Source organism: Urtica dioica, chromosome 2 (assembly GCF_054948205.1).
Source record: "Urtica dioica subsp. dioica isolate 48M chromosome 2, U.dioica_male_clone48M_v1_H2, whole genome shotgun sequence".
In the NCBI taxonomy this organism is placed as follows: Eukaryota; Viridiplantae; Streptophyta; class Magnoliopsida; order Rosales; family Urticaceae; genus Urtica; species Urtica dioica.
Genome location: NC_142757.1, coordinates 48,270,809 through 48,342,897, shown reverse-complemented (window position 1 = coordinate 48,342,897; position 72,089 = coordinate 48,270,809). Strand labels below are relative to the sequence as shown.

General features: G+C 36.7%; 3 protein-coding genes across 6 annotated transcripts; 1 reads left to right on the top strand and 2 right to left on the bottom strand.

Annotated features, from left to right (window-relative positions):
* The first annotated feature begins 29,909 nt into the window (after positions 1-29,909).
* Positions 29,910-34,089, top strand: LOC149405175 (protein SCARECROW-like). The gene is made up of 3 exons (XM_089606910.1): positions 29,910-30,519; positions 30,634-32,460; positions 33,369-34,089. The coding sequence occupies exons 2-3, from the start codon at positions 30,758-30,760 to the stop codon at positions 33,847-33,849; spliced, it is 2,184 nt and encodes a 727-aa protein (XP_089463036.1). The 5' UTR covers positions 29,910-30,519; positions 30,634-30,757; the 3' UTR covers positions 33,850-34,089.
* Positions 34,090-53,799: 19,710 nt separating this feature from the next.
* On the bottom strand, positions 53,800-58,805 carry GAUT7 (galacturonosyltransferase 7). Of its 3 annotated transcripts, XM_089606907.1 has the most exons (10): positions 58,353-58,805; positions 58,121-58,149; positions 57,924-57,980; positions 57,671-57,721; positions 56,942-57,023; positions 56,794-56,846; positions 56,423-56,721; positions 55,785-56,139; positions 55,194-55,706; positions 53,800-54,679 (listed from the first exon to the last, which is right to left on the bottom strand). In XM_089606907.1, exons 1-10 carry the CDS (start codon positions 58,495-58,497, stop codon positions 54,404-54,406), a joined length of 1,860 nt encoding a protein of 619 aa, XP_089463033.1. In that variant the 5' UTR covers positions 58,498-58,805; the 3' UTR covers positions 53,800-54,403. The 3 variants fall into 3 exon arrangements, with proteins under 3 accessions (XP_089463033.1, XP_089463034.1, XP_089463035.1); XM_089606908.1 differs by lacking the exon at positions 57,671-57,721; XM_089606909.1 differs by lacking the exons at positions 57,671-57,721; positions 57,924-57,980; positions 58,121-58,149; positions 58,353-58,805 and having other exon boundaries at positions 56,794-56,848; positions 56,943-56,997.
* Positions 58,806-61,627: 2,822 nt separating this feature from the next.
* Positions 61,628-69,462, bottom strand: LOC149405173 (Leucine-rich repeat protein kinase family protein). 2 transcript variants are annotated; one of them, XM_089606905.1, is made up of 19 exons: positions 69,037-69,462; positions 68,616-68,739; positions 68,449-68,520; positions 68,309-68,383; positions 68,143-68,214; positions 67,233-67,394; positions 67,072-67,146; positions 66,890-66,961; positions 66,706-66,777; positions 66,529-66,597; positions 66,366-66,440; positions 66,203-66,274; positions 65,976-66,110; positions 64,779-65,254; positions 64,526-64,678; positions 64,304-64,443; positions 63,985-64,204; positions 63,641-63,876; positions 61,628-62,334 (listed from the first exon to the last, which is right to left on the bottom strand). In XM_089606905.1, the coding sequence occupies exons 1-19, from the start codon at positions 69,119-69,121 to the stop codon at positions 61,813-61,815; spliced, it is 2,907 nt and encodes a 968-aa protein (XP_089463031.1). In that variant the 5' UTR covers positions 69,122-69,462; the 3' UTR covers positions 61,628-61,812. The 2 variants fall into 2 exon arrangements, with proteins under 2 accessions (XP_089463031.1, XP_089463032.1); XM_089606906.1 differs by having other exon boundaries at positions 69,405-69,422.
* Positions 69,463-72,089: the final 2,627 nt, after the last annotated feature.

Below are 72,089 nucleotides of genomic sequence, written 5' to 3'. Positions count from 1 at the left end.
TAAAAATGTCGAAGGTTCAATTATACTGAGATACTAATTACAGACAGAGATATCAACTTATATTCTATAAAATGATATATTAAAATAGAATAACAACACACATTATATTTCATAAATTCTCATAAAGATATTAAACTCAAAGTTAAACTCATTTAAGAAACAGTACTCGAATCATACAACTAAAATAACGCTTCAAAGTGAACAACAATACAAATAAAATACTCTCTTAGTGAGAAAAAAAATTGACATAACTTTATTCCGGTTTCCAGCGTTAAGGAAAGGAATAGCCGGCTCTCCATTAAAAAAAATTATTGACATAACTTTATTCCCTTGAAGATATGATCAATTGAGTTGAATATAAAGACAATTAAGTTAATAGCCCGATCTCTTCTTAAAAATTAATTTAGGTTTCATTTTATTAAACAAATAGCTCATTAATTTGATTTAAATTAAATTAATTATTTTAGTCAATTTGATTTATTTGAGCCTGACCGAAATAAATTAATTTAACTGTTTAATTTACTTCAACCTAATGGACTATTATCTTAAGAAAATAAAACTTTGACTAAAATTTTAAAATAGAAATTAGGGGATTGATTAGTTGCAACAAATTCTTATTCAATATATTAGTTAACGGCAAACAACATTTACCAACAAAATAATTAAATATAGAAGTTCGATGCAAAACAATATTAAAATAAAAAGCTAATAACTATCGTTTAAATATTGTTATTGTTGTTTTTTAATCAAAAAGTACATTCTATTAAATATTGATTTGATACCGAGAAATATCACTATGTATATTAAAAAATAAAAAAATAAAGAACATGAAAGATCCTCATTTTCAAGTTGCGATTCTATAAGATCATCACAAATCACAATACTGTTGGATCAGATAATCCATTGAACGAAAATCCTAGCTTATATGGATAAAGATATTTCCTTCATATATATTTGAATTTAAACAGAGGGGCTGGTCCAAATTCTCAGGTGAATTATAGGAGAATCAGACATATAGACATATAATTATTTTAGACTTCCAAATTTAAACTTTTAGTTTAACTATTTCATGATTAAAAAATAACATAAACTAAACAAGTATACTATGCCAGACATAGACATACTCAGACTGTTTTCTTAATATCTAGATACTTAGACTGTAATTTTAATTGAAGTATATATCCCGTGTTTCAATAATTTTTTTATCATACCATTTACCACGCATAATTTTTAATTATCAAAGTAGGCACAATAAGTTATATTAATAATTACTTTTTAGTTCGATCAAAATAGTCGCAGTAACTTATTGTGCCAATATACAATGAAACTTATTTTCTATTGGAAGAGAGACGCAAACTCACAAAGCAATTTTTTTCATTCGAATATTATATAATAGTATTTTTTCCCCTTAGTTTGTGAATATATGATTTACTCAAACTTATATTAGTCCTATATATATTAAGCTTACAGAATATATACATATATATATATATATATATATATATATATATGTGTGTGTGTGTTATTAATTATTTTTCATCTTAAATATTATATATTTATGCTTAATTTTTTTTTTTTTTGTAAATACATAATCAATCATTATGTTTTTATAGACAATTATACTAACACTATTTAATCTATAACATTAACGAGTTAACAAAATAAATCATAACATTAGAAATTTATATTAATTGTTTTTTTTCAAAGAATTTATATCAATTGTTAGTCACCCTTTACTTCGTCCCAATATATATATATATATATAATGTGTACGCGGTGTAGCTTAATATGCTGATTTTCTTTATGCTATGTTAAAATAGTTGCATGTCATTCATTTTTTTCACTATTACAATAGGTTGAAATCTAGCTTTGCAGCTCGCCCTCCTTTGTCACTTCGTCACCTCGTCAGACTTCACCTCACCACTTCGTCTAAGCTGGGCTTCACCTCACTTCGCCCTTCCTCTTGACAGGCATGTCTCGGGAACCCTCACGTCTTGGAACCCATCTCACATGGGAAAAGTGTTGCATTTATTTGTCATCATTGTTTCTATGTCTTGTTCTCTGTGTAATATTTATTATTCTCCATTTCCTAGACATATTTATTACACTCTCATGTATCTACCATATGTATAAATAGGTGATACAAGTTCATATCAAAAATAGAAGAAATATTCAAAGTCTCGGAACACTCTCTCTCTCATTTCCGATTCTCTCTTTCTTTATCTTTTCTACATGGTATCAGAGCCCAGAAATTCAAACATCATGAACTCATCCGCCCTCAACACCACTTCGACCACCTCGTAGACCTCGCCCACTCAGTCTCAATTTGAATCTTTTTCCCAACATATCACGAGCCACAAACTCAATGGCCACAACTTCCTACAGTGGTCCAAATCCGTGCTCATGTTCATATCGGGACGAGGTAAAGATGACTACCTCACAGGCGTGGCTACATCTCCAAAGATCGAAGATCCAGCGTTTAAGAGTTGGAAAGCAGAAAACAACATGGTGATGTTCTGGCTCATAAACTCTATGCATCCCGAAATCGGGAAAACCTTCATCCTCTACCCAACGACAGCAGAGATCTAGCAAGCAGCTTGAAAAATCTTCTCCAACTCTGAAGATGTGTCCGAGCTGTTTGAAACTGAGAACACTCTCTATGACCTACGTCAAGGAGAGATGTCTGTTACTGAGTTCTTCAGTTCGCTCACACATCTATGGCAGAAGATCGACCTCTATGAACACCACCAGTGGACCTGCTCCGAAGACTCAAAACTCTACCGCAGGATAGTGGAGACCAAACGTGTGTTTAAACTATTATCCAGACTCAATCAAGATCTCGACGAGATCAGAGGTCGGATACTAAGTACAAAACCGCTACCATCTCTCCGTGAAGCTTTCTCAGCGGTCAGACACGAGGAAAGTAGGAGGAAACTCATGCTTGGAGTTATCCAATCAAGCTCAAGTCCGAGCTCATCTCCAGACTCGTCTGCTCTAACCACGCATGGAGAGGATGCAATTGCAACTCGCGTCTCAACAGAGAGACCTCGCAAACCTCGCCCCTACTGCGATCACTGCAGACGACCTGGACACCTTCGAGAAACCTGCTGAAAGCTACATGGGAAACCACCGAGCTCGAAGTCACCTCGAGACACTAAGAATCCGAACTCAGCCAGAAACTTAGTATCCACCTCGTCCGCTGCCTCGACCTCGACCTCGAACTCCCCTCCCTTCAGCAACGACCAGCTAGCTATCCTCCAGTGGCTTATCCAACAAGTCCAACACAATGGAGAACACTCAAGCATTGGTCCTCTAGGTAACTCATCTAGAGCCCTCCATGTAAGCTCAGAGAATCCCACAGCATGGATTGTCGACTCCGGTGTCTCTGATCACATGACTGGTAATCGAAGTCTATTCACAACTTACTCCGTTTGTAATAGAAGCATATCAGTGACCATCGCCAACGGAGCCAAAACTCAAGTCACTGGTATTGGCACCGTGGTCTTGACGAAGTCCATGAGGCTAGAATCGGTGATCTTTGTTCCTCAACTACAGTGCAATCTCTTATATGAGCATAAGCTCAACAAAGACTCTAAGTGCCGAACTATATTTGATGAAAGTTCATGTGTGTTTCAGGAACAGGTCACGGAGAGACAGATTAGTAATGTCGAGCTGAGTACCAGACTCTATGTCATCAAGCCAGATCAGCCCGCCATGTGTCACCTCGCCCAACATTCACCCCAGTACAAAGAGATCATGCTTAATCACCTTAGACTAGGGCATCCAAATTTCATGTATCTCAAAAGACTGTTTCCTTCTTTGTTTATCAATAAAAATATCACTTCCATTCAGTGTGACATGTGTGAGTTCGCTAAACATTCTCGAAGCTCGTATCACCCCACCTCGTACAAACCATCTCGTCATTTTGCCACAATTCACAGTGATATATGGGGGCCCTCAAAAGTTCCCAATATCACTGGAGTTCGATGGTTCCTTCTCTTTGTCGATGACCACACTAGACTCAGTTGGATATACATGATGAAACAAAAATCTGAAACATCCAATCTATTCAAAACCTTTCACAAAATGGTCCAAACACAGTTCGACACCTCCATTCAAATTGTTCACACCGACAATGCTCGAGATTACTTTAATTCCGAGCTCGGCGATTTCTTCAAAACACATGGCATAATTCACTCCAGCTCGTGCGTTCATACCCCGCAACAAAATGGGGTAGTCGATCGGAAAAATCGACACATTCTCGAGGTCGCTCGAGCCATCATGTTCTCCTCAAACGTTCCATCTCATTTTTGGGGAGAAGCAGTTCTCACAGCCATCTACCTCATAAACAGAATGCCATCTCGTGTCCTTGGTTACAAAATCCCGGCCCAAGTCCTTCTAGAGACATACCCTCATTCTCGTCTCATCTCAACACTACCTGCGAAAGTATTCGGCTGTTCAGTCTTCACCCATTCTTATGACCAAGGTAACCTAGAACCAAAATCGCTCAAGTGCATCGTCCTTGGCTATTCAGCAACTCAGAAAGGCTACAAATGCTATGAACCCCGGTCACGAAAATTCATAGTCTCCATGGATGTATCTTTTCATGAGTTCAGTCCTTACTTCGCCAATTCAGCTCGTCAGGGGGAGAATAATGAAAATGACTTCTCAAATTGGCTCATCATAAACCCAGAATTCACCTCGCCTCTTAGTCCACCTAGTTCGCCCTCAAGTCCGACCTCACTTATCCAAAACACGATCACCTCGCCCCAGAGTCCGACCTCACCTATTCAAGAAACTCCCAGCTAGCCCAGTCAGTTTCTGACTCCCAGCTTGCAAGCCTCTGAACCATCTCCATGCGAACTGAACATCACCCAGAGTCCGGTACAAGCTCGCGAGCAAGATGTCTCTCTGAACCTGAACCACGACACTATTGAACAAGGTAACACCTCATCTCCGGACTTACCCATTGCATTGTGAAAACCTGCTCGATCATGTGGTCAATACAGGATGGAGGATTATGTGTACTATGGGAATCTATCTATTGGCTACCAAGCCTATGTGGCAAAGATAGATAAAGGAAAAGTACCGAACTCCATCGAGGAAGCCCTTCAAAGTCCCAAGTGGCGAGATGCGAGTCATGCCGAGATCCAAGCCCTCGAACAAAATGATACATGGGATATCGTCGAGCTACCACCAGGCAAGCGAACTGTTGGATGTAGATGAATCTTCACCGTCAAACACAATCCAGATGGCACAGATGAGAGATACAAAGCCCGTATTGTCGCAAAAGGGTACACTCAGACATATGGCATCGACTATCAAGAGACGTTCGCTCCAGTCGCGAAGTTCAATACCATCAGAATCCTCATTTCACTAGCAGTCAACTCAGATTGGCCTCTCATTCAGCTCGACGTGAAGAATGTTTTTCTAAATGGCGAACTGGAAGAGGAAGTCTACATGCAACTTCCGCCGGGATTTGACAACGATCAAGGTGCCAACAAAGTCTGCTAACTCAAGAAGTCTCTATACGGACTAAAACAGTCCCTTCGAGCATGCTTCGGAAAATTCACCAATGTGCTCAAACGTTGCGACTACGAGTAGAGTCAAGCAGATCCAACACTCTTCTCAAAGATCTCCACACAAGGCAAGCACACCATCCTTAGTGTGTATGTGGACGATATAGTCATCACCGGAGACGACCTAGACGAGATCAAGAAATTGAAGCAAACTTTGTCATCAGAGTTCGAAATTAAGGACCTCGGCAGCCTACGATACTTCCTTGGCATGGAGGTAGCTTGTTTTCTGAAAAAAGGTATCTCTGTTTCACAGCGCAAGTACACTTTGGATCTCCTCAAAGAAACTGGCATGCTTGGCTGCAAACCAGTAGACACTCCGATGGATACCAATGTGAAACTTCTAGCTCGCACCACCGAGGCCGCCACTGACAAAGAAAGATTTCAGCAGCTCGTGGGAAAACTCATCTACCTCACCCACACGAGACCAGATATTAGATTTGCAGTGAGTATGGTAAGTCGATTCATGAGTAACCCTTCGAAAACTCACATGGATATGTTCAAGAAAAGACGAAGTCGTGGTGTCGAAGTGTTCACAGATGCGGACTGGGCCGGATATGTTCCACACAGACGATCAACATCAGGCATGTGCACATATGTCTGGGGAAATCTTGTTACCTAGCGAAGCAAGAAGCAGTCTGTTGTCTCAAGAAGTAGTGCTGAAGCCGAGCTCAAGTCTTTAGCAAGCGGAGTATGTAAATGCATTTGGCTAAAGAGAGTTCTCGAAGATCTTAAGATCATTATCGAAGGTCCAATCAAGATTTTTTGTGATAATCAAGCCGCTCTCAGCATAGCCAAAAATACAGTCCACCATGACAGAACGAAACATATCGAGATCGATCGATACTTCATAAGTGAAAAGATTGAAACAAAGATTATCGACATGGAATACATCCCGTCAGGTCATCAGCTCGCCGACATTCTCACCAAAGCCCTTCCTCGAGCGACATTCTCCGAGTTATGTAGCAAGCTTGACCTCCTCAACATATACAGTCAAGCTTGAGGGGGAGTGTTGAAATCTAGCTCGGCAGCTCGCCCTCCTTTGTCACTTCGTCACCTCGTCAGGCTTCACCTCACCACTTCGCCTAAGTTGGGCTTCACCTCGTCACTTCGCCCTTCCTCCTGACAGACGTGTCTCGGGAACCTTCTCGTCTTGGAACCCATCTCACATGAGAAAAGTGTTGCATTTATTTGTCATCATTATTTCTATGTCTTGTTCTCTGTGTAATATTTATTATTCTCTATTTCCTAGACATATTTATTACACTCCCATGTATCTAGTCTATACTAATGTATCTACCATATGTATAAATAGGTGATACAAGTTCATATAAAAAATAGAAAAAATACTCAAAGTCTCGGAATACTCTCTCTCATTTCCGATTCTCTCTTTCTTTATTTTTTTCTACACAATATTCAAAGACTAACACCAGGATTGTATGAAATAATGCACGTTTCCTTATTATAAACGAACTCTGCAATATATTTCTGCATTAAGTCCTGTTCTTACTAAAGGAACTATTGATCTTGATTTGATCGCGCTAGCTATTCTCAATCAAATCTATCTTTGTCTCTCAAATTATTGCGAGACTGCTAGAACCATTAGACTTTATTCTTCCAAAACTATATCAACTAAAACATATACATTAATATTAACAAAACGAAATGACATGTTCAAGTGGCGATAATACGCTAAGATTGAAATAACTCCACTACTTATTTCCTAACATTGCCATGTGCATGATGATGATATAGACACAAAGAGCACGTGATAGCTCATCAACTTTTTAATTACCTTTTTATGTATTTTTTCCCAATAATTGCTTCATTATTTGACCACTCCATATTCATCATGAATCCATTTATGTCAGTGTCTTATAATCACAACTCGAAATTCCGGATAGGAAACTAACTTCTCTTCATTGAGATAACGTCATACGGTTTGTATACAATATATAAAGTGTCACAATTATTATAATAAACGGAGCATATCATCTGTTTCAGAAAAAAACACCAAGATGTATGTTAAGCAAGAAAAAACACCCAGATAAAATCACACAAGAAGTCAAATCACACACTAGCAATATTGCTTCTACTTTTGAAGAACATTATGGACAAAATATTATTGGGAAATCATGATCAATCTGCATGGGATGAAGTATCTCTAGTCTCTACACCCCAATATTATGTACATGTATGTCCATCATATATATATATATATATATATATATATATATATATATATATATATATATATATATATATATATATATATATACAAATATATATACAAAAAATTGGCTACATAAGTCACCTAAACTATATGAATTGTAAATTAACCAATCTTTGGTAAATACTTTGTAAATAGCCAACTTGCATACGTGGCAACCTATTAACTACATTTTTTTACATGTTTGACTGAGTTAAATAAGTCTTTTATTAATCTGTTAATAAGTTAACTTGGCTATTTACAAAAACTTAACCAAAAGTGGGTTATATCTCAATTCACTATAACCGTGTGGCTATATAACTTAATAACCCATATATATATACACACGCGCGCGTGTATTATATACAGATACAGCTATGAACAAATTAACGTCAGGGTATATAATTGTATCTATATAATTCTCAAGCGTTTTAAACGTTTAAGAATTCCACGTTATATAAGATAAATGGACAGGTTAATAAGATTTATATATGATAGGTTCTGTTACAATTGTTTATTGATTCTTATATAAAACTTTGTGATACTTAATTTGTTACTTAATTAATTTGAACGAGCACCCAAAAAAAAATAACGAGATTGAGCCTAAATGAATGAACCCAAATGACTGCAATTTTGAAGAACATGTCAAGGATGTTACATCAGAAATATAAACGAATTTAAGAAACAATCTAAGATGTGGATTACTCTTTTTTATTGTGAATAAATTGAACTTTGAGATCGAGCACCAGACCTAAAATAAATAAATAAAATAATTTGGTAATTGATGATGTGAAGAGAGGACTCTCAAGCTTTAGAAATTAATTGGTTACATATTTTTTTTTATCTTAACTTAAGACATGGTGGATATTTTTTGGCTGATGCTGTGAACCACATCTAAATCTCCGTGTTTTAATTTTAAAGCTTTGTTTTTGTTGTATTGCATGACGATCGAATGTTTGGTACCACACCTCTTATCTCTTCTGCATGGAATTTTGTTTGATTTTTTATTATTTTATATCCGTTAAGTAGTTTTAATATATTTTTTAGTTATGGGACATTGGGACCCATGCGCCGTGGAGTGAAATGTTTAATATATTTAGTTATAATGCAATCGTATATACATTCACATAAATCACATTGTCGAAATTTAAAGTTTGTTAGATTAACTAGTTAGATTCAGCTGTCAAATCTGAGACTATGTGAATTGCCCACACAACACTCACAGCACTTTATATGATGTGGCGCAGTTAAATTATAACGTTGATCGCGGTAGACACGTATTTTAGCATATATTTGGTAGCCCAAGCTAATGTTAAAACCATTGATATTGATATCGATATTATATAAATATTATGTGATATATCGACTATCGATAAAAATATTAATAAATAAATTGTATTAATTTTAATACAGCTACTAATTTTTACCAATCCAAAATTATTGATATATCAAATAGAGGCGAATATATCAACAATTTTTATAATATATATAAGTTAGAAAATACAATATAAATCATAATATCACTCATAGTCACATACAATATTCAAATACATATTACTTATAGTCTCATACAATATTCAAAATAGAACACGTCATAATGTCATAGTCATACAAGACTCAAATGTTCAAAACACAACTCAACATATCAAAAAGTTCTCATAAATTTGACATAGTCTACTTACTCACTAGTTATACGTTGAATGACGAGGGTTTTGAAACATGTGAGGTTGTACTAGTTGTGGTTGACAATATTTATTTCATGTCATGAAACGTCCGTAATTATAGCATTTACATGTATGTCGTAGTTGTTATTGTCAACAAGTATAAAAAAAAGTTGAGCGGCGGATACATCAGATATATCCAAATACCATATATCAATACTTATCGGACTTGGGCAAACCGGCATAGTAAGAGGACTCGAACTTGGAGGTGCATTGCGGATAAGGAGGATGAGGCAAGTATGAATTGGTACAACCCTCCGAGAGTGTCAATGACAGAGATCGAAATTGGGACAATATGTGATAAAATCATGATCATTATTCGCACGCGAATCGATGGACATAAGAGTTTGATATCACCAAAGAAATAATCAAATGAAGACAACTCATCTAACTAGGCATGTGTAGGATCCGCTCCACTACCACCACCTTGAGTATATATGGGTCCATATCCACCATCACCGCCACCATAATCATCCACCTCGCGATATCCACCACCATGATCAATATTGTCGTGATATCCACCACAACCACTACCATAGTCAATATCGTCGCCACCATGCCAACTACAACCATAAGTAAAAGTACCCCATCCCCCCAACTACCACCATCACAACCACTTCCTCCAAAATCACTATCACCACCACGACCACTACTTATGTACTCACTACCACCACCACCACCTCTCATATTACCGCGACGTCCACCATCTTCTCGCATAACTCGCATAACATCTACATCCCGTGTTTCAGCCTCTGCGATAGTATCGGGATCAGGGTTTCCATGCTCGTCATCTTGGCGAATCCAATCAAAGATTTCATCATCGACCATCGTCTCTATTGATCGTTGGAGGATCTCATAAGGATCACTACTACAAATTAACATATCGGGTGCGGAATGGTATTAGGTGCGACATGTCGCACCTAAATGTCGCACCTAAGAACATATTAGGTGCAACATGTCGCACCAGATAGTCCTCCAAGCGACTAAAAATTTCGCTGATGATTAGTGTTATCCGGTGCAACTTTGTCGCACCTAATATGACACTGTCGCACCTGATACTATTGGGTGCGACATTTGTCGCACCTAATGGGTTTAAAAAATTTAAAACGGTCAAAAATTCCCCCCGAATATTTTTGGTTCTGGAATTTCACATTAGGTGCGACATTGTCGCACCCAATATGACTATTAGGTGCGACAATGTCGCACCTAATAGTTTAGGGTATTTTAAATACCGAGCGTCGTCTTCCTCTCGCCCAAACTGTGTGCCTCTCTCTCTATCTAACACTCTCTCTCTCCGACGCTCGTTCTTCTTCCTCCGCCGTGACCTCCCCCGCCGCCGTGACCTCCCCGCCACCGTGACCCCTTCGTCGTCCTCCTCCAAGGCACGTCTCTCTCTCTCTCTCTCTCTCTCTCTCTCTCTCTCTCTCTCTCTCTCTCTCTCTCTCTCCGACTTGCAGGTCGTCCCCCGCCGCCCGTGACCACCTCGGCTCAGCCCGGTCGTCCCCCGCCGCCCGTGACCTCCCCGCCGCCCGTGCGCTTCTCTGCCGCTGTGACCTCCCCGGCACCGTGGCGTACGTCTCTCTCTCTCTCTATCTATCTATATATCTATCTCTCTCTCTCTCTCTCTCTCTCTCTCTCTCTCTCTCTCTTACTTCTGTCTTTCTCCGACCTGCAGGTCGTCCCCCGCCGCCCGTGACCATCCCTCGACTCAGCCCGGTCCTCCCCCCGTACCCGCTGCCACCCAAACAGCCCTCGGCCCACCCGATGCCGCCCAAATAGCCCCCGGCCCTCTCTTGGCTCAGCCCCGGCCTCGCGTCTAGCTCGTCGCCTCGTCGTCGCCTCGGAAAAGGTTAGTTATAATTAATAATATTTTTTAGATTATTTCATATAGATTAATTAGTAATATATTTGAAAATAGAACTTTGATTAGATGTTAACATGTTTAGTTAATTAATTAATTAGTAATATTTTTAGTTAGATTAATTAGTAATATAAATGAAAATAGTAACATGTTAGATTAGATGAAAATACAATTTGATTAGTTTGTTAAAAATTTGTAATATATTGTATTGAAATTGAATTTGAAATGGATATATGTTTAAATTAGAATATTGAGTTAAATGGTTGAAATTAAAATGAATAAATGTTGAAATTTGAATGTTGAGTTAAATTGTTATATGTTGAAATTAGAAAGTTGCATTGGAATATTGAAATGGATATTCGTCTGTTAATTAGTTAATTTGTATCATATGTAGTTATATTAATTAGTAATATATTTTAAAATGATTAGTAACATGTTACATTTAATGTAATTATTGAAAATTTATTGCGACCGAGCCACAGAGGCTCGGTTTAGTATTTAGTATGTTAATATGATAGACCTGGTTGGTTATATATGTGTTTTTTTTAAATTCCAGATTTTGGTTAGTCAATATTTTAGGGGAAACTCTACCGAATTTTCGGTAGAATAATAACTATATGTAATATAACGAATTCTAACCATTTTTTCAAATTAAGATATATTTTTCACAATTTCTCTTTCACTCTCACTAATTCGATCTCGAATCTTTCAAATGTTAACGAGTCACTCTCAATTTCCTAACAATTCATCACTCTCAATTTCATAACAATTCACTTTAAATTTCAAATATTCACTCTCAATTTTACCTCTCAATTTTACTTCTCAATGTCAATAATTCACTCTTACAAAATGAATTCTAACGATTCATTTTTATCTCCCAATTTCCCGTCTTATTCAGAAGAATGTCAAATCCAAGTAGGGACTGGATTACCGAGAACAATCGGTTGAGTTTGCAATATAAAACAGGGGTTAACGAGTTTATCTGCGTTGCAAGCAAACTCCCGAACGAAAACGGTCATTATCGTTGTCCTTGTAAGTCTTGCAATAACGTGAGATGTCTGGACATCGGGGTCGTAAAGAATCACCTTTTGAACAAGGGGTTTACCCCGGGATACACCGAATGGTATCATCACGGCGAACGTCGAATGATAGAAGATGCCAGCGAGACTAACCAAAGTGGAGTCGGTGGATTGCACGATGCTCTCCATGATATAATGGATCACGAGGACTTCGACGATTTTACGGATCCGACTCCGAGTGAAGTGCGTGCAGATGAGTAAGTGGAAGATTTGTTCGTCGAGTTGGAAGCAGAATTGTAGTGGCATGAACGAGATCGCGTCAAAGAAGAAGGCGTTTTGCGACATCCTGCAGATGGTTCGACGTGGAAGAATCTAGATGAGAGATACTGGATTCCAAGTGCGAGACGGGGCGAACGATGAAGTGTTTCGGTTACGTGCCGCGCTTCTATGGACGATAAACGACTTTCCGGCTCAATCGTATTTGTCGGGATGGAGTGGCCAAGGGTATCTTGCTTGCCTCACGTGCAACATTGAGACGCTATCTATGAAAATTAGAAACATGATTGTCTACTATGACCATCGTCGATTCTTGCCTACGACTCACCGATTGAGGAAAAGCACTGATCACTACGTAAATCGTCACGAGAAGCGCCTGAAACCTGTCGAGTTGACTGCGCAAGACATACTCGATTAGTTGACTAGTGTTTCTTCCACGACAACCGGCAAGAATATCTTAATTTGCATATATTTCAGATTTTTGACATGAAAGTTAGTTGTTCCAACGTGTCTGAAGAGCTTTACGCATTGTCTACGGGATCTATGCAAATTGCTCATCAGTATCTGAGTTGCTTTGTGTATGGCGTGAAGTTCATCACTCGTCGTCGTGATAACCAACGGATCACCCAGAATAGCGGTGTTTGTGAGCCCGTGAATGACTTCAGCTTTTACGGTCGAATGGAAGACGTAATCGTGCTGAACTATACACACAAATGTCGTGTCGTACTGTTAAATGCATATGGTATGGTGACAAGTACAATGCAGGACGTATAGTGCACGTTGACTAGCGACTCAAGCGAAACAAGTGTTTTACATCCAAGATCTCGTTAAGGGTCGCGAATGGAAAATCGTTCAGGAATGCAATCAACGGGGGATATGGGACATTCCTAAAGTTGATCCGACCACTTCAGCATCGATTCCATTGACAATAGAATTGTCAAATATCGACCGTCTTAATCATCGACACGAAACCGCTACGGTCGAGCTTGTTACTGTTGTTGAAGATGATGAAGAAGTGGATGAAGAAGATGAGACGTACGCCGTTTTTGAGGAAGACGATGTTGATGTCGATACTAATATTACATCGAGTGACAACGATGAATGACTAACACCATGTAATAACCATAGTCGTCGAATACTAATTACATAGTAATTAAAAATACTAACTACAATTCATTTTGCAAGATGTCTACTTCAGGTCAGGACCCATCAGGAGGAGAGCGTGACCCCCCGCAGATGCCGAGGAAGAAGCGGGGACCAACGACTGGCGTCGTTTCTGCGAGAGCTCGTGTTGGGACCCCTGGAGCGAACACAGTTCGCTACGATCAGATTGCGCAGGAGTTCTACCAAGACGTCAGGGAGCAAAATCCGTTGATCGGGATGTTCCAAAACCGATTAGGAAACCTGATCAAGAGTACCATTCCAGTCGACCTCCCAGACTGGAATCATGTGCCTGCGCAGAGTGTGGCGGCTCATATGAACTCGATTCATAACGAGTATAACTTCGTTTACGAACATCCCGAGAGTGGCGAGCTTGTGCCTGCAGATTCTATTCGCAACGAGATTGATAAGGCTATCATTCGCGATGCGAAAAGGATGCGCCGTGGCCAGAAGTCGAGGTTGTCACATCTCTTCTTCAAGACATTTTGCGGGAGTAAGGATCTCGCTAAAAATGAAACTCCCAAAGGCTACAACAAGGAAGCTGTTGGAATTGATCTAGGGTTTAAGAAAAAGTTTAACGCTTCGTTAAGCGGCGGAATTTTAAAAATTTTCTTTTTAAGTAAAACTAGTTTTTACTAACCTAGACAAGAGCATGTACATGTAAATAAAAACTAATATGAGCTATTAAAGTTACTAACCTTTCTTGAAGCTTGAACCTTGTAGAAGCTTTTGGAAAGTTGCAACGCTCGTCTCCCCTCGCAGCACGTCTCTCTTTCTTTCCTCGGCACCTCGAGCAACCACGAAAGTTTCTATCACTAAATCACTCGAAAAGAAGGAATTAGTGAGTGGGCACTTTTAAACACTACGACTTAAGAACGAGTCTCGAAGTCGCAGAGCTAAACACTAGGTCGAGTGAGGACCTAGGTGCCAAGACAAGAAATAATCGAAAATAAACTAGAGAGAGAGAGAGGATTTTCGGCCAAAGTTCTAGAGAGAGAGTCTCTCAAATCTCTTAAACTTGGATGATTGAAATGAGAAGAATGAGGCTCCTATTTATAGGAGAGGTCTCACCTTCAATAAGGTAGTTTCCTCTTCTATAAAATGAGCCAATTTCCTCTTTCTTTTCCTTGAGAAGCTCGGCCAAAATAGACTTCATTAAGTCTTGGAATAGTTTCCTATTTTGTTCCATGCCTTGCCTTGTCTCTCTCTTGGCCGAATTCCATATAGCATCCTCATGCAAATTTGTTTCCTCTTTTTCTTTTGGCAAGTATCTCGATACATTTATGCACAAAATAATCTCTCTATCTTGGGTATTATGGGCGCCCAACATGTTCTAGAAGGAGCTTCTAGAAGCTTCTTCATTTGTTCATGACAACATGAGAAAGGCCCATTAAGAATTTTCAATAAAATTCTCATGAAATGAAATTAATTCACAAGGCCCAGTTAATCATATTATGGCCGAGTGACATTAAGTCATCAAATGAACTTGTCAAAATTTATTGACATCCATTTCATCCTTATGTCTCAAAAGACAAAAATACCCTTTCGACAATTTTCGTTCTTGTTTTGACTTAGCTTCCAGTTTAACTATTCCTATCGATGTGATTCGTGACAGTGACCTCATGGACCCAAATGAACAAAGCTTGAGCTAAACACTTGGACTCAAAAGTTCACAAACCTTTTCCAAGTTTAGCTTAATGTCAACTGACTCCACTAAAGAGCTGACACTGAAAATCTCTCGGTTCAAATGAATTTATTTTCTACTCAAGAATTCGACCTAATTATGATGAGCGGATCCACTGAATATTATCTATGTTTACCCTTCATGAATGTCATCAGCTAGTCGGGATTTACTAAATTACCATTTTACCCTTCTAGCTGTTATTTCCTCAACTCCTTTGTCGCTTGTGAATAAGTTAGAAACAATGTATTGACGAGGAGCTAACAAGTCACATTGTTTCATCCAAAAGAGTCAGGACTCAATTTGGACACTGGCCAGTTCATTTATTCACACTCCAAGGAACAAAGCATGAGGTGACATACATTGCATTTCAGCAATCTTGTACATGAATTCCATATATATGAGAACTTCACAAAGTTACTCATGACAGACTCACAACTTAGTACTTCACCAATAGGCCTTGTTCGGAATCACATAGTGAGTCCGAACTTTGACTTTCTCAAATGAGAATACTAAGGTGTGAAATGGCATGTCTCATTTCAGGATTAAGGTAAGCATGATGCAATTCATACATAGTGACTTCGAGACATAAGAGGTTAAATGGTTTGTTCTTATATTGTCTCTAGAAGTGCACTGGTCAATTCAGTACCTTCGGAAGATACCTAGAAGAACTATAGAGTCTCCAACTCTCAATGCCTCATAACCAGACATCATAGATTCTTCTAACAATCATACTGAGGTCAATAGTCCTTTGACCCTAAGATTGCGAATATATCGTTTTAAGCAAACTACGAAGAGTTTGTTCATGCAAATCTACATTTGTCTCTTCGTAAGTTGTTAAGTTTGTTTATGGACTAAAAGACTATGGTTTTATCATAAAGCTTCAGACAAGGAAGATTGAATGAACGTTTCAACTTTATTAATGAATGAATAGGCAATTACAAGCAAGAGTCTTCATGAGACTTTATTACATCAAATGTTCAAAATAAAGACTACAACTCTTCTTGTGGGCACCATTGACAACAGAAGCCTGGTTGAAAGCAATAGAGACGTTCGACTCGCCGGAGCATAAGGTATGAGTTGAACTTCCGATGGTTATTCGAATTTCTTAAAATTAAACTTAACGAATTTATTTCTTGCAGACGAAATCTCTCCGCAACTGGGAAAATTCGAAGATGAAGAAGACAAGACAAGGCTCGCTTAGTTTTTTTGGTCATCGCTCGAGGAACGTAAGTCTCTTAAAATTAATATGCAATATATATGTGATTCATATTTTAATGTTGAAAAATTACAGCGAAGGGAAGATGTGAGTATAGGCTCGGCTTTAGCGATATGGTCAGAAAAACACCATGACGCTAAGGGATGGATTGTGGACGACGGACTTCACGAAGTCGCAATATGTAAGTTTTTATTTACTATATTTAATTACTTTATTTCTTCTTATTTGATAAGTTTTTGTGGTTTTTTTTAAGGATCAAATCACCGCCCAAACGATAGATATTTTGCGGCAAGCGGCGGAGCAAAACGCCGTGATCTCCCAAGAAGATGCGGAGATGTACGCGATGCGCGATGTTTTGGGAGTACGCAGAGACTGGGAAGTCGGTTTAGGGCCTTCGATCCCAAGGTCATCGCTGGGTGTTGCCCAAACGCTAAATAGAGGCTCATCAAGTTCGTCATCTCAGACCGATCCACTGGTTGCCGAGATGCGAGCTCAGATGGATGCCCAACAAGCCGAGCTGCAGCAGATGCGGCAACAGATCGCATTCCTCAGCCAGCTGCACAACCAGCCTCCCACGACTCCCCAACCTCCTGCATCGCAACCAGGTGGGACTGATCAGCAGACGCCAGGTTCCACGCCGAGTTCTACGCCTGGTTGTATGGATTTCTTGCGAGACCGTCCTTACGGAAGCGGTGGAGCGAGCGGCAGCGCGTCAGGCAACGGTGGACGAGGACACGGAAGCGGTTCTCGAAGTTCTGGAAACTTATTCGGTAGAGGGAATTCTATTATCGATAAGTTTTATATGAAAAAAAATTAGGAATTTATTTTTCCGCTTTTTTAGAATGAATTTGTATTTTTAATTAAGAATTCTATTTTCACAATATTATTTCTAATTAATTTAGAATTTTGTTAATTAATTTTTATTTAATTCTAAATTAATTTTTATTTAATTCTAAATGAATTTTGTTAATTAATTTTTATTTAATTCAGTAATTTTTTTTAATTAAAAAACATATTGGGTGCGACATTGTCGCACCGAATATTGTGGCGGGAACGGTATTGGGTGCGACAATGTCGCACCCGATATGAATTTACCCGCCAAGTTTATTAAATTTGGCAGGAAAACGGCTTCTGTATTTGGTGCGACATGTCGCACCTGAAAGTGTCGCACCTAGATGGGTACTTATTAGGTGCGACATGTCGCACCCAATACCTTCTGCGATAGGTTATCCGGTGCGACGTTGTCGCACCCAATGTCGCACCTAATAAACTTTTAGGTGCGACATTTTAAGCATTGGGTGCGACATTCGTCGCACCGGATAACGTATTTTGTCCTAGTGGATCTTGATTTTCCATCCCATTGTGCGCATCTTTAAGCTGGAGTTTCTAATTGTAACTACAAAAGATAAGTTGCTCTAACCGTTTGTATTCCAAGCGGTTCTTTTCTTTGGTGTGAATCAATGCAAACGTGCTCCAACTCCCCTCATAAGCGGAGGATGAAGCCGTTTATGACTACCTGCGCATAGACAAATTCAACAATGTAGGAAATTCATGTCCGATTTACAACAACATCAAAAAGAAACAATTACATTTTCAACACTTACCCGATGACAATTTCATTAGTGCGGCTTTTACGGCTCGCTCTCCAAGTCCACCCAAAGAAACCCATAAAGCAAGCATCTATACAAAACAATTACAAAGATAAGTATAATGTGAAGTACTATATATTTAGACATATTAACATAATTAAAAGCTTACATCCAAGATCGGTATATTTTTCATGGGGGTGTAGTTTGTCGTACACTCTAGTCACACTCTAGGTTGGGTAGTATTGAAGTCGGTGATTTAGCGAGTGCTTCATGTAACGCGTGATGTAGTTGCTTCTTCCACATATCGTTCACAATGTGAACGACCCATTACTTTCCTTTAAGACACGAACACCGCGAGACCATTATCTCGAATAAATTATGCATCATGTCAGAATAGGAGCAACTTCTATATAGATGACACGATGAACAGAGTACATCGGCTAAAAAAGAGCAAACAATATTAAGGGAAGCCCAAAAGACGGTGTCAAGCATTTTTTACTCAACAACTATATTTATGTGTGTATTCTTGAATTTTGACGTCTCCCACTCCTATGAAGTGAACATGTTTCATAGTTGGACCATGTTTTTACATGTGCTTCTACATGCCATACCAAGTAGTTGGTCCTAAACCTCGTATTCCCCAGGGAAACAAGTTCAGTATTGCAAAAATTTCTCAAACACACCAACACATTCAACTAGTTTTATATGAACTTCGTGATGTTTTGAGCCTTTTGCGATCGAGTTAGCTATGCTTGAACATTTTCCTATATCACGAAACATCAGGTTGATGCAATGAGCGGTCACAAGGTGTCAAATACAAATTATATTTCTTCATTGGTTATGTACCGGCTTTGATATAAGCCAAACCGTTATCTGTAACAATTTTCATGACATTGTGTTCTTCGATATCTTCTATCACCTCCTTGAAGATACCATATAAGTATTTATGGTCTTTGATCTTGTTCGACGAGTCGATCGACTTCAAGAACACAGTCATTCTCGCAGAGTAGACCGCGACATTCACAATGCTCAAGTTTGTCTTCCCTATCCAATTGTTTGACATTATCGCACAGCCGTATTCCTAACATATGAGTTGTTGTGCATCAGCGTACTTTTGGTACTCATGATCTTTCACAGTTAAATATTCCGCTTTTAGACTTTCATGGAGGTATTGGCGCAGAAAAATCATGGCATTAGCCTTATCTTGGATTGATGCCTTATTCCCCTCTTTAATTGTATCTCCAAGCCCTTTGGCATCCAAATGGATCCCAGCATCTAGTTTCCACGAGGGATAATTCATCCCCGAGATATCGAGTGCCACAAACTCGAGTTTCGCGATATTTTCCATAAATATAATAATGAACATTATAATGAGTAAAGGAAATAGATCCCTATTATTAATGAAAATTAAAAGGCAGAGAGAACATATTGCTATAATTATCACATATATATATATATATATATATATATATATTGATAGGAATTAAGATATAAAAGACACATCAATTATATTCGTATAAAAAGAAAATCATACTGCATGCATATTTCTATAATGCGTACATATATAACTGACGTGTATATGTTTATATATAAGGCATGTGCAATAAAAAAAACTATTATAATAATGAATATAATATCATGCATATAAAATAATCATCATGTGTTAAAAAAAATCAGATGATGACGATTATATAAAATAATCATCATGTGTTAAAATAAAATCAGATGATGACGATTCTTAGAGCAATATATATATATATATATATATATATATATATATATATATATATATATATATATATATATATAGTACAACCAGGAAGAGAGAAAAAATATTATGGTAACAGTTATAGAAAATAATTGGGAAAATGATAGAAAAAGACAAACATGTGTATAGAAAATAATTGTGATAGAAAATATATTTTAACAAACATGACTAATGGGGTTATAAACTTCAACGTGAAAAAGATAGATATGACAATAGGTCAACAAGATATGAACAAGTATAGAGCAATAATAGATTAAAGAATCATATGAAAAGATGAAGACGGTTTTGCTAGGGATTTGGACTGGAATTTTCCAATAATATCCATTTACCATCATCACAAAGATAAAAAGGAGAGAAAAAAAAATTAACATTGCTAGGTTTTTGGTGGATCGATCAGATTCCACACATTGCCATCATTGCAAACATTTTGATCATAGTATCAAAAAGTAGACGTAGGTTTTTAGAGATATTGTTGAATAATACCTTAGGAATAACGAGTAGATCTAGCGTGCTGATAATGTGTTATAAAGTAAAGAGCAAGAGAGCTTGAGAGAGGGGGAAATAGAGAATGTTATTGCTTGAGTCTATTTACAATGAGTCTCTTCACCCTCTATTTATAGGGTTTAGAATAATACAATTAGAGCAAGAATAAATCAAAAGAAGATTACAATGAGATAATTGATATCAGTCATAAAGCCAATAGTTGACTAACGCAATTGACATCCACAAATCTTGGTATTTATAACAATTTATAATTATTGCATGTTAATGACTAGGTTGCTTACAATTATTGCATATGTTAGACTATTTATAATTATTAACTTGTAATTTACTAATATTTTTGCATTTAATATTTGAATATGTTGACTATTTACGATATATTGATTTTTTTCAGTGCAAAATTAAAAAAATATATATTTACACTATTATGTAGGATTGATTACAACTATTTACATAAATTTACAACGATTTATAGATGACACAAAATTCTCTAGAGAGACTCAATGGGCCTATGTCGGGAAGACCGTAACCGATAGCCGCCGTTCACTCGATGGAAGCGTGCCTTTCCTCAATGGGCCTATGTAGGAAAAACAGTAACAAACCTTGACCTCGTCGAATCCCCCAGTCCTACCCTTCCATCACGGCCTTGTCGGATCCCACAATCCTCCGCCTCGACCTCGTTGGATCCCGCAGTTCTCCGTCTCAACCCATTTTACGCAACGTTGGCTATATGACAATCACAAACGTTTTAGTTGGCTAGTTATCTAAATTTTTGTTAGTTAAATTATAGCCAAATTTCAATTTTAAAAAGATGGGAAAAACTTTTTTAGCTAGCTAATTTTGAGTTATTCACTCTAACCACACTCTATTTTAACTGCCGTTAATTATTGTAATAGTAATAAAATTTTATGGGATTTTTGTCGAAAGACTTGCAATAGCAAAAACAATTACAAATAATTAGCAAACTAGTCAACTAAAACTTAAGGAATTTATAATTAGCCAACGTTTTGTAAATTTTAGGTAAATGGACAATGTTTTGTAAGTTGTAGATAAATTTTAGGTAAATAGCCAACGGTTGATAAGGTATTTCATTCAATTTACGCGTGTAAATATTTGGTCATGAATATTTACCAAAAACTTACTAAATATTGGCTAAATGGCAAACCAAAACTGTAAATATCAACGATATCCCATGTGTTTAACACCGAAATGTGCGATTTATACCCTCATTTTTTCAGAAATATCAGAGATCTCCTTTCAGTTTAATATAAATGAAAAATACAAACCCTTAAAAATATGTTATATTGCAAATACCACTCATTTCGTTTATTTTTTACAAAAATAAAATTTGAACTTCTCAAAATGCCCTTAATAAAATAAATATTTATTTACTATTTTATATATAAAAAAAAACAAATCTCTCTCTAAAAATATCTTTAACTTTTTATAAAGAAAAAATTTGATTTAATTTTTTAATATATAAAATAAAAAATAAAGAGTTATTTCATTAAGGGCATTTTGGAAAGTTTAAATTTAATTTTTTTAAGTAAACGAAAGGGGTGGTATATGAGATATTATATATTTTAAAGAAAGGTATGTGTCATTTATATTAAATTGATAGGAGATATATAATATTAACAAAAACTGAGACGATGAATCTCGCATTTTAATTAAACACAGAGTATAATGTTGATATATTTCCTAAATGGACTCATTATCTATTTCCTCAGAGTGCATAACAGTTAAAATTTATTAAATCCTATAGAGGAACCATTCTTGTTTAAAAAAAACATAAATTATTAAACCGTAACTATTAGAGCTAAAAATAAAGAGATGATTAGTTGGTTGGAGTTGCAAATTTAAGAGATAATATTTTTTCTGTTTAATAGCACATATAGACAAGTATATATGTCTTTTCTTTCTTTAACAAAATCCACATAAGTTATCAGAATTTGTTCAGCTTACACGTGATAGCATTGTGAAATCTATGTTAAAGTAAGATAAGGTGTCCCACACCATTGTTTTAAATTTAATTTTTGCTTATGATTAAAGGTACTTAACTATACTGTGTATGCCCCTACAATTTAATTTTGAGAAAATGACACATGTATATCTTGTGTTTTAGTGAAATGTCGAATTTAACCTTAAGTTTTAAAAAATGTCGAGCTCATACTCGCTGTTTAACTAAAATGACGAAATTCTATCTTGAAATGGACAACAGTGCTACGAATCTTCTTTTATTGAAATTTTATTGACTTTTCATTGGCGTTGACTGTAATATTTATATGTAAACACCAATTATCTTTATTCATTCGCGTCATATATGTAATTTATTTAAAAACTAAAAAATAAACAACAGTTTTTTAATCGTGAAAAACACAGAAAGAGGCAAATGGGTAAAAATCGGCAGTTGATAGTCATCAAAATCACAGATTCGAACAGAGAATCTGAGATTCAGAGTTGCAATTCGAACACGGAATGAAGTAAACTCTTGGGGATATATGAATTTTATTATTTAATTTCAATTTAAGGATATTTTTATTTCAAAATTGGAAATTTGAAAGTTATGGTACTTGTTTGGATTTAATTCGATTTTTCTATATAAGAGTTAATATCAATAAAATGGAGATTTGTGATATTGTTATCTATTTTGAGGTATAATTTCGTCATTTTAGTTAAATATAGGGTACGAACTCGACATTTTTTGAAAATCAAAAGTTAAACTCGACATTTCACTAAAACACATGGTATATATGTATTAATTTCCCTCAAATTTTCAAAACTTAAATTGTAACTTTTTTCTTCACTTCTTGGCTGAAATATATTTATATAAGGGTCCAGTAGCTATCTAACCATATGAAATGTTAGAATTTTGAAATAGCCAACGTTTCGTTAATTTTTTGTAAATAGCCACACAAATCTATTTACGCTATAAAAATAATAAAAAATGGTCAGTAAATTTCTAGTAAATCTGATTATTTACGAAATATTTCCAACAGTTTTTTGCTATTTACAAAAAATTTATAAAACGTTGGCTAAAACACAAACACTTATGTTTATGTGGCTTATATCGCTAAATTTTTGTTTATATAATTGTTTTTTCACTTTTTTTTTTTCCTTTCTTACTATGCCTTTGCATTGGTATTTATTTTAGAGCGAGTTGTCGGAGACTTCGAAATGCAACCTTTGTTGCGTTGTTCATTAAATGTAACTGGTGAGTAAGCATTTGGAATTTACAATGTCAAGGGAAGGCTCGAGAGTCCAATTCGTCTTTTTCCATTTTGATGTTTCATTCTCTGTCCTTTTGTTGTTGCCTTTAAAATTTGTTGTTTTTCCATTACTTCATATTTGGGTTTGGAGCTTTACTGCGGTTTTTTTTCTTTCATGAATATATATATATATATATATATATATATATATATATATATATATATTTAGATTTACAGTTTCAGGACAATATCATATATATATATATATATATATATATTTAGATTTACAGTTTCAGGACAATATATGATTAATTATATTATTAATTGAGCTCAGAGTGTAGATTTCTTTATTCAAGGCAATAGTTTGTTCTTGATAAAACTATGCTTAAAGTTAACATTTTATTGTTAAATGAGTTGATGCTAGCTAATTTTAAAAATACCGACCAAACACTTGAGAATGCAAACGAAAACATATGACAATCGAGGTCCTAAGAACAATGTGTCCATTTCCATCACTTGTAATATTGTATAACACGAAGAACAACTAACCAACTTTAATGGTTGTTCTTAAGAATTTACTAGTAAATTATATAAAGTCGAAGCAAGTAGCTTTATTACTGTTTCACTTTTTCCTTTACTCGTGATTGCATAATTTGGCTTGAATTATTTATGTGCGGATGATAAATTATATTATATACAACGGCCGAGCTACCCTTGAACTTAGAGACCTTGTGCCCACTAAAAAAATGAAATATAAATACACATATATAATAATAAAAATTAAATTGTATTGTTTTTTTTTTTCTTATTCATCCATATTCTACATATAAAATATTTTATTTTAATTTTGTCGTATGCGTTGGTGTAAGACTTTGTCCGCTCAATGAACGTATTTTTTTGGCATTCAAGAATTACATATCGCGGCCTAAAGTATGATTGATCTGGAATGATCGAGGTCTAACCTAATTTCAAGATGGACAGAACTAGGGGGATCTAACCCAATTGCGATGCCTGGTCGAGCTAGACCAATCTAAGTCTAACCTCCGATCCCCAAATATCAAGTTAGTCTAATTGAAGACCAGTCCGACTTTTTGAATGATGAGCTGACCTGCTTGAAGTTCAACTCGTCTCGAATAGCGATTAGCTGAGAATTTATTAACTTAGATCGACTAGACTTGCGCCCGGATTTTGTGGAAGATTGCCTCAAGGAGCTCCCTTGATCTCGAGAATCAAAGACCTTTCAATTGCATTCTACCCAATCTTCGAATATGAGTGGTGAAGACTCATAATGTCCTTAGGAGATGGCGGAGCTCAACAACCCTATCTTAGAGCTATAAATATTGATGCCTAACACATACACATAACCGATCTTTCCTTACAGGCACAATTATTACATTCAAGCTTACCATTGTTGTTCTTCTTCTAATTTACATTCTTCTGCCATGATTTACTTGACATTCAATAAAAAAAAACCTAGAGATATTTCTATTCAATCAATACATTTTTTTTTATTCATGCTTGATAACATTATAAGTGTCGGACGAAAATTTAAAGTCCATTGAAACAAATCAAAATTGATCGTTCTTTTTTGAAAGATTGAGATTGTTTAAGGTGGATATTCACGTAAAATACGCTCATTTAAATTAAATTTTGGTTTTGGAGGACTTGATTTCAACGCAAAATTTCACATGGTAAATTTTTTTATGCTCTTTCTTCGTTAAAGTTAAATTTTACGACACTCGAGTGTCATATTATAAAAAATTAAAAAAGAGTAAAAAATACTATATTTTTCAGTATCGTTTATGGGATCTTTATACATGAGCGTGCTCGATTAAATTTTATTGCTGCATCGTTATTAAATCTAATTCAAATCGATGGATAAGATCTTTCGATTCTGTACTAATTATTGATGATTAAATACGTACGGTACATGTGTACATTATTCATGATTATTCAAAAAGACAAAATTAATTATGAGTAAATGCATGATCATGTATTCATGTCACATGCATGATCTGATAGCATATGAATATGTATCTGCCAATATTGCATATACATATGTTTTTTTTTCAAACATTCGATGATTACCAAAATCATTTAAACATAGGTAACATACAAATTTAACGGTCTAGATCATATATATGTATATATATATATATGTAAAGCCAATTATTCTATGCTCAAAATGTTTGCAGATCGATATTCTTTGTAATCTGTAATGGCGACAAAATAAAGTGCATGTTTTTATAAATATGTGGTATTTTCTTGCTGGCCCGCTGTAGAGAATGTCTTTATTCTAAACATTTTAATAAATATAAGAGGTTTTGGAAAATCTAGTTAAATCTTTACATTAGAAAAAACTGTAAAAAAAAAAAGAAAAAAAAAAAGGAAAGGCTCGTCATGTATGTACGAATCATATACGCCAAGAAAATTCCAGTACTAAACATATTTATCAGATTATAAACATATTTTTATTTATACATAGAATGTATACACACACACGGGATTGGCAGTACAAAAAGACGAAGATGAAAATAAGAAAGGAGAGGATATTATCAGAGGATGAAATATAAAAGAAAACGACTGGTGTGGTTGAAAATCTCAAACCATGTTGTTTTTATTGTTATTTGTTTTTCATTTTTGTGTATTCATTTATTTTTATTTCTACTATTGTGAAATGATGATCATGATATGTCTCTCACTCACGTGTAGTAGTTAGTACTTACTACTTAGTGGCTTTGTCAGATCTTTTGTAGAGAGAGATTCAAACTCCAAAGCAGAGTTGATCTGTAACTAAAAGACGTCTAACTTTTCACACGCAATATATACATATTTAACCCACCACCTTTTTTAATGTCAAATATTTACACCTTTAAAAGGTATAATAATCTTTTAAAATTTATCCTCGTGGAGTGTGATATGTAATATGTATACTTTTTGGGTTCGCTTACCAGTTTCTCTCTGTGTTGTGCACATCCCCACAAAGGCCTCAACTTTGAAATTTTTTAAATGAATACAATTGGAGAGTCAAACAAGGCCAAATACTTGATCCACAAAAAAGCGAAAGCGACAAGAGCAAAAGGACACACTTCAAAACATACTAGTACGTGACTGAGATTAATTGGAAAATAAAATTTTAAATTTATTCAAATAAATTTAAATTCGGAGTTATTTAATGAAATATTAAATATTTTGGTGCCGCAGTTGAAAGCAAAATGTCAAACACAAGGGTTTTAAATTTTGGGAACTGGGGTTTGACAGCTCTTTTACCATACCTCGGTCACAACGCTTTTTATTTTTGTTTTATTTTATTTTATTTTATTTTATGTTTATTCTTTTTTTTTTCTCAGTTTATATTTTTTTCCTCTTACCTTTTTAGTCACTGAAATCATTTTTTTCAACTCTAAAGTCCTTCTCGACTCTTGTTCGTTTGGGTAATTTCCCTAACCTCAAAACCAAAGTCCTGTGTGGTTATAAATACAGAGCTTTTCGTAAAAATGCATTCAATGGATTGGTGTGTGTGTAAAATACCGTTTGCTAAAATAGGTTAAAAACAGAAGTTAAAAATAGAACAATATAATCTTATGGTAGGGTGAGTGGGTGACTTTAACTTTTGAACTCATTCCCTTCAAAAAAAAAAAAAAAACTTTTGAACTCATTTTTTAAGGAGCAGTTATAGTCCTAGAAATGTAACTTGATGGTCAGAATTTGATTTGTTAGTTTAAAAAACATCATAGTCTTTAATTCAAAATAAATTGGTCTAATCCAAAAAAAAAAAAGCAACAAAGAAGTCAAAATAAAAGTACAAAAATAAGTTTTTTTTACTATATAAAATCAGTTCTCTTTAATAGTTCTCCATTTTAGAATTATTCTACAATATAATAATTTATTTCAATTACCCTAAGCTACTTTATTAAAAAAAATAAAAAATCAAGTTTGTATCACATCTAAATGTGGGCATCATAATTGAAAAGGATCAAATTTCCGGTTTAGATTTCAATACACTTCTGAACTAGCAGTCCTAGTTCCTTGTTGGAATCGAAACCAGATGGTGCAACCACGAAGAACTTTCTTACGGGTTGAATCCGAAATATATATTATGAGATAAAAAAAAATTCAGACCTTATTGGTAAAAAAAAAAGTAATTGCATAATTGGTACAATTTATATATTTTTATAACTAATTATTTAAGAAAACGATTAGTTTTCCAAGCTGACGACTCAATAGTCAAAGGTCTTCATTTTTTTAAACAAAATAAGATAGGTGCACACAACATTTATTTACCGACTATTAATTATTTATTAGTTTTCAAACACTTTAACCATCAATATATTGTGATTCTCTCTTCGTAATTCGGATTGCTACTAAAAATTTAAATTCTTAAAAATATATTATAAAGATTAACTAACATATTTGATGAATTCAAGGTTAGATTTTTTAAAACTAATTTTAACATTTCTCACTCATTTCGTCTTTTCTCTCTAGATTATTGTTTTAACATTTTTAACTCATTTTAAATTTTAATTTTATTTTCACGCTATTTTTTCTTTTAAAACCAACTGATGCCATGACATCATTCGGGAATTCTATGCCCATTCGATGATAAAATTCATTTATTTATTTTCGCTAATATATTCCGCTATGGTGATCTTCAACTATCTTTCCTTGATGCTTCACATGAGCATCTCACTTTGTCCACCTCGACTTGAAGCGCAGAACTGGGATTAACGGCTTGAATCAATTAAGAAATTACGAGGTTAAGCATTAATGCGAGATGAACATTGACATGTGAGTAATCGTGTTACCTGTAATTAAGTAGCATAGTATATACATGTGTGTAAGGCTGGAAAAAGCCATCTTATTCTAGATTCTTTACGCAAATACTTTGATTGTAAAATAAATCTCGATTCTCTTAATTGTCCTATCTCTATTCCTACGTATTTCATTTGTTTTCAACAATTATATTTATATATTGTTTATATATCAAATATATTATGTCTACTATCATAGAGTAAATTCAACTGATAATTCCAAAGACAAATATTTAGACTCTCATAATATTAAGTATAAATCATTTTTTTCTTATAAATTTGTGATTCCTGACCAAGAGACCTCTCACGTCAATAATTGTCATCATAGTCTTATCATTCTCTCATTGAATGTTGTTATTAACTACGAATTATCTTTGATACCTCGTATATTTGTACGAGTATTTCAGTCTGTATAATACTTTGTTTATTTGTTTCTTTGCTTATGAGCCTATTATGCATGGAGAATAATTTGTTCTATTCAACTTCTATTTCTTGTATTATTCATTTTATACATTTGCATATTATTCACCGATATAACTACTTTAAGTTTCACAGAGATGCGAATCTATGCGTACACGATTTAAATAATGTTGTGATAGCGGGAACTCAATCTTTGTTCAAATCAAGCATGGTTCAAATATGAGTTTGGAATCTTAGATAGTTTAAAATAATTAGTTACGAAAAAAAAAAAAACCGACCTCTTAAATAGTTTGCCAAACAGAGAGTCTTTTAATTACCCTTTGAATATTTCAACGACCAAAGACCACTTTAAAAAAGACTTTAGGTTAATTCAAAGAAAAAAAAAGGAAAAGAAAAGAAGAACAAACATTCCTTGTTTCCTAATTTCTAGTCCTATTTGATGCAAATGGAATGGTTGGTCTCGTAGTGTCATTATCAAAAACAATTTTTTTTTGTGTGTGTGTGAGAATATCTTCACTTCACAATTTCCCAAATAACAATCTTTATATATTATAATTTATTTACAATTGATACACAAAAAAGAAGAAAATAAGATGTTGATGAGGACGTGTGGTTGGTTGGAGGGTTAGACAAAAGCATTGAATATACTAATTAATGCCAAGCCAATGTAAATGTGTGTGTGTGTGTGTGAGTTTTTTTTCCCTTTGCTTTGCTTGGCTCGATAAGCGTTTGTTTGCCTCGGACTTCTTAGTAATGGCCGTTTCTTAGCCTTTGACGCCAATGAAAACGTCAAAACGCTCAACGACGAGAAAGAGCACTAATTTCCCACACCCAAACACATCCTTAAGCCCCATCATCTTCTCTTCTCTCTCTCTCTCTCTCTCTCTCTCTCTGCTACTTTCCATTATTGTTTGTTTTTCTTAAGCTTCCATTTTTCTCATCTTCTAAACTTCATTTCAAGATATATTCGTAAAAAAAAATACTCTCATTTTTTCACAGTCTCATTTCTTCTTGAGTAAATTTTCGAATATATATTTTTTTGTATATTTTTTTTTTTTTTTTTGGGGTGACAAAGGAAGCTCATCCATATAAGCCAAGACGAAACGCAAACAGCCACCCCAGAAATTCTCAATACCTCGACTCTCTCCCAATCTCTTTTTATTTTTTTTTATTTTCCGTTCAAAAAGGCTAATGAGCCTTTTCTTGGTCTGTTCTAGCCTACTAATCTATATATGTACAATATCGTGATTTAAAATTCCAAAGCCTGGCATAGAAGGTAGAGCTTTTTATTTTTTTTACTTCTTAATTTACTATATTTACTTGAGACTTGAGCAACCAAAAATATTATTGACTTCTTGTTGTTTGGTTTGTCAAACAAAAGAGGAAAAAATAAAAAAAGAGAATCTCAAAACCCGTTGTCAAGTTCTTCACACCGTTATCTTCTTGTTCTCTTTACTCTCACATGGTAATCTCTCATCAGACCTTCCTTACTCTACTGGTAAGTTTTATTCTCGTCGCTTATATATATATTTGTTATTTTTCTCTCTTCATTTCAATTTTTCAACTGCGACTAATCTCTTCCCACATTCATGGCTGCTTCGACTCTGCTCAGCGAAAACAATGATCACGCAACAATAGAAAACAACAACAGTCAAAGTCAAAGTCAACAGCAAAGACCGTCCTCTTCTTCTTCTTCCTCTCCTCCTCTGGAAGCCGCGGCGGCGACGACGACCAAAATGGTGAGAAAGAGAATGGCGTCGGAGATGGAAGTCGTCCACGCGTCGGTCTCCCGCCGCGGCACTCCCTCCTCCGTCGCCGCCGGAATCGGAGGCTTTTCGTTTCCTTCTCCGGCGATGGGGTTCGGCGAGAGCAACAACAACCACGTGTCAAGGTGCAGGGTTTTGAACAATAATAATAATGTGAATAATAATAATAATAATAATAATGGTGTTAATAACTACTCCACTGCGACGACGACGACAACCACTACGATGTTCGTATCGGCACCAATGTCACTACCGTCCACGAGTTTGTCCTCGCTGACGTCACTCGGTGGGGCTCTCAACTATCCCTCTTCTTCGCCTCTTTTATCGTCCTTAGACCACAATAACTCCATTTACAAAACCACAGCTCTCTCGTCAATCCCTCTCCACCACCAAACCCAAACCCAAACCCAAACCCAGATCAGATCTCCGCCGCCGCAACCCCCCGCCGTCTGCGGCTTCTCCGGCCTCCCGCTCTTCCCGCCGGAGACCAACGCCCCTAGGGTTTTCAGTCCTCCCACCACCACCACCACCACGGCGAGCACGAACTCCTCTTCCATGGAAGACAACAACAACAATAATAACGCCGGCGGCGGCGGCGGAAACTCTGCGGCGGCGTGGATCGACGGGATCATAAAGGACCTGATCAGCAGCTCGACCAGCGTCTCGATCCCTCAGCTCATCCAGAACGTCCGAGACATAATCTACCCTTGCAATCCCAGCCTCGCTTCTCTCCTCGAACACCGCCTCCGTTCCATCACCGCCGCGGATTCCTCCGCTCCGTCGTCGGACCAGCTCTTCCTCAACTACCACGCTCCTCCGCCGCTCCTCAACGAAGAATCTCACCATCAGAATCAGCAGCAACAACAACAACAACAGCAAGTAGTAGTAGTAGAGCCTCCAGCTCCGGCTCCGGGTCCGCCGGCTCCTCCGGCTCCGTCGCCGGCGGAGCTTCTCCGAGAGAGAAAAGAAGAGCAGAGGCAACAGAAGCGAGACGAGGAAGGTCTCCACCTCCTGACCCTACTCCTCCAATGCGCCGAGGCCGTATCAGCGGAGAGCTTCGAGGAAGCCAACAAGATCCTCCTCGAAATCTCCGAGCTCTCCACGCCGTTCGGGACCTCGGCTCAGCGAGTGGCCGCGTATTTCTCGGAGGCCATGTCGGCTCGCCTCGTCGGGTCGTGCCTGGGGATCTACGCCGCCCTCCCGGCCGGCGCTTCTCCGGCGAGCCACGCCCAGAAGATGGCCTCGGCGTTCCAAGTCTTCAACGGAATCAGCCCCTTCGTGAAGTTCTCGCACTTCACGGCGAACCAGGCGATCCAAGAGGCTTTCGAGAGGGAAGAGAGGGTCCACATCATCGACCTCGACATAATGCAGGGGCTTCAATGGCCCGGGCTCTTCCACATCCTCGCTTCCCGACCCGGCGGACCGCCTTATGTGAGGCTCACCGGGCTCGGTACCTCCGTGGAAGCCCTCGAGGCTACCGGGAAGAGGCTCTCGGATTTCGCGGACAAGCTCGGCTTGCCGTTCGAGTTCTTCCCTGTCGCCGATAAGGTCGGGAATCTCGATCCCGATCGGCTTAACGTCAGCAAGAGAGAGGCCGTGGCGGTGCATTGGCTTCAACATTCGCTGTATGACGTCACTGGCTCCGACGCCAATACTCTCTGGCTATTGCAAAGGTAATCATATGAATCTATGAAAACTATATATATAATATATGTACATTGTGTAGTGTTGTTTTTCTATCATCTTTATATGTACAGTCGGGGACACCAATAACACAGACTTCGAAAAAGTTATCCAAATTCATCAAAGTTCTTATCACTTTAAAGCAAAAAAAAAAAAAAAAAAAAAAAAATCATTGTATGCCCGAGAATTTCTTTTAGGCTTTGGAAGTTTTGGAATAGTGATGCATATAAAGCTTCAGGGACATAATTTTTTTGTTTTCTGTAAAATGAACAATGCTGGATTATCTCATCCTCCTATTGTTCACGTTACGTACAGAAAGTTGTGTTTCCCTTTAAGAAAGTTGATCGGACGTGATTACATTTTCACACTGCTTTTTAGGGTAAAAGAAAGCATCATTAGTGCATTATCATGTTTGTCTCGGGAACGTCCCTAACCATGCAGTCTTAATATAATAATGTTTGCTTATCATCTCATTCCCACGTATTAAACGTGTTTAATTTCTTACTATACCTGTATAAATGACCCGTTAATTAGCCATTATTCTTTCCAATGTGACCATAGACACAAAAATAAAATCCGATATATAAAATAGATTTTTCCTTTCTTTTTTAACCATCGTTTAATTAATTTCCTTTGCCGCGTTAATTAATGAATTTGCAAAATAGTTATTAGTGAAATAGTCAAAGAAAATAGTTATTATTATTTTTGTTCGGAAAATAGCTCAATTAGTTCCAAATGATATTATTCTATATAATTTTTTTTTTTTTTTTTTGTATTATAGTTAGTACGGTTAAGCTTGAGAATCTAGCTTGGCCACAATTTTTAAGTTGAAAAAAAAAAGAAATAGAATACCAATAATAATTACTGATCGAGAAAACTTCCATTCCGTGATTGCCAGGCTGGCGCCGAAGGTGGTGACGGTGGTGGAGCAGGACCTGAGCCACGCGGGGTCGTTCCTGGGGCGGTTCGTGGAGGCGATCCACTACTACTCGGCGCTGTTCGACTCGCTGGGGGCGAGCTACGGCGAGGAGAGCGAAGAGCGGCACGTGGTGGAGCAGCAGCTCCTGTCGCGGGAGATCCGCAACGTGCTGGCGGTGGGGGGGCCCGCCCGCACGGGGGACGTCAAGTTCCACAACTGGCGAGAGAAGCTCCACCAGACGGGGTTCCGGGGGATCTCGCTCGCCGGAAACGCCGCCACTCAGGCCACGCTCCTCCTCGGGATGTTCCCGTCCGACGGCTACACGCTCGTCGAGGACAACGGGACCCTCAAGCTCGGCTGGAAGGATCTTTGCCTCCTCACTGCCTCCGCTTGGCGTCCGCCGCCCCCGACTTTCTCCGCCGCCGCTGCCGCCGCCCCCCAACCCATGCTTCAATATTGATCATTTTTTTTTTTTTTTTATTCTTGTTTTCTCAATATGTTGAAGTTTTGTCTTTCTTTTTTTTTTTTTTTGGTGGCGGTTAATTTTGATTCAAGTGGTAAGTGATTTAGTGAATTAATCAAAATATATATGTATGTAAGGTGTTATTGGTAGGCTCCTGAATAGTTTGAAACAAAATTTTGATCTCATCTTTCATGAGCCAGCCAATAATCTTATTTAGTGATTAGTTCTTTTTAAGTTTCATGATGTGTATTCTTATTTTTTTTTTTATTATTGCATTTTTACTATGTACATATATATATATATATATATTGCATTTATTAACTATCTATGTAGTAGTAAAATTTTGGGCGTCAGAATCAAAATCACCTGAAATTTTCCGTTCCAATGCTATAAAATACGCTCATCGAGAACAACGGGACGCTCAAGCTCGGGTGGAAGGATCTTTGCCACCTCACCGCCTCCACTTGGTGTCCGCCCCCGAGTTTCTCCTCCGCCGCCCAGCACCCATATATTTCGATATTGATTTTTTTTTAATGTTTGTTTAAGTTTTGTCTCTAATTTTATTTTTTGGTGGGGGTTAATTAATTAAGTAATCAATGATATATAGTGAATAAATCAATATATATATATATATATATATATATATATATATAAGGTTTATTGGTAGGCTCCTGAATAGTTGAAACAAATTTTAATCTCATCTTTCATATGAGCCAGAGCCAATAATCTTATTAGTGAATAGTCCTTTTTTTCGTACTTTGATGTGTCTTTTTTTGTGCTCCATTTTCACTATGTCACTATCCATATTGAATAAACTTATGGCGTCGGAATAAAAAAACATCTGAAAATTTTCAGTTTTGACACTATAAAAATAAACCGCCGAAATTTATGTTCCAGTGGTGCGTTTGGAAAGGTACTTCCGGTTCTTATGGATCGTCGGAAAGACATTCCCCTCTGCTTATTTCCGTTGATATCATCTGATGATATTATTAATTTTTTTTTATATAAAAAATCTGGATCGTTGGATTGATTTCCAACAGTACAGATTATTTGTCCTCCGTCGGACATATTCCTGTATTAATGGTCAAAGAGAAAGACCTTATGCTTGCTTACTTAGTGAAGCCCTAAAAGCGAAAAAGTCAAAGTTCGTGGAAGCTATCTAAAGAAATGGTCAATGTTTGAAGACTTTTGGGGGTCCCTCAGTTGACGGATTAATCCGATCAGCGATAGGTGGTAATGATGGTGCCTTTTTCATGGAGATCGGAGCAAAGACCTGCTATTTTGGTCGGCGATACCAGAAGAACTGTGATCATTATTTCTCAACCTTTTGTGCACGCTTTTGAAAAATGTCGGCAAATTTTCATGCACTGCTACTAAACAGTATGAGTGGGACTAAGGGATACATACGATCCAAGTATTATTATCATGACAATTATTTTGAATCTCAAATAGTAACGTTTACAATCATTGATTTTCAATGTACGGTTGATATATACTGACAAAGCATGAATTACGAAGTTAAGATCGGGTTTGGGGGCAAGAGAATGTGGAACTCTACGTGTTGTTCTATCATGAAATTAAATAAACCATTGATTAAAAGTTTAAAGTACATTAGTATATATAAGGGTCGAACACAACTAGAACTACATTTAATTTATTTAACTAACCAATTTCAAGAAATTTTAGGGAACAAACAAATAATAAATAAATGGGGTTTTTGGTTTTGGAAGAAATTAGAACAATTGAATGGCAGAAAATGTGATCAAAGGTTCATTTGCCTTAAGGGGCAACTCCAACCCTAACACTAAATTTTATGTTGAAATCACATTATTTTTGTGTGTTTTTAGCACCACATTTTTTTCATCTACATTCACAACACTAAATTTCACACTAATACTATTCTTCATATTTATATTATTAAAATCAATAAAATAGTACAATAAAGTTGGTTTGGTAGTGGAATTGCTAATCAACTAAAGCTAAAATAATATAAAACTCTTTTTTTTTCCTTTTGCCGTGTGATACAGTAACACACCAAATTTGGCGTGATACTGTAAACACACTAAAATATAGTGTTGTACTTGCAGTGTGGTTGGAGAAGATTTTGCACTATATTTGATGATATACCGTGTGGTAGGAGTTGGCCTAAACAAGCAATTCGAATCTTGGCCTCAACAATGTTTTCAGAACTAATAGGAAATTAACACCGTTAATAGTAAAACATGCTATCACTAATTCATATCATGATAATTAAGTAAGGTAACACACACTTTATATTTCATTCGAGAGACACATTATGACTACGAAGTAAGATGAACGAAACAATAAGTATTCAACATGCGTGATCCTATTAATTCTAATTTTAGCTTTCTTGCCACGGCTACAAAATCCTCACAAAACTCGTTACTATAATTACACCACTAGTTACTGTACAGTCACGTACTGAGAACACTAATATGGCTAATACAAGTTAAAAAAATATCCTAAATTTGAGAATGACCATCTTCAGCAATGTGGGACATTCACGTCCGTAGACGTTCCACCATTCGGCTGAAAAATAAATCACGTCATATATTTCATATTTACGAAAAAATAAAAATAAAAATAAAAACAATTACATTTCAATATTTCCCAGTGGTATGTTCATTTGTGGCGCTTTTGCAGCTTGCTCTCCAAGTCCACCCAAAGAAACCCAAAATACAAGCATCTATACAAAACAATTACTAAGGTAAGTATGATGTGATGTGCTTATTAGAAATATTATGGTAAATAATATTTATTTTGGGGGGAATAAATAGATAAACTTGCTGAAAAGAGATAAATAAAAAAAAATAATACTGGGGCAGAAAATTAAATAACAACAAGAAGTACGATCGATAAAAGAAACAAAGGAAGAGGAACGCGGAGACTTGTTCGATAGTTTCTTTAAAGTAATATTCTTCTCTCACGTGTGCTGGAAATCGACAAGTAATTTACCTCCCAAGATACAACGATGGAATTACAAGAGCTTTGTACCAACAAAACTTCTCCGGCAAACTTTGCTTAAGGCAGAACAATAACCCCGACGACAAAATAAAACAAAAAGCAATTTTGTAGAGGAAAGTAGAGAGAATTAATTTATGGAAGTGTGTCTGAATGAGAGCTAAAGGCCTCATTTTATAGCCGCACCCAAGCTTACAGACCATAATATATTCAGTCATTATGGCAATTAAAACATTAAAGCTCACTAATGACAAATGTGTTTATCCTCATGATGCTTAGCAATACATATCCATTTGAACTCTTTCAGAGAATCAAAATCGTAGCCTTAACTTTCAAAGTTACAATACCTTTTCTTTTAATTCCCAAATTAACTAAAGAGTTATTTGGGGAATTAAAATTTTAGAAGGTGAATTTTGCAATAAAAAATAAGGATTGTCATAAACATCCCGGCTCTGCACGATCGACCGGACGAACGGCGACGGTGTACGCGTGTGTGGTAGACTTGGGCTTGCCTAATCCGTTGGCACTCTATGAAACTGGGTCACCCTTGGAAACCCAAACCATTTTGAACAAATTTGTTTTATAAGCTCACACATTTGTTCATTTTTACTCCACGTAGGACTCTTGCTTTTTACTTTCTACACAACTAATTGTGTTTACACATTTAAATGTGCTTCTTTAAGCATACTTATAACATCAATTTATCATTCGTTAGTAATTAAGTTGAAATAAATAGAAAAAAAAAACAATCATAATTATTTTAAAACCTTCTTCCATGAGCAAGCTGTCTAAACACAATACTACTTTAAGATTGTTATAATTATTATGGTAAATAATATTATTTTGCGGGAATAAATAGACAAACTTACTGAAAAGAGATAAGTAAAAAAGAATACTATTGCAGAAAATTAAATAACAACAAGTACGACAAAAGAAACAAAGGAAGAGGAACGCTGAGGCTTGTTCGACAGTTTTTTTAAAGTAATATTCTTTTTCCATGGGTGCTGAAATCAATGAGCAATTCATATCTCAGGATACAGCGGCGGAATGAGAAGAGCTTTGCACAAACAAAACTTCTCCGGCGAACTTTGCTTAAGGCATAATACTAACAAAGCAATTGCGGAGAAGAAAGTAGAGAGAATTCATTATTGGAAGTATGTCTGAATGAGAGCTAAAGGCCTTATTTTATAGCCACACCCAAACATTGGTTACAGACCAAAAAAAACATTCAGCCATTATGACAATTAAAGCATTAAAGCTCACTAATGAAAATTGTTTTTATCCGTATGATGCTCAACAATACATATCCATTTGAATTCTTTTAGAGAATCAAAACCTTAGCATTAACTTTCATAGCTACAATGCCTTTTCTTTTAAATTTCAAAATAACTAAAGAGTTATTTGCAAAATTAAATGTCAGGAGGTGAATTTTGCAATAAAAAGATAAGAATTACCACAAACAAGCCCAGCCCGATTGGTCACGACCGACCGGATGGACGGCAGCGACAGCTCGCACGTGTATAAGTGGTGACCTTGTGCTTGTCTAATCCCTTGGCCTTCTACAAAACTGGGCTACTCTTGGAAACCCAAACCCTATTGAACAAATTTGTTTTATAAGCTCACATGTTTATTCCTTCTCATTCCATGTAGGACTTTTTGTATTTTACTTCATACACACAGCTAATGTGTTTACACAATTAAATGTCTTTTGAAAATTCTGATTAGTCGTAAAGACAAGATGTCGCACACAATGTGTTGACAATGTGTCCGACAACTTGCTTTGAACACAGATATGGATAAACAACAAAAAGTGCAGTAAACAAGGACACACGATATGGTTATCCAGTTCGGTGAAACACACCTACATCTGGGGGCACGCTGCCAGTGGAAAGGATTTTCACTATCTCGTAGTCAATAGTACACACAAGGTTATATCTGATTACAATCAACAAATCAATAAAACCTAGAGACTATTACTACCAGTGATCACCTAGACAGAGACTCCCCCTGAATTTGAGCTCCGTCTCAATTCCACTCTTCGAGCAACCTCCTGGCTCGGATGACCTTCAGTCTTTAGTGATACGTGAACCTTCAATCACGAAAAGCACAAGAACCCAACTCTCACATACACTCAATCTGTGGAAAAGTGTTTGAGAGAATACACCACTTAAAACCAAAACACACAGCCTCCCAGTCCGCCGGTCTTGCACGTCTAAGAGCTCTGAGTGTTTGATCAAAAGTGTCGAAGCTGCTAAGGGAGAGCGCATGGCTTTTATAGCAGCGGACAATCCTGGAAGATATCTCGGGTTTCCTTACCCGGCCTCAAGCGAATATCTCATAATAAAACCTCCATCAAAGAGAATATCATGCAATGAAAAACAGCAGCGAAGGATATCTTGCAATGAAGGCTCCAGCGAGGCAGATATCATGTAATGAAGACAGCAGCGAGGCAATAACTCAGCAATAAGTCACCAGCGAAGCAATCTGTCAATACTGGAAACTTGCCAGAAATACTGTCTGCACATAGGAGGAAAGATGTCAAACCAGAAGTGAAAACATAACAACCGACATCTTTCCATATCACTTGCACTAAAAAATAAAGCCAACAAAACAACGTATCAACAATCTCCCCCTTTGGCTATTTTTTAGGCAAGCACTTCCAGGACCAGTTCTCATACAAGCGTCATGACCAGAGCGAGAGTAAAAAATAAATGACCTTATGACGCCTCTCCCCCTGATTGCCTCAAAAAGATACCAAAGGCAAGGAACACTCAACACAGAGGAAGGAACAACAGCCTGTAAAAGGAATGAGAACTAGAGAAACAACATATCATTCATAAAACAGTACGAGAAAGCTGTCTTACAAACCAAACGAAACACATTAGTCTGAAACACACAGGAGCAGTAGCAAGAGAAGTCTTGAAAAAAGAATATTACAGACCAGGATTTTTAAAGAAAAAAAAAAGACACGAATCAACCAACGATATCGTGATCACTCTCAGAGACATACTCATCATCTTCAGTTTCAGACTCTTCAGCGGCTTCAAAAACATGAGACCCAGCGGCTTGACCTGGCTGAGCAGAGCTCGGGGCAGTAAGGTCCTTGATAAGAGCTTCGCACTTGATTTTTCTGGAGGAGAGATTCTCGATTGTCTTTCTCAGAGTCTCGACTTCTTCAAGAAGTTCTTTCACTACCTTTCTCTGAACTTCTTCTGTCATGGATTTCAAGTGAACATTGCTCGCAGGGGCGTCAGATGTCTCGTCAGAAGGTCTGACAAGATCTTGGGCATGTTTCCCTTCAAACAACTTGGGACTGAAGGTGAGGGCACTGGGACGTTTACCCACCACATCTGAACCTCTTAAGATGTTCTTGTTTTGATCAAGCAGGATCCCGGTGATAAGAGAGGGGAAGCCAATGGGAAGCTTTACAGCAAAAGACTTGGCGTGCTTTGCCAAATGATCAAAAACAAAATCACCAAAGTCAAACGAGGAGCGAGTACCTATTTAGAAAATGAGACGAGCGAGATCTGCCGTGATGCTTGACCCATGAGAGGAGGGAGCCCAATTGGCGATGCCAATGCGATACAACACAGAGTATTTGACAGTAAGCTCGGCAGATGGCAATGTTCCCTTTGAAGGCCAGACCCTGGTCTCGTTTCCAGTGACTTCTTGCGCGATGATGTCCAGAGAAGGTACCCGATCAGCTGTGATGATCTTCCCACGACCCAAGAACTTGTTGATCACATCAGGAGAGATCTCAAAGCAGTGACCTCTGACAAAGACCTTCCTGAACTCTGGGTCTTCTGGAGAATCAAAAGAAGGGGAGAGATTAACAATGAATTCCTTTACCAGCGCCGGATAGAACACCCCAATGCCAATGACCGTCCTCAGCATCTCGGCATCGTGAAGGAGCTCCATAATGACATCAATCTTCAGCGCCTCAGAGGATAATTCCTTTTCAGGAAAAATGGCACGATGGTACACATATCTCCACTTGAGAACACCATCTTCTTTGTGGAAGGAGACATTATCCATGGGAGCAGCGGGGATATTCTTCGGCAGCTTTTGTCCTCCTACAGACCTCTTGTTTCCCAAACCAAGAGGGATAACAGATTCTTCTTCTTCAGGAGACAAGGGAGTCTTAGCCGACTTCTTAACCCGTTTCTTAATCATGCTCATCTTTTCCTTTTTCTTTTTCTGGACCGGGATGGGGACAGCAGAAGTACTTTCTTCTGGAGACTTCTTCTTCTTCCTCTTCTCCGACAGAAGAGTGGCTAAGCAAACATCATCATCTCTCTGAATCTTCTTCTTCAGAGAAGCGAGAATGTCCTCTGTATCATCCTGAACATGATCTCCCTTCCTCTTTTGCCCCAGAGAAGATGTGGGCACATCTTTCGTGACATCTTTATTCAAGCCCATCATGCCTCCAATGGCATCCTCAGGAGTAGCCTCATGAACATGGGGAAGAGAATTCCTGTCCTTAGAACTATCAACCGGATTATTAGGAGCTTTAGGGTTACCTCGAACAATCTTGTGAGGACTCTCGATAGGGGATCCTCTAGACCGAACTTCTTCTTCGAGATCAGCTTTGTCTTGCCTCTTTTCTGAGGAGGAACTGCTGGAGCTTGCTTCTCCTGTGATGTCAGCGATGGAGAGAGCAGCTTTCTTGAGAATTGCGCTTCGGGCGGCGGAAAGAGATGGGTTCTCAGGAGGCACCGATGACCCAGCGATCGCACCTCCGGCCTGACCATCGGCGCGTATGCTGGGTCTCAGACCTCGAAACCTAACTGCATGCATGTTGCTCTCAGCACCAGGCTTTCTTGTCCCGACATTTTTCTTCTTCATTGTGGCTTTCACTTTTCCAGAGGGAGTAGTGGTACTGATCCCGCTTCTTGTACCCACCATTTTGAAAATAAAAATAAGGAAACTGCCACACAGGTAACTGTCAAAAGAGGTAAGAAAGGAAAAATGGGAAACAAAGATTAAGAGCGCCGAAGAAGAATGGGAAATTTCGAAATTCAAGCAAGAAATAACTTCCCCTTTTTTCTTGGGAGAGTAACCGTCTGCATGAGTGTGAACATGGCATGGAGAAATACGACGTCGTGACATGTAGTGGGCCTTGATAGTTCTTAGGCCCAGAGAGACAACAATCGGCATTTTAGCCCGGCAAACCAGTCGAATGGGCCAACCAGATACATGGGCCCATGAGAGAAAGAACACATCAGTAACGCGAACATGAATCAGCGAAGAATTAGCACATATGTTAAGACCACAAAAACCTCCGATAAACTTTAATTGCTATTGATCAATAACGCATAACCCAAGAGAAGATCTGAGATTTTCAAACCGGTTAGCATCCAAAGCCTTGGTGAAAATATCTGCGAGCTGTTTCTCGGATTGATCAATTCGAGATTGATCTTCTTTTCTTCAACAAGATCTCGAATGAAATGGTGTCTGATCTCAATGTGCTTGGTCTTACTGTGTTGAACTGGATTTTTTGAGATGTTGATTGCGCTAATGTTGTCGCAGAACAATGTCATGACATCTTGTCCAACATCATATTCAGCGAGCATCTGCTTCATCCAGAGGAGCTGAGTGCAACTACTCCCAGCGGCGATGTATTCAGCCTCAGTTGTGGACAAAGAAACACAGTTTTGTTTCTTGCTGAACCAGAAGATGAGATTGTTTCCAAGATAGAAACATCCACCAGAAGTACTCTTTCGATCAACCGTGCTACCTGCCCAGTCAGCATCACAGTATCCCACAAGCGTAGAAGAAGTATCACAGGTATACAGTAAGCCAAAGTTAGTAGTTCCTGAGATGTACCTTATGATTCGCTTAGCTTGAGCCAGATGACTGGCTTTGGGATTGGCTTGATAGCGCGCACATACACCTACTGAGTAGGCTATGTCTGGTCGGCTGGCAGTGAGGTAAAGGAGGCTGCCAATAATACTTCTGTAGAGACTTTGATCAACTGATTCTCCATGCTCATCCTTGGTGAGTTTGATGTGCGTGGCGGCAGGTGTCCGTTTGTGAGAAGAATTTTCCATACCAAACTTCTTCACTAAGTTCTTTGCATACTTACTTTGAGAGATAAAGATGCCATCTTCCATTTGCTTGATCTGGAAACCCAGGAAATAGTTGAGCTCGCCGACCATGCTCATCTCAAACTCTAACTGCATTTGTCTGACAAAAAGGTCCACCATCTTTTCTGACATTCCTCCAAAGACGATGTCGTCAACATATATCTGAGCTATCATGAGATTGCCATTCTCCTTTTTCACGAACAAAGTCTTGTCAACTCCACCTCGAGTGTAGCCATTTTGCACAAGGAACTGGGTCAGTCTCTCATACCAAGCACGAGGAGCCTGCTTAAGACCGTAGAGAGCTTTTCTGAGTTTGTAGACATGCTGGGGGAAGCTGGGATCTGTGAACCCTTTTGGTTGAGCAACATAGACTTCTTCATTCAGGTATCCATTGAGGAAAGCACTCTTCACATCCATCTGGTAAAGCTTGAACTGTAGGTGACAAGAGATGCCAAGAAGGAGTCTGATAGCTTCAAGTCTCGCAACGGGTGCAAAGGTTTCATCAAAGTCTACACCTTCCACCTGTGTATAGCCCTGCGCCACAAGTCTAGCTTTGTTGCGAGTTATGTTACCATGTTCATCAGATTTATTCTTAAAGATCCACTTAGTTCCAATGATATTAACATCGTCAGGTTTAGGAACTAGCTCCCAGACTTCATTTCTTTCAAACTGCACAAGTTCTTCTTGCATAGCATTAACCCAGTACTCATCATCAATAGCCTCATTAACACTCTTAGGTTCTATCTTAGAGACAAAACAGAGATTACCAATCATCTCCCGATAGTTAACAGGAGGTTTTGGACGAGTCTTTATTCCTTCACTGATTTCACCAATCACCTCATGTGCAGGATGGTTTTTTTGAATTCTTCGGGAAGGCACTCTTTGTTCAGTCTCAGGGGGAGATCCTTCATCTGGAACAATGTCGCTTACTTTGTCATCAGCATTCGTCCTAACATTTGAGTTTCCAGTAGGAGTGACGTCCAAAGAGTTTTCAGCACCTGTCCTGATCTCTGTGTCACTAGTAAAAACTTCATCCTCATCATTAGAACAGTTAGTAACATCACGATCATCGTTTACCACCACATTTATGGATTCCATCATAGTTTTAGTGCGTTTGTTAAAGACACGATATGCACGACTATTTCTAGAATATCCAAAAAATATACCTTCATCACTTTTTGGGTCAAACTTTCGTCGTGGATCTCTGTCAGCAAGAATATAACAAACCGACCCAAAGACATGAAAGTACTTCACATTAGGCTTTCTCCCCCTCCATATTTCATAATGAGTGACATAAGTACATGGACGAATGGTAACTCGATTGTGAATATGGCAAGCAGTATTGACAGCTTTAGCCCAGAAATGTGGTGGAATGTCTTTGGCCAACATCATTACTCTAGCCATCTCTTGGAGGGTACGATTTTTTCTCTCAACAATTCCATTTTGTTGAGGTGTGATTGGAGCAGAGAACTCATGAGCTATCCCTTCCTCAGTACAGAACTTAGCAAAGCTCATGTTCTCAAATTCCCTCCCATGATCACTTCGGATTCTGATTACTTTGCCGATGCTCTCTCCTTTTTCCCTCTGAACTTTCTTACACAGAGATTCAAAAACAGCAAAGGTGTCAGATTTCTCACGAATAAAATCAACCCAAGTGTACCTGGAGTAGTCATCCACACAAACGAACACATATCTCTTTCCTCCAAGGCTCTCGACCTGCATCGGTCCCATCAGGTCCATATGGAGAAGTTCCAGAACACGAGATGTGGTAAGATGTTGCACCATCTTGTGGGACTTCTTGACCTGTTTCCCAATTTGGCATTCACCACAGATTTTTCCTTCAACAATCTTCAGATTTGGGACACCGATGATGGCTTTCTCAGAGACAATTTTCTGCATGCTTCTGAGGTTCAGGTGACCAAGCTTTTGGTGCCACAGTTTGGTTTCATCAACTTTGGTCAACAGGCAATTGTTGTTTGGTGCAGGAGACCACATATAGCAGTTGTCACGGGATCTGGTTCCACGCATGAGTTCATCATGTTCCTCATTGATCACAACACACTTTTCACGGGTAAAATTGACTTGCAAACTCAGATCACAAAGCTGACTAATACTAATAAGGTTAGCAGTAAGTCCTTATACCAATAAGGCCTCAGTCAAGCAAGACATACAAGGATAGTTTAATCGACCTTTACCCACAATTTTGGCTTTAACTCCATCTCCAAAGGTAACGTGACAGTTGGAATAAGGTTTCACATTTGTCAGAAAAGTGGGATCACCTGTCATGTGGCGAGAACAACCACTGTCGAAATATCTGTCACTTCCGGTGGACGCACTCAGAGATGTGTAGGCAATATTGGCACGGTAGGACGTATTTTTCACTCTTCATTCCATCTGAGTTGAAGGTTGTTGTCGAGGCAGGGCGTTCCTATATCTGGACTTTTGCTGACGGACATTTCTCCCGTAAAGTCGATAGCAGAACGGACGAATGTGCCCCTTTCTTCCACAATAATGGCAAACCCAACGAGGTCTGTTGACGGGAGACCTGGTTGGCTCAGAGAGATTTTTCCGAGGAAAATTGTTATTACCAGATGGTTGAGGCATGTTTCGCGACATCTGGCTAGACTGCTTCTGAGGAACGAAAGTAGTCTGGGAAGATGAAGCTCCATGGGTATAACCAAGCCCCTTCATGTTCTTCGCAGGTTTCCCGATGGTGAGGATTTTGTCGAGGCTGTCAGTCCCAGAGTTCAACATTCTGACTGATTTAGTCATTTGATCAAGTTCACCATTCAGCCGACTGACTTCCTTCTTCAGATCCACAATTGTCTCAAGAAGCCTTGCCTTGTCTTCAGTCAGGGAAAGAATAAGAGCACTCTGTTTATCCAGAATCTGGGATTTCTCAACCCATTTGGTGTGCAGGGTATTGTATGCTTCATTCATAGCATCGTCAGAAAGTTCTTCATCTAGAACATATTTATGAGAACATTCACCAAATTCATTAGTAGACTCATGAGTATGGACAGAGGCAGCAAAGGCTACAAAGTTACTTATCTGATCAGAGTCGCTATCTTCATCTTCTTCATCCGAAAGAGTAGCGTTGTAACCATTTTTCTGTTTCTTGAGAAAGTTGGGACACTCCTTTTGAATGTGTCCAAAACCTTCACATTCGTGACACTGAATGCCTTTGCCTTTGCCCGATCGTTCACCACTTTTACTATTCCTGTGAGGATTAGTATTCTTCTGGAATCGTTGTTGGAAGTTGTCCTTGACATCTTGCGGGACATTTTTCCCATTCATCTGGTTTAGTCTTTTCATGACCCTGCCATAGTTTTTTTCCAAGCATAGCTATAGTATCATCAATGTCATTGTCAGAGTCTGGGTATACCTGTTCCCTTTGTTCATGAACAGAGCTTTTGAGGGCCATTCCTCTGTGTTTCTTTTCCACCTTATGAAGGGAGAGCTCAAATGTCATGAGGGATCCCATGAGCTCGTCGAACTTCAGCGTCTTTAGGTCATGAACTTCTTCAATGGCCGTGATTTTCATTTTAAACCTGGAGCTCAAAGCCCTTAGGGTTTTTCGAACAAGCTCTTCATCTGTCATAGGTTTTCCGAGAGAATAAGATTCATTGGCAAGATCACGAATGCGAACGTTGAATTCGGCAACAGATTCATCCTCGAGCATCGTGAGGGCTTCAAAATTGGTGGTAAGATATTGAAGCTTCAGCTCACGGACCTTTGTAGTTCCCTCATAGGCAACAGAGAGGATTTCCCAGGCCTCCTTGGCAGTTGTGCAAGTGTTTATCAACCTGAAAACATCTTTATCGCCTCCGTTAAATATAGCATTAAGAGCACGAGAGTTACCAAGGGCCGCCTCATCTTCAGTGGGGGTCAAGTCCTTTTCGGGTTTTGTACCAGTACGAGCTCCTTTGTCATCAGTCGTCATAGGAACTTCCCACCCGTGTATCACAGCTTTCCATGTTCGGGTGTCAAGAGACTTCAAGAAAGCGTTCATGCGTGCCTTCCAATAACCATAGTTGGTTCCGTCGAGTACTGGAGGACGATTGACAGAACCTCTCTCTCGGGAACTATCCATAATAGGCAATCAGAAAAAAAATCCAGGAAACCACCTAAAAGGTTAAGGTGCCCGCTCTGATACCAATTGAAAATTCTGATTAGTCGTAAAGACAAGATGTCGCACACAATGTGTTGACAATGTGTCCGACAACTTGCTTTGAACACAGATATGGATAAACAACAAAAAGTGCAGTAAACAAGGACACACGATATGGTTACCCAGTTCGGTGAAACACACCTACATCTGGGGGCACGCTGCCAGTGGAAAGGATTTTCACTATCTCGTAGTCAATAGTACACACAAGGTTATATCTGATTACAATCAACAAATCAATAAAACCTAGAGACTATTACTACCAGTGATCACCTAGACAGAGACTCCCCCTGAATTTGAGCTCCGTCTCAATTCCACTCTTCGAGCAACCTCCTGGTTCGGATGACCTTCAGTCTTTAGTGATACGTGAACCTTCAATCACGAAAAGCACAAGAACCCAACTCTCACATACACTCAATCTGTGGAAAAGTGTTTGAGAGAATACACCACTTAAAACCAAAACACACAGCCTCCCAGTCCGCCGGTCTTGCACGTCTAAGAGCTCTGAGTGTTTGATCAAAAGTGTCGAAGCTGCTAAGGGAGAGCGCATGGCTTTTATAGCAGCGGACAATCCTGGAAGATATCTCGGGTTTCCTTACCCGGCCTCAAGCGAATATCTCATAATAAAACCTCCATCAAAGAGAATATCATGCAATGAAAAACAGCAGCGAAGGATATCTTGCAATGAAGGCTCCAGCGAGGCAGATATCATGTAATGAAGACAGCAGCGAGGCAATAACTCAGCAATAAGTCACCAGCGAAGCAATCTGTCAATACTGGAAACTTGCCAGAAATACTGTCTGCACATTGGAGGAAAGATGTCAAACCATAAGTGAAAACATAACAACCGACATCTTTCCATATCACTTGCACTAAAAAATAAAGCCAACAAAACAACGTATCAACATCTTTCTTTAAGCATACTTATAGCATCAATTTTTTATTCATTATAGCTCCGATTTATGCAAACTAATAATTGATATTATATCTTTTTTTTGCAAGGAATGAGAATACGCTGGAATTAACCAATTCCGTTCAGTGGACCGTACTCAATGTTTTACCTAAAATCAGTAGCTCATAAGATAATAAATACTATTTATTATCCATTATTCTCAATTTATTCCAATAATCCCCACAATAAATGAAATTGCATGATGACAAGAAAAGACTCGACACGACTTAATATGGTGATAGGTTCTTCGGTCAATACCTGTATATGATAGGTAGAAAAAGTCCTTGAATCTTCCATCGTAGAAATATTAATGTTTATAGACTACTTAGTAGACGCGATGTCCTTGAACTATTAGTCGTTTGTATATATACGATAAACATATCTCCCATTGATGTCTTCATGCCATATACTTAGTTATCATGGTTATGTTAATTTCGGCCCTGAACATTCGCCTGGATCTGTAAGAGTTTCTAAAAAATTAAGCTCTGTTAATTCTCTTTCGAAGTGGCCCCACTTCTGTCTCATATAGATGATTCTTACACCGAAGAATAATCTAGCATTATTCGAAATCTCAAAAGAATCATTAAAAGTACAATGCTTATCCTCGTACGGGTGTCACCGTTTTATCATAGGAATTAGACTGAGGGTCTTCTCCCACAATTACCTTATCTCGACTTGACAGTTAGATTGTTTCTTTGAACCAAAGTCTTGGGATCTCCATTCATCATGGTTGGGTTTCATTTGCCAAGAATTTATTAATCCATGGGATTTAATCTCATTCCTATTTACGTCTTATCTACTTGTCCTTCTTTGACCCTTTAGTTAACGGATCCGCAGTAGTTGTTTTGGACCTTACTAGTCAATACTAATGACTCCAGAAGAGAGAAGTTGTCTAATGAGATTATGTTGTCGACATATATGTCTAGATTTACCATTGTATATAACACTTTGTACTTTACCAATCGCAGATTGATTATCGCAGTATATACATATTGCGGGTACATGTGTTGTCTAACTTGAAATATCTTCCGCAAAGTTTCTTAGCCATTCAGCTTTTTAGTCACATGTATAAAAAAAAAACAAACTCAAATTAGTCCGAGGAAAAATCTGAGGTGGGGTGGCTAAGTTTTCTCTTTAATTTTAGAGAGAGAAAGTGATGAGTAAGAAATATAATTTTTCGTAGAGATTTGCCTTGTGAAAAATGACTTACCTCTAAATTTGATGGTTATATCTATAGGGCCTTGGAGGCCTTTGGCGAGATGGTTCTTGGGGGAAGACGGGACCTTGCCTTAGGCAAGGTGGATGAATCGTGGGGCGAGGAGGTTGGCTCTTGATCAAGGATGTTGACTCGTGGGTGAGGAGGTTGGTATGCGGGCATTGTCGGGTGAAATGGTTGGCTCGCGGGCATTGTCGGGTGAAATGGTTGGCTCGCGGGCATGGCCGGCGAGAAGAGCACTTCGCCTAACGAGGCGCTTGGCCTAGTTTCTCTTCTTGTGTCGCTTTTTTTTTTTCTTTCTATAAGGTGTTTTTTTCTAGTAAGAGAAATAACTTCATAATATCAGTGATCTAAAATTTAGATTTCTAGCTATATAACACTTTAGATTTAAGAATTGCTTTACAATTTAATAAATTTAACTAGAAAAATGTTTTATTACGTTAAAATCTAAATATACAACTAACAAGCCATAGAGTGAAGGTAAAACCCTTTTTTTCCTAAAAAGTTAGACATATCCCATCTCCCCAAGGATACGTGTGTACTACATTTTTAATATGATCAAGTGTCATCTTTTCAACTTCAAAAGATTTACTTTCCATTTAAAGCTATTTGTTTTTCAAAAGATAAAATATTTATCTTCGATCCGACACCAATCACTACATATCTTCCACCATGAACACGAATTCCTATACTATCGCTGACTCCATTCTGCTATTTTTTTTTAAGAAAAAATATTTAGTCAGTTTGATCAACGTACGATGTAAAAATTGAATATACAATAAAGTTCTCGACGGTGGTCCATCGAGCTTACATTTTGACATACTCGCCGAAGAATGTGCTCGTTAAACGGGCCGTGCCCGAGAGAATCTATAGGTGAGTACATAAAGACTTTTGTTACACACCTATGTAACATGTCTCGATAGCTCAATTATAATACTTAATAATTGCCATTCTCCATAATTTAATTTGTCACTAACCTTTAGCTTAACTGTACCATCTAGCGAAAATATCATAAATTATCATTGTGTGTTTTAGACTATATTTATGCTTTTTATACAGGGAGAGTTAAATTATCATTGTGTGTGTACACTATATTTATGCTTTTTATACAGGGAGAGCTACTCATATTAGTTTAAACCCTCTACAATAAAATTTTAGTCGAGCAGTTTAAAAATTAAAAAAAAAATAACTCAAATTAAAAGAAGACTCATATACGTCATACTATAGAGACATATATGTAAACATTAGGCCACTTTTTTAGTATTAGAATAATTGGGCTATAGTTTTAATAAAAAAAAATAGTCATTTTACCAATCACAACAATTTATCAAATAGATCTCAAATAGTTTATAAATTTTCTGAAAAATCAATATCATATTTAACTTAAATTCCCTTTAGCATAATTAATTATAAACGGAAAACTTACCATTAAAAATGACATAATTTACAATGTTGTTCTATGTACATAAAAAAAATGAGCGATTCCAGTATGAGTTTATAATTTTTTTTTTTATTTTGAAAATTAAGCGATTCAATCTTTAAAAAAAATTATCATTACAAAATGGATAGAATTCGAAACTAGGCTATTTAAAGCTTGGTTTGTAACCTTTTGTGATGACCCCCAATAAATATACAATATGGTATTTTTCCCGTATCGGTCATGAAACCTCCCGCAACGCCGCAGAAAGGGAGCATCGTACATAACAAAATATTGCGGTTATCAGTCATTATTAAGATAGGAGAACTTTGGATCTTTACGATCGATTTTAAATCTACAGATTTGTGATTAGCCATTTTATAATAATGAAATTAAGATTATAGTTAAATTATCAATTTATTTAAGCAAATAGCCAATATTACATTAGGTTCTCAAATTACAGCCTCCAACTGATTCTTAAAACGTAACTAACCTAATTCCTTTGTTAATTTCCCAGAAAGTTTCGGTTTTTACTGTACATCTTTAATCGCTATGTGATTCTTAAGTTTTGCAGAGATGTTTGCATTATGTTAAATATTTTTAACTCACTTGTTAATAAGACTAACCATTGAGATCATTAGCGGAGGTAATTAGCATGGACACTTGCAGCGGTCGCCAGATGTGGGGACTAGCGAAGGGAATGGCGATACAAAACGGCATAGAACAAGTTGCGGGAATGTAAGATGATGATATGGACGGACTAACTTCAAGAAATAGTGATATTTTAGATATATTCTATAATCGATTGTAGGTCAGTTTGTAATCGATTTTAAGAAGGTATACAAATTATTTTTTTTTTGTTGGGTAGCTATTAGGATTTAAGGTTAGATTAGACTTTCAATGTTAAATGCGGTTGGGGTATATCATGTGTGAAAGCTGTGACTCGTCATCATGACACCTTAGCGCAAGGTTCTACATCACGAACTGAAGTTAGTTAGGTAGTTACATTGTACCTAGACGTCTTGTAACCAGAGCATCGTGATTTATAAACACTAGCCTGGATAGTTTGTTAAGGCAGTTCATTGTTGTTGAGAGAAAGAATCTGAGAGAGAGTGTTAGAGATTGAGAAGAGGGCTTGATCTCTGGGAAATACTCGAGTGAAACCTGTTGTAAGACGTGTTCAAGGGTGCTGTGTTTGTAACTTGAAGGTCAAGATCAAGGGTTTGATCGGATTGCTTTGTAACTCGAATTGAAGATAGTGGATCATCGAAATAGGACTCTCTCGAGGCCTGACTAGATTAGGATTCTCTTTGAATCTGAACCAGGATAAAAATCAGCGTGTCTTTCTCTTGTTCTTTCTCAATTTCTTTCTGGTTTTGTTCTTCGCGCTTATTTTCGTAGATAACTTCCTGTGCAAGTTGTTTCCAATTTTTGTTTTTTATCTGCATTTTTTGTTGAAAGTCTGTAGAATTGTGTTTTTCCGCGTTCAATTCTTAACATCATGAATAATGAAATATGGTGGTTTGAACTTTGAAGTGAAATATGGTGGTATGAGATTGACTATTTTTAAAATAAAATGATAGTTGGATTAACATTTTAAGAGTGTGACTAAATAAGTTATATATTTAACTCACCCTTAAATTAAATAGAGGGGAAATAGTGGGAAAAATATGTTAGATAATTCTTCGAAATTGAAGATTTCGAGGCTTGAATCACGCATAGGAACGCTTTCCTTATAGTATTTCGAGTACCCCAAAGTGTCTTAAGGTTTTTGTACAAGAATACCGCAGGATACGACAAGCCTGGTTCGGACTGCACCAAGACAGAGTGAAAATTCGAAAAAAAAAACAAGAACTGTGTTTCTGGATTAGTGTTTCGGGAATTTAGAAAGTTGGTTCGAAAACCTCTGTTGATTACTGAATCCGAAGTCGGATTATATAAGCAATCGTACCTGTTCGCGAAAAGGTTCGACGAACAGACGCACTGTTTCGGTCGAACTACGGTTATAGTCGCAAACGACACGATCGTTGACCAAACGATCGTTCGTTTCGAAGCGATGTAACCGTTAGTTCGAACGGTAACCAAAATAACTACTAAATGAGGAGGCGCGACCGTTGGCGAGAATCGTCGCGAGAAGCCCGCGGATCATGCCGTTTCGCCTGGAGGTCGAGCTCGCCTGGAGGTCGAGTTCACCTGGAGGTCGAGCTCGCCTGGGATTCGAGCTCACCTGGAGGTCGACCTCGCCTAGTCGAGCAGAAATGACTTCGTCACTTCGTCCAGTCGACCTCGCTCAGTCTAGCTGAAATGACTTCGTCACTTCGTCCAGTCCAAATCGTCACTTTCTCATTCACCTTAGTATTTTGTTCCATGTGGGACTCTTTCCCACACACAAACTCACTTTCTCAATCAACAACACACTATTTTGTCTTTTAGTGAACAAATTAAATTGAGCTAATTAAAACACCTATTTAATTTTACTCAATTTCCAACAAAATACTCAATGTTTAGACAAAATACTACTTATATACTCATTCTTTTTTTTTCTTGGGCAAAAATACTCAAATTCAAATTTAGTTACACGTAAATACTTTGCCATTAAAATTTCTTTGAACTTAACGCTCCGAGTAGTAACAGACCCACTATAACGTAACATGTGATATTTTTGCCAAAGAAAAAAAACTTTGAGGATATAAATAATATTTTGATCAAATATTGAGTATTATTGCCACCATTTCCCCTTAAATATATTGTATAATTATAGCATTTTACTAAAAACACAACAGACATTTACAATATTTGAACGGTGAGCATGGCCGAGCCACATCACTGTCAACTCTTTGAAAAAGCATATTTCGCTAAAAATTATATTTTAGTCTATAGATAAATGTTTTTTTTTTATTATTATAAACTACCCGTAAAAAAAATGATGCCCCTACTCAAAAAATTTAAATACCATTTAACAATAATCATTAGTAAAATTTTTATCGACAACTCAGACAACTCAAACTTCCAAACTACTAATGCTGAGAAATTCCATCATATTTGCGACTTTCTATCACCAACGGTGGTGATGGCAACTACTGGTACTGAAAAAGAAGATAAAAAAAAAGGATAGAAACAAGTATAAAGAACGCTAAGAGACCAACCAATTTTATTCACGCAAATTAGGAAAATCGGAAAGCTCAAGTGAAATATGTATATAAAAAAAAAATTATATAATAATACAACATCAAGTAGAACGAATTAAAGCTTCTCTTAAGGCATACAAGGACTAGTTAGGCTTTACAGCCAACAGTCCTGCATTTGAACCTCTAACATACTATCATCTCATCTTCCAGTTTACAAATTATTTTCATGGTTTTTCATTCCTTCACAATTTCCAAAAATCAATAACCCAAAAATCTGTTCATCATATTATATCACTCGCTGGATTATACATCAAATTTCTCCAATCCTCTGGTTCTTGTGACGTGACATGTAACTTCAGCTCTCCATCACGGAACAATCCCTTGTGCTCTCTCGGGGATAGTCCTTAGTTCTTATATTTACCCAAAAAAATAAGAATTTTACTGTCTGTCAAACTCAGCAATGACATCTCTTCTCCAAAAACCCAAACCCTTATTTTTTGGGTTTTTCGACGAATCGCGTCAGCATCAATAAATCGACTCCCACAAAAAAAAAATTCCCCAAAGAATTTGTAGCAGAAAACTAACATGTATGAGCTTGTCTGTCATGAACTTACGTTGCAGTCACTCAAGAATTGTTCGTCTTGGTTCCTAAACTTCCTCCAGAATTGCTTGTATTTTGGGATTCCCATCTCAAGCCAGGGTTTCATGTTTCCATTATAATGCAAAACCGCAGCTTTTCTCACCGCGTTCATATCGAGACCGTAGTCATGGCCTAGTCCAGACACAGCCCAAGAATCATCGAGTACGTGGATTAAATCCTGGAAGGTCAGAAGGCTTGCAAACGCCACCGCTTCAGATTGTTCTTTGCGGATTTTCAGCTGCACAATACACAACAATAAAATGAGATGACCAAATCGTTTCCATAGGAAAGACAGGGCCGGAGAAATCTGAGAATTTCCTAAAAAAAATTATTATTCAAGGCATCATTAGAGATTTTATAATAAACACCCATTTTTAAACTCTATCTCAAATTTTAACAATCTTTTATTTTATTTTTCTAAACCAAACATTTTTTTTTAAAACGGTAACAACTTATATTGATGAAGGCAAAAGCCAAAATACATAACCAAACATAAAATACACTTCTAATTGCAATCTAAAATAAAAACAAGCTATCCGTTTCTTTTTTAGTAAAAATAAAAACTATGTTGTGGAGCTTGTCCCCTCCGCTGCCTCAATTCAACATTAAATTAAAAAATAAACATTTTTTTTCGAGTGAGTTGGGTATTATTTTTAAATAATAAAAAAAAGATGGTAGAATTTAAATTCGCCCTAAGAAATTTCCAAAACTCCCTTATCATCTTTGTTATAGAAACTTATAACATGACTCACCTCATCTACCAACTTCCAGTGCCTTTGAGTCAGATCAAGCTCTCTCCATTTGTCCAGATCGATTATATTCAATCCAGACATCCACGCACAAGAGTTCTCATCAAATTGCCTCTCACCCAGATATCTTTTCAGGAGTTTCAACCTTACAGAGCATACTTGCACTGCACCATTGACTTTCCCTCCCATGTCAAGGCTCCAAAGAGCTGATAAATCCTGTCGGACCACCACATCATCTTCCAAAACCACAACTTTCTTCAGATTTGGGAAAATCTGGGGTAGCAGAAAGTGTGAATGAGAAAACGTGGACAAGTATTCTGTTCTATCAGCATTATGGAATGTAACACGGAATTCCACAGGCAACGAGAGTTCTAAGTTGTGGTTATCTAGCCCAATATCTTCAACATTTATCACTTGAACCGTAGCTTCTTTATACGTGTTTCTGATGAACCATTGCTTCATTGCGTAGTAATTCTGTTTGTTTGTTAGCACATGGAAAATCTGATTCGCACTTTCCTGAAAAATAGAGACGCCATATCAGTGCCATAATGCTTAAAAATATATTGTAAAATTAAAAAAAGGATCTGAACACACCTTTGCATGCATTACGGTTGAGTTTATCATTACAGACAATGCAAGAACATTAGTGGAGAATACTGCATAATGGTGCAATCCAGGATCCTCGTATTTCTCGGTGAGAGAGAGATCGTCCTCACTCGGAGATTTGAAATATTCCACAGTCAACCTCATAGACAAGCAATGGAGGCTCTTTGGCATGGTCTGGACAACTAGTTGGTAGAGGAAGGCACTTTGTTTCATGTGGAAGTTGGCTTCATCCTCTGTCATATCATACAATTGTCTCAATTTTTTGTCGACATTATGACACTCTACCGGGAACGTTTTAGCTTTAGCTATTACAGCTTGTATCTTGCGTAAGTTCTTCTCCGCCCTGATTAGAAAGTAAAACTCCCCAGTCACTACAAAGTATTATCAACATATTTTCTACTACATACGTGCGCCTCGTAACAAGATGTTACGCCAGCGTAAATTGTGTATGACTAGCTAAACCACCAAAAATTGATCAAGGTTCTCTTTGCATTTGTCAATGTAAAGTAACGTGACTGGAAAACAATGATAAAGGCTAAGGCATACCATAACCTTGGCCAAAAAAAAAAAAAAATATACAAAATAAATAAAAGGGGCTATGAAGAACAAAAAGTGACACAACTTACTGTGGTGGAAGATCGGCATCTGTTGTAGCCTCACTAAAAATACGCTCCAATTCCTGAATGTTTTGTTTCATCTCTCGCGACAACTTGTCTTGTTTTGGAAGTTTTGCAATAGTAGGGTAATATGCTCTTGCCACAAATAATTGGTCCTTCAATTTCTTCACCATGGAATCCTTCATGTCTTCCCTGTGTTCTCGACGCCAAAGGCAATAGCTCCCAAATTTCAGTTCACATCGTTTGCCACTTTCATCAGTAGGCATTGGAAATTTGTCTTTTTGAATTAAGCCTCCAGTACTAGTCTCCTGTCATAGAATCTCAGTTTAATACATGGTGTTTCAAAAAAATTACTAATTCTTCTGCATAAACTGACATACTTCATCTATCTTGGGAGGTGGTTCTGGAATTTTCTGAGGCGGCATTGGATTTTCTGCAATTTGATCAGAGATAAATTTATTCAGCTCTCTTACAGGAAAGATGGAATAACTCAGTCCTGTAGATGAAGAAACCAACATTTTATCAAACCTTTTTTTGGCAAATCATCTCGCACGGTGTCATCACTGACAGTTTCTTGCTGAGATTCATGGGTAGGGTTTTTAAAAATATCCTGGCAAACAGAATTGAAATGACAAAATGAGAAAGGTGATTCAGATGACCTCACATCATCTATGATATGATATAGGCCCCTTAATACACTAAAAAGGACCAAGGCAAGAGAGAAAAAAAAAATGCTGCCGAGCTTAGGAGGGGAAAAAAACATAAAGCAATTCTACCAATCTATTTTTTTACTAATTCTAAGATGAGGTCCTTTACACATATGAAAAGTTGTGTACTACTTGTTCTGTTGCTGATTGCATCTTGAACTTAGTAATTCGTCTAAACTAAACACTAAACCTATTTATGCCCAAAAAAGAGAGTAAGAAAGCTCAGAGTAAACAGAGCAAAAAAGAAATGCTGAAAACAACTCTAGTAAGGAATACTTCTCAACCAGTGTCCATGGAGGACTAACTGGTGAACTACTTGTTCAATTTTCATAGAATTTGTAGTTAAAGTTATAAACCATCTAATGACAGAACGTTTATAATTTCAAAGTTCAGATTATTGCTCAAGTTCCTCACACATGGGAGACACAAAGGCTTCAAGACAATGAATAGCTGGCAAATTTTTCAAAACTTCTCTCAAATCTCAACTAGTGTTTGAGATCTACATACACTACTAAGGAAAGTCTACACCCTAAATTACTGTGTAACGAACCTTGGGTGCCAATCTTTCCACAAGATCGTCAACGTGTCGTGATTGATCACCCTAAAAGAGATAAACCGATCAGCAAAAACAAAACTAGCGACCATAGATATTCATATAACAGTAAGCTATGATTTTTGTGGATCAGAGGATTGATTACACTTGAGAAAACTAACAAGACCAAAATTCTAGCTTCAGGGTTTCCTACATTGTTGGAATTGTAACAAATAACACAATCTAAACCTAATTTGTGTTGCAAGACTACCTCTGACTCGCCGGAATGATATGCGTTGTTATTTTTTTTAGTTCCTCGAATTGTACTCTTGCACATCAGAAACACAAACAAATAACACTGATAAGCAAAAGTAACATCCAATTAAATCAAATGAAAACAGCAAAACCCAAAAAATAAAAATAAAAATAAAAAATCACACAGCGGTAATATTCACTTCAAGAACATACCAAACCCAAACTCTGTTCAGACGCAAAACCTGCACAAGAAAAAAAAAACTCAATTCAATTCCAAAACCAAATCAAAACCTAATACCACAACTACTGAACTAAAACAAATAGTGCCGATCTGAAGCAAATGCAACAGAGTGTGGGTGAACAAGCAGATCTAAAGCCAAAAACGAGAAAGAAACAAGAAACGAAATCGCTAGTGCCGTAACAAAAACTCGTGTTTTGTTTTTACCTGGAGATTGAAAACGATTGTGGAGTCCGAGAAGAAATGCGAGAGGAACAAGCATTGAGAGAACCACAAGCCCTAAAACTCCGATCACAAGCCATCTCCACCGCCGCTTCGTCGGAGCAGCTCCTCCGCCGCCGCCGTTCTTCATGTATACGTTCAAAACCACTGTATATATTATATTATATATATTATATATTTATGTATATTGTGCGTATGAACATGTAAATGTGTATAATTATCGGAGCTTTGCGAGTCCGGAGAGCGAAATCAACTGGAATTTATGGAGAATTGGACATTGGTGTGGTTGGTTGAGAGATCCCAGTTGGTTATGGTTCGATTCGATCTCGTTTCTCAGTCTCTCACACACACAGACACAGGTATTGTATTGGTCTCGGACACAATAAAGGAAAAAGGGAAAAGAGAAAAAGGCAAGAAAAGATAAAACTAATAATAATTTAAAACAAAAATACAGAGAAACTCATAAATTAAATGAAAGATATGCGATATTCTTACCCGCGGCCTCACCGTGTTGCCTCACTTTTCTTTATCTGCTTGCCACCTGTCCCTCACTTCTCTTATGTTTTTTTTTTGTTATTCTATTCATTTAATTAACAAGAGGGGAAATTGTGGCAATAATATTTTATCAAAATATTATTTATATACTCAAAGTTTTTTTTTTAGCAAAAATACCACATGTTACATTATAGTGGGTCCGTTACTACTCGAACTGTTAAGTTCTAATAGAAATATAACGACAACGTATTTACGCGTAATTTTTTTTTTTTTAAGGCAGCTTAGCTGCAGCTGCAGTAGAGATGCTACATGATTTCAAGAATCTAAAAAATAAAATATTTTTATATTTTGTGCTATTATATATTGTATAGCAAATAAAGAATTCATATATAAATAACTTAAAATCTAAAGAAGCATTTATTATACTTTTAGCTATATTCACATACATCTCATGGTCAGTTGTACTGTCTTATCCTATAATCCGAAATATTTCTTAGCCAATAGCACTCTCATATCCCTACTATTTTCATTACAATTACCATATGTTTGAAATGCATTTTTTTTTAACAGTCTATGTTTGAAATGCATATTTTTTTTTTTAACAGTCTATGTTTGAAATACATTTATTCATTGCAAGTGTCCGATTTTTGAAATACTGACGAATTTCGCCTGGAATTTTGTTTTCGTGAAGACAAAAATAAAATGGTAAAATTTCGTTTCTTCCTCCTTAAATGAGACTATATATATCTAACAGAAAATGAATAAGGAAAAACAATATTAATTTACAGATCAGACTACAGCAACAATACCAACAATGATAATCGTCTAATTTATATTAAACTATAAAAATGGCTTCATGATTTATGTTATAACCAAGGTTTAAAATATCGATACCGATACCCATACCGAGGTTCTGATTTTACGGATATATCGAGTATCGATGGATATATCGACGGATATTCTATAACAATTTAAATACCGACTACCGATTATATCGATGATATATCGGATACCGACGGATATATTGGCAGAAATCCTATAAAAATATATAAAATGTATATATAATTTAATGATACAGATAACAATTATATTTTAAATAGATATATATATATATATATAACATATCTATATAGATATATACGTATATTTATATCTATAAATATACGTAATGAATGAATATATAACATTTATTTAGCTAACAATAAAGTTCACCTTATTATGAAATTAATAAATTTTAAAAAATCACTCCATATAAACATATGTAGTTATATGAATTTTAATAAGCAATAATGAGTCTTCATCTTCCCAAGAACTCAAGTTTAAATTTTGGGCCTGTTTAGAGCTATGTAAATAGGTATTTCAGGAATAATTTTTCTGTTTTGGCTGTTGTAGGAATTTGTTTTACATTTAAAAAAAATCACTTCCTATGTATTTATATGAATTTTAATGAGCAATAATGAGTCTTAATATTCCTAAGAACTCAAGTTTAAATTTTGGACCTGTTTAGAGCTATAAAAATAGGTATTTCAGGAATAACTTTTATGTTTTTGGCTGTTGTAGGAATGTTTTTTAGAAAAACGGTATATCGGGAAGAAAACGATATTTAGGCTGTTATATCAGTTTTTTTTACCGAGCCTTCAAAAAAACGGATATATCGGCGATATATCCCTATATATCGCCGATATTTAGAACCTTGGTTATAACCATTATTAATTTCTAGCATTTAGAAACAGAATATCTCTCATAGAATTTAGGTGGCTCCAAAAATAATACTATTCAATCGGCTTTTCTTAAAATTATCTATTTATTCATTAAAGTCATATTTTTTGGATCGTCACTCACGCCATGAGTCTGCTTTTTTTTTTATGACTACAATACAAATACAATGATGCTCACGAGTCATAACTCATAACTATTATTGGTCTTGTATACTGCAATGTTATTTAATACCCTAAAAAAAAGGTACAAGTAGTTATATACATTCCTACTATATATAGGTAAATCGTTTTTATTTTACACAATCAATATACAAGATCTAGTCAGTGCTAATTAAATTCGCCACCACCAACCCCATTTCTTAAACGTCCTTTCTATTCATCAAACTTAAGCACGCAATAAAAAAAAATTGCTACTTTTATAGTTTCTGTTGGGCCAAAAATTCTGAACAATAGCAAAAAATAAAGCTAATACTAAAAAAATAAAAATTAAATGATGTTTGGTATAAACAAGATTAAATTTTTTTCGTCTAGTCATTGCATCGATACCAAATTTATTAAAAATAAAAGACGGGATCAAGAGTTGTATGCATTTTTGACATGATTTACAAAAGAGAAAGAATACAAAGTATTTAACGTATTAAAATGGGACAATTAACCTAGTAATTCAATAACTCATTTTCTTTTTAAAAAATAGTCAACGTTTTATTTTATAAAAAAAAATAGCTCACCAGACACGCAGTAAATTAATTAACTAAAAAATAGATTAAATTAACTTAATTTACTATTTAATTAATTAATTTACTGTGGACCCGATGGACTATTTTCTTAATAAAATGAAAATTTATCTAAAATCTTAAAAAAAAAATTAGAGAATTAACTATTTGTAACAAATTTTTCTATTGAAAGTATGATTACATATATCATGAGAATTGAACTTGTATTCACATTTTTTTTTTCTATAGGTCCAAAGTTTCCTCTGAAAATAACCAAAATTAAAACTGAAAAAAATAAAAAAGAATTAAAAGAGGTTTGGTAGAAGAAACAAAATGCTCAATCAGTCCTACTTTCTGTACCATTTAACAGCAATATTTATACACATTTTTGAACTAGAACAACAAAAACAAAATCAGCAAACACTTTTTCTTTTCTTTTTTTTCTTTTTTTTTTTCAAACCAATGTAATCAAACACCACAACAACAACCAAAAAAAAAAAGTAAGACTAGACAAATTTGTCACTTGGGTTCTATTTTCGCGGAGTTGGGATATCCGCCGCTGTAATCATCAAAGGCGTCGCTGCTGTCGCGGTAGTCCTTCCTCACCAAGCCGTCGCCGTGGTAAGGGTGCTTGGGGGGCCCGCCGGACTTGGACACGAAATCCGTGGCCGACGAGGAAGCCGATGTGGAGTTCGAGTTGATCCCGTCGTTCTGGAGGATGGTCTCGATCTCCTTGACGATCTCGTTTGTCGTGGGCCTGTCCGCGGCGGATTCCTCCACGCACCGCATCGCGAGGTCGAGGAACCGCCCGAAGCCGATCAGGGTCGGCGTGTTCCGGATCGACGGGTCGATCATCTCCCTCATTCCGAACCGGTCGCTCTCGTTGCGGTTCATCACCGATTTCACCTCTCGAACGATGTACTTCCCTTTCTCGATCGGCTGCTTCGAGGTTATCAGCTCCAGCATCACCACCCCGAAGCTGTACACGTCGCTCTTCTCCGTCAGTTGCTGAGTCATGTAGTACTCCGGGTCCAAATACCCCTGTCATCAAATTACGTCAACAATATTGTTTTTTTAAAGTGCAACATTAAATAAAAATAAAATAACAGAAAATTATGAAAATACTCAAACGTTTGACATTCCTAAATAACCAACGTGTGGTAAATCGTAGGTAAATAGCCATTTTCAGACGTAAATTTTAGAGCTTTTTTGAAAACATTTAAAACCACCACATTTTTTATAAGTTCATTAGAAAAATAGCCAATGTTTGGTAATCCTTGGTAAATAGCCACTTTCAGACGTAAATCTTAAGTAAATAACCACTATTTGAATGACTATTTACCTAAGATTTAGGTCTGAAAATGGCTATTTACCAAAGATTACCAAACGTTGGCTATTTTTCTAATGAACTCATAAAAAATGTGGTGATTTTAAATGTTTTCAAAAATGTGTGTGTGTGTGTGTGTTTTTTTTTTTTTCTACATTATTTTTCTTATAAATGCAACGGTAAACATCAAACAAAGTTAAATAAAGTCCAAAACAGTTAACAAATTTTATAAATAGTCCTTAAATTATTATTATCTAATTAAGATTGTGTTAGGAATCACACGTAGAAAAGAGAATGAGAACTAGCAAGGTTTAAAGGTCAAGAGTTACTCCTCTTCTTGTCAATTTATTTTGAAATGGAACAGATTGGTCCATACACTCTTTTCCTTAGCAAATTGGTCTTCCTAACTCTTATTGTTTGGCGTTTTAATGGGTTTCGTAAAAATATTAAAGAGTCTAATAAACTTAAATATCTTGTTGGTTTACCAAAGAAACTAATTAAATTATATTCTAACCCCAAACACACTACATAAAAGCTAAATAATTTGGGATTCTTATAGTAAGATATACATAAAATAAAATACGTTCTTATAGTAAGATTTTTTTTTTCAATAAATAAAATAAAGTTCAATATTCGTGAAAAGACAACAAAATCAATAATTTGATGATGATCATTTACCGAAATGTCGTTTGCATAATAGTTCCACGAAAACATCTTCTTTGTAATTAATCAAAACTCCATTTTAAACTCATTAATAGCTAACTTATCCGATTAAAGTTTATTTTAACTCATTTTTTTCAGAACCCTTCGCACATAAATGACTCAGCCATGTTCTAATATCTCTGTTCGGTTAAATGAGCTAGTCTATAGAAAACCATGTCGAATCTTAGAGCTGGATTTTGTTTCCTTGTTCTCCTTAAATTCTTTTTAGACGATAAGTTGTTGAAAGAAAGTTAAAAACTATCAACGAACAATCAAGAACGTGTGGAATTTGTTTTTTTTTTTTACAAAAATACTTACCAGTGTGCCTTTAACTTGAGTCGAAACGTGTCCTTTTCCACTGTCCGAGACAAGCTTGGACAACCCGAAATCCGCGACTTTCGCGCTCAACGTCTCGTCCATCAGAATATTGGTCGTCTTGACATCTCTGTGAATGATCGGCGGGTCGGCTAGCTCGTGTAGATAAGCCAGTCCTCGAGCCGAGCCAAGAGCAATTCTGAGCCTCCTCTTCCAATCGAGATGAATTCCAGATTTCCCTGCCAGTCGATATATTGTTCCCGAGTTTAGTCTCTCTCATTCGCCTTCCAAAAGAAAGAAAGAGAAGAAGGGAAAAAAAAAAAAAAAACAAGGTCGTGGTAACTTACCGGACAAGCTTTCTCTCAGTGTACCGTTGGGCATGTACTCGTAGACCAACATTTGCTCTCCTTGCTCGTAGCAAAACCCGATGAGGCTGACGAGATTCTTGTGGTGGACTCGAGAGAGAAGCTCGATCTCGTTCTTGAACTCGTGCCCTCCTTGCATCGAACCTTGTTGGGCTCTTTTAATGGCCACCACTGCTCCGTCCGACAAAATTCCCTTGTAAACCTAATCGAGAGAAACACGGAAATAAAAATAAGCAACCGAATATCAGATCACGGAGCTGAATATTTTAAAAACTAAGAAAAAATTAAAGAGTTTTTGTACCTTTCCATAGCCTCCCGATCCCAACTCGTTGCTGTCGGAGAAATTGTTCGAGCTCTTTTTGAGTTCGTCGTACGAGAACCATCTCGCTCCTTTTAGTTGAGGCGCACCGCTGCTGTCTTGACCGCTTGGTGCCCACGAACCTACAGAAAAAAAAATAAAATAATAATAAGTAAAGATTGCTTGAGTTGCAAGTAACTCTTTGTTTTAATTATGTATAATTACCGAAAGGCCTGCTTAGTCCAATAGCCTTCTCGGCACGTTTCTTCTGTCTAATGGCGTAGAAGGCCAACAAAACGAGGCCTATGACCAAAACCGAACACCCAACCGCTATACCAGCAATCACTCCAGTGCTAACTTTAGTTCCTATGGTCTCATCTGAATCGTAATTTTGTAATTCGTTTTTTCTTGTTAGACAAAATTAATAATAATAATAATAATAATAATAATAAGCTAATTATTTGAGCTTTTTACGCACCTTCGAACGGATAAGGCGAGGCGATGAAATAGTACGGCCCAAACTTCTTTGGCGGCTTGTAGGTTTGGTTGGTCAACTCGAACCCGATCCTCAGAATCTCGGAGCGGTTAAAGGCCTCTCCGGTGGACGGGAAAAGCCCGAGTTCGATCTGAAGATAGTCGTTCAGGTTGAAGAACGGGTTCTGGAGAGACACCGAGCCAAGGCTGAGCCTGAGCTTGGTCCACAGGCTCGTCTCGAGCTCGTGGAACACGGAGCTGTTGGAGAGTTCTCGGAACGAAGGTCCTCTGAAAAACAGTGTCCCCGAATAAGGGTATTGGCAAGCGCAGCTCTGGGGGTTGAGCTTTTGGGTGTCCGGGCACTTTTGGGCTCCGCAGCTTGCCAGGCTCGTCGAGTATGGTTTCGTGACCTTCGTTTGAAGCTTGCAAAATGCGCTGCTCGAGCTCTCGGTCGTCAAGCAAATCGGGTTCCCCATAAGACTGCACATACACACACAGACATATTAGTATGATAAATATCACAAAGACTTTCCTTATATATAGCTTAATTCCATCCTAGTACTAGGCTCTTTTTGGAACCCGAATTATTGTATTTTAGACGTCACGGAAAATAAGGTAGGTAGCTAAACACGTAGAAATTTGGATGGATTTAATTTTCTACCGAATTTTCCATGGAAAATGGAATCCTGTCATTAGTTATACATTTTTTTTCCTCGTATTTTCTCTCCCATTTTCATTTCCCTTCGATTTACTCTCCATCCAAACAACGGAAGGAAAATAGGAGGGATTTCAATTTCCTTTCTCTCCTATTTTCTAGGTTTCGAACACACGTTAAGGTTTGAGTGCGACGAGCCTTTTTTTGCAAGTTCGGCTACTTGTCTAACAAATATAAAACAAAAATGCCATGTCAATTAAAAAAAAAAAAAAAAAACCTTGCTTAAAGACTAAGTTTCAATTGGCTATATAGCTATGGTGTTCAAAAATAAAATATTGACTCATAAGATTAATCATAAGAAATATTCATCGCCGGGTTTTGGTTTTTTTTTTTTGTTTTTTTTTTTTGTTTTGTAGCTTCTAAAAGTAGTTAACCATGTTAATAGGGACAAAAATCCAAGGTTTTTTTTTAAGCAAAATTGGAAAAACCAAACTGAGCCTTCACTCTAAATCAAAAGAAAAGAAGGCGTAGAATTTATTTTCTTACACCAATGTGTTTCCATATTGAGAAGTGTCTTTCACCGATTCGATCCTGTTATTTTCCAAGTCCACGAGCTGAAGGTTTGCGTTTATGCTGGTTCCCAAGTCCAAGGTGTCATTGAGTTTATTGTCTCTAAGTTTCCTGTTAACGGTAATAAAAGGTATTAAAAAGAATGAAAGAAAGAAAGGGAAAAAAAATATATAATTAATCTCAAATCACAAACTATTACTTACACTTGCTGTAACTCTGGGAAACCGAAGATCTTCGCAGGCAAAATCCCCGTGAGTGGCCCGTATTCGATAATCCTGGCGTCACATTGATTAAAGATCTTCAGCATCAAAATTTATCAGAGATTCAATTCGGAAATATTTTCTTATACTATCCGTGATCACTTACAGAGTAGTGAGCGTTGTTAACTCGGAAAACCACATGGGAGGCTCGGTAGCGTCAAATGTGTTGTTACTTAGGTCCCTGAAAATCAAAGGTAAAAAGTAAAAATTAAAAAAAAATGGTTACATTTAAAATTGGGATTGTATATGATAAGTTTGATGTGACTTACAGATAATTGAGGCTATTCATTCCGGTTAAGTCCGGAAAAGCGCCCGAAAGTCTGTTGTGAGCCAAATGCCTGTAAGCAAAAAATGTAAAGGAATATTTAATTAGCCACCACTTGATTTTCTGAAAGGTAAAATAAATCAAAGAAGTTCATTGCTTGCTGAGTTTAATGCAGACTCACAGTTCATTGACGTGAGTGAGGTTGTTGAGATTCGACGGTACTTCACCCGATAGACTATTTCTGTCCAATCGTCTGTTGCCAAAAACCAAAAAACAAAAGGTAATATAAGAGACTCATAAGTTTCACAGAGATATAATTAAGTAACAGAAGGAATAATGAGAACAGGGTTTCGATTTTCACTCACAGAACCTCAAGAGACTGAACAAGTCCTAAAGTTGGTGGAATCGGACCGGTGAGTTTATTATCGTCAAACAATCTGTTAACCAAACATTGTTTCCCTTAATTACACACAAATTAAAAAAAAAAGAAAAAAAAAAAAAAAGAAGTACGTATGGTTTTTTTACTGTTCAAAAAGAGAGAACTTACACGTGTATGAGAATCATGTCGGACCTAAAGAGTTTTGCGGGGATCGATCCTGAAAGCTGGTTCTTGTTGAAATGACTACAAACAAAGGCGAAAAAGTCACAAACATACTACTAACCATAGAATATATATACACACACACATGTGTTTATAGGTTGACTCACAAGTGTTTAGCCTTGAGAAGTTGGTCGAGGCCAGGCTTGGTGGCGGTGGAAACGGGGATCGTTCCGGTCAACTTATTGTCGGCCAAGTCGAGCCAATAGACATTGGAGAGCTTTCCCAAAGAAGCGGGTATGCTTCCCGTGAAGCTGTTCGAGTTCAAAGCCCTGCCGTGTGTACAAAAGTTTGACCAAAGTCAATGTTGTTTTTTTTTTCGTCGAACAAAAATAGTTGCCATAACCCAAGCTTTCGAAATCTTGGTACTCAAGTCTTTTTTTTTTCCCCGAGATTACGTCAATCATTTTAACGGAATCCTTCAATGTGCGAAAATCATCACAAATTAAATTTTGGACGGAATCTCAAGTCTGCGATCTATGACTATAGTTGATTTTGTGGTGATTTGTTCACCTGAATTGACAATTTTACGCTGATAAAAATGTCACGTAGGTCGCGCACTTGAGATTCCGTACAAAAATTTATCACGGGCCAAATTTTCAAAGTTAGACTTTTAGCAAAAAAAGAGTATTCAAGCTTTTTTTGTATTAAAATAAATGGAAATGCGTTAGAGGGGTAGATAATTTAGATAAAAGATAGAGAGAGAGCAATTTTTTTAATTTTTGTTAATATCATAAAATATGATGTTTATTTTTTAGTTTTGCACAAATAGAAATGACTTATATGTGTCTTTCAATCTATTTTAACGGACAAGCACTAATGGTGGAACGATATTGTAATACTGATTTTTTTTTCGTAACTTTTAAAAAATAAGTATTAAATTACAACAAATAAAAATATTGAGTATTTTTCCAGCTAATAATTCAAAAACAAAAAATATGCCACAAGGCCCCCAACTCATCAAGTTCAGGTCTAATATATATATATATATATTTTACCAGATAATAGTTTTTTACTTACAAGAAAGATAGCTCTCCAAGATTGCCGAGTTCGTCCGGGATCAAACCGCTGAATCCACACCCTGCTAGGATTCTGATAAACCAATTTCATGGTTTTAGGCATAACTATTTTTTAGGGAATGTAATGTTAAATTTTTTTGGCGGGTGAGAGATTTGTATGTTCTTACAAGATATTCAGATTCTTCAGATTTCCTAAAGCCGGTGTCAAACTGCCTGTAAGGTCTTTGTTGAAAGACAAATCCCTGAAAAAAAAAAATTAATTCATGGAATAAGGAAATGAATTGAATGAATGAATGAATAAACTCACAGCGATCTTAATTCAGTTAGACTTCCGATATCACCGTCGAGTCTCCCTTTGATCCCCATCGTCGACAAACCCCTGTGATTGTGTCGCCACGAAAAAGAAAAATAAATAAAATATAAAAGAAAAAAATAAAATAAAAGTTCGAAACGTTTCGAAACGAGAGCACTCACAGAGCCGTCACTCTGGAGCCGCTGCACGAAACTCCTTCCCAGCGATCTCCGCAGGGATCGTCCGATCGTTTCCAGCTTGGCGGCAGATTCTGCCACGAGTCCTTCAGTGATCGGAGCACCGTCACTGAAAGAAAGCCACATCATTTAAACAAAAAACAAAAAAAAAAATAGTCACAGCTCAGAGGTTTTTTTTTTTTTTTTTTTTTTTTATAAATAAGGTTTGCCGACACGTATGGTATTAAACGAAAATAAATTAACTTTTTGAGGTTCGGAATTTATGACTTGAATGTTTCAATTCTTCAGATCAAGCTTATCATAAATACACTGAATTTTTTTTTTTTTTTAAGTAATATTTTGAGCAGGAAATCATCTATAACAATGCTAACAAACATTGATATTGGTTTTTTTTCTGAGATCTTACCATCTTGCGTATCTGTAATAGAAGAGCACAAATAAATCCCAGCACAAAATAGCCCTAAGAAGAGCTCCAACTTTGTAGCTCCCATGGATTCCACTACTATGTATTGTTATTAATATACAGATAAATGTATATCACGCGATCTTTGCTTTTGATGATACAGAGAAGAAGAAAAGACAATAAGCAAACAAAAACAAAAAGTATGTATTTGTTTCTATGCAAACACTAAGCCATGGCCACAATTCCCAACCAGACCATGACACACAACAAAGCTATCCTCTGTTTGTCCTGAAAGAGAGAGAGAGAGAGAGAGAGAGAGAGAGAGAGAGAGAGAGAGAGATTTTGGGTTGGTTTTGAATGAATGATTTTACCTTGTCTTTGAAGACAATTCAGCACTTTTTATTTATTTCTTCCCTAACACCACTAGTCTGCCACTAATACCAACCATGGCCAAAGTCATGATTATATATAATATATATATATATATATATATATTGATCAGTCATATATAGTTTTTATCATGTCTACCATTCTTTTTCCTTTTTTTGTTTTTACTGTTTAATTTGATCTTTTCCTCTTTTGTTATTGCTGTCTATGGTGGAGATGGGGGATCAATCATCAAATAAGCTTCTTTATGCTTTTTTTTTTCTTTCCCTTTATCTTTTATTTGTCTTATGTTGGACCCTCAGAATCTTGAGTTCGTTAATTAAGGCCGCTTAAAGGTCAAATTTATTTTTAAAAAATATATACATATATATACTATAATAGATTTGACCTTTTTTTTTACTTTTTTTTTTTTTGCTGGGAACATATTTGTAAATAACATCAGTACTACCCTGTAAGATATGTTCTCATCTCACTAGGTTTGATTGACTCTTATATTCTCGAAGTTTTTTTTTTCTTTTTCACAGGCGAAACATTAGAAAACTTAAAAAGATAAATTACTAGTTACTACCATACAATAAATATCGTAACGGGAATCACCACAAATAGTTATGTTGGGTACATCCTTTCTAGTAAAAATAATTAGATTTTTCATTATATAACAAAATGATTTGTTCCGAAACACATGGAACGAAGAAATTTCATTCTGAGATACGACAACAAGAGCACTTCAAGAATGTCGACTTCGCAGATGATTCACAAATACAACCGCAAATAAATAATAAACTTGTGCATTTTACTTATTTTGAATGTCTCAATTTTTTTTAACAAATAAATTGATTTTTTTCATGTTTTAAATTATTTAAACTAAAGTAGTTTAATTTCATCTTACTTATTATTTTTTTTTAAAGCCTTCCTACTATAAAAAAAATACAAATAAAACACATTTCTTTATTTATTAAATTATGGAAACCGGAAACCACATTCCGTACACGGAAATTCAGTTCCAAGAGAATGGAATACGCCCAAAAATGCACATAAGTCTGTTAATTAAAGCTGAAACCTTGAGTAACAAAAATAAGTGTACTTAATTGCAAAACTATGAATAGCATTAGTTATATAGGGCACGGTTTTTTTCCTTCAGTTTGACTGATTTTTGGCTAGCAAATATGAAACATGAGCTATGTCCCAAAAAGTCTAAGATCTTCAAATTGTTAGATAATTTATTTTGAAGTCTAATGAGATGAAAAAAAAAATTAACTACAAAGTTTATATAATAGGGTTTTCGATATAAATATGATTATTATTCATTGGGTATTATTCTTTATAGATACCTTACATTATATTATACATACACATTAAAATCTGCGTATCACTACCAATCAGGGACATAAATGCAAAGGACTAATTTGTTGAAAACCCAAATAATTCCCTCTCCGAACCTTAACAGCTCACGTCTCGCTCATTATGGAGTGTCTCTATTAAAATAATAATAATGATTTGTTCAAATAATAACAACAGTTATCTTAAATAATTAAATAAATATAGACGACCTTTATACCGTTTCCTACACACGCTCGCTTGAACCCAACTTGCCAACTAATCATATATATATATAAGACCCCAAAGAAAAATTGACCCAAAAACTCCATTGACTTTTCAATATTTTTCTAAGATAATGGACAAATAAAAAAATAATTAATAAAAGATAAGCATATTTGACCAAGAAGACAATCCTCAGTTATTTCATGAAATTCAAACTTTTTCAAGTGGTCCATTATATCAGTTGGGGTCTGAATATTATCATATTATGTATTTAATACTGACATTTTCATATTAAATGGGAGAGTTAATAGTTAGGTGGTAAAGGGTCCCATGTGAAATTGGAATAAAATATAATAAAAATTAAGAAAATGTTTTGTTTCAGCGTTAGATTTGTAAGGATTTTTTTTTTAGGTAAGATTTGTAAGAGGATTAAAGCGTGTGTTTTAGCAGACATATAAGAAGTTTTTTTTTTTTTTTTATCAGAGACATATAAGAAGTTAAGAACAATAGTTTGTCATTTTATGGCAAACCTATTTGGACACTTTTGCTGGATGTTTGATTGAAAATATACTCTCTGTCTTCTTTAGTTTAAAACAATTGAGGGAATCAAAATTGAAATACCATATTATTTTTATTTTAGTAGAATACCATATTATTTATTAATTTATTTAGAAGAGAACGTGTTTTCCGCGCGTCTTTAATTGTTTATTAGACTTTCCTCATTGAAATCGGAATTTGGCAGCTGAGACCCTTTCATAATTATATTTAAAATTCCAAAGATTTATAACATGGATAAATTAAATGAGACACAAATGGTAAATTTAAAACAATAAAATATTGTTATTATTGGAGTCTCCGGCTAAAGTTCCCCTTGCATTCTATGAGCTAAATACTTCCCCTTGTGTTCATGGAGGCTTCGGCTAAAGTTTCGTCGTTCTTTCTCTGAAAATCAATTATTTGGGGGCGAGAAGTCCTTGAAAAGGGTTGTCACTAGCAGGGGGTAATGGACGGTCGATTAGAGTTTTCAAGGACAAATAGCTTGCTCATACATCGTGCTTCATGCCCATCATTGTCCCGAGCGAAGACATTGCTGAGATACGAGTGCATAAGTTAATAGTGGACTCTTC

Coding starts and splice junctions, on each gene's coding strand:
- LOC149405175 (XM_089606910.1), top strand. CDS start 30,758: ATGGTGAGAAAGAGAATGGCGTCGGAGATGGAAGTCGTCCACGCGTCG. Junction 32,461..33,368: donor ACTCTCTGGCTATTGCAAAG/GTAATCATATGA, acceptor CGTGATTGCCAG/GCTGGCGCCGAAGGTGGTGA.
- GAUT7 (XM_089606907.1), bottom strand. CDS start 58,497: ATGAAGAACGGCGGCGGCGGAGGAGCTGCTCCGACGAAGCGGCGGTGG. Junction 57,024..57,670: donor TGGAAAGATTGGCACCCAAG/GTTCGTTACACA, acceptor TCTGTTTGCCAG/GATATTTTTAAAAACCCTAC. Junction 56,140..56,422: donor GATGCCGATCTTCCACCACA/GTAAGTTGTGTC, acceptor CTTTCTAATCAG/GGCGGAGAAGAACTTACGCA.
- LOC149405173 (XM_089606905.1), bottom strand. CDS start 69,121: ATGGGAGCTACAAAGTTGGAGCTCTTCTTAGGGCTATTTTGTGCTGGG. Junction 66,962..67,071: donor GACATGATTCTCATACACGT/GTAAGTTCTCTC, acceptor TTTGGTTAACAG/ATTGTTTGACGATAATAAAC. Junction 63,877..63,984: donor ACTGAGAGAAAGCTTGTCCG/GTAAGTTACCAC, acceptor ATCGACTGGCAG/GGAAATCTGGAATTCATCTC.